The 70000-nt window shown below is 40.5% G+C and overlaps 5 protein-coding genes across 8 annotated transcripts; all 5 read left to right on the plus strand.

Moving 5' to 3' along the window:
• The first annotated feature begins 2031 nt into the window (after positions 1 to 2031).
• Positions 2032 to 17814, plus strand: LOC139663687 (zinc finger protein GLIS2-like). The gene is made up of 6 exons (XM_071542405.1): positions 2032 to 2231; positions 7091 to 7290; positions 10839 to 11024; positions 11563 to 11696; positions 13513 to 13631; positions 15082 to 17814. Exons 1-6 carry the CDS (start codon positions 2066 to 2068, stop codon positions 15777 to 15779), a joined length of 1503 nt encoding a protein of 500 aa, XP_071398506.1. The 5' UTR covers positions 2032 to 2065; the 3' UTR covers positions 15780 to 17814.
• A 1148-nt stretch (positions 17815 to 18962) lies between these two features.
• Positions 18963 to 25348, plus strand: LOC139663686 (beta-1,3-galactosyltransferase 2-like). The gene is made up of 2 exons (XM_071542404.1): positions 18963 to 19110; positions 22322 to 25348. The coding sequence occupies exons 1-2, from the start codon at positions 19067 to 19069 to the stop codon at positions 23418 to 23420; spliced, it is 1143 nt and encodes a 380-aa protein (XP_071398505.1). The 5' UTR covers positions 18963 to 19066; the 3' UTR covers positions 23421 to 25348.
• A 6285-nt stretch (positions 25349 to 31633) lies between these two features.
• LOC139663689 (beta-1,3-galactosyltransferase 2-like) lies at positions 31634 to 32508 on the plus strand. Its single transcript, XM_071542407.1, has one exon. It carries the CDS (start codon positions 31649 to 31651, stop codon positions 32444 to 32446), a length of 798 nt encoding a protein of 265 aa, XP_071398508.1. The 5' UTR covers positions 31634 to 31648; the 3' UTR covers positions 32447 to 32508.
• Positions 32509 to 40461: 7953 nt separating this feature from the next.
• LOC139663688 (beta-1,3-galactosyltransferase 2-like) lies at positions 40462 to 42065 on the plus strand. Its single transcript, XM_071542406.1, has one exon. It carries the CDS (start codon positions 40613 to 40615, stop codon positions 41675 to 41677), a length of 1065 nt encoding a protein of 354 aa, XP_071398507.1. The 5' UTR covers positions 40462 to 40612; the 3' UTR covers positions 41678 to 42065.
• Positions 42066 to 48832: 6767 nt separating this feature from the next.
• Positions 48833 to 53972, plus strand: LOC139663685 (beta-1,3-galactosyltransferase 5-like). Of its 4 annotated transcripts, none has more exons than XM_071542402.1 (2): positions 48833 to 48881; positions 49812 to 53972. In XM_071542402.1, the coding sequence occupies exon 2, from the start codon at positions 49817 to 49819 to the stop codon at positions 50852 to 50854; it is 1038 nt and encodes a 345-aa protein (XP_071398503.1). In that variant the 5' UTR covers positions 48833 to 48881; positions 49812 to 49816; the 3' UTR covers positions 50855 to 53972. The 4 variants fall into 4 exon arrangements, with proteins under 4 accessions (XP_071398503.1, XP_071398501.1, XP_071398502.1 ...); XM_071542400.1 differs by having other exon boundaries at positions 48862 to 49195; XM_071542401.1 differs by having other exon boundaries at positions 48862 to 49079.
• Positions 53973 to 70000: the final 16028 nt, after the last annotated feature.

The following is a 70000-nucleotide window of genomic DNA, read 5'->3' on the forward strand; positions in this document are numbered from 1 at the left end:
TCACTAGTTGCTGATGGAACACTGTACTTGAATTTCAATGAACAATTTGCATTTAAAGTAAAGATATTTGACTCCATATGGGCCATACGAGTCTGTTAAAAATGTCTGGTGTTTTCAAATGTCTAAATAGTGGAAGTTTGAATGTTGTGTAGTTACATTTGTGTACTTTCAGCTGATGGTTAACAGTCACTCCTAATGATTTGCATTGCTATAACAGTTTCCAAACCACGGGTGTGATTTAGGTAACCTAGGGCGAATGATCCAAAATAGTTTTAGGCAAATAAGCTATAGAAAGCACACATTTCATATGCAAAGGAATACGCAGAAATTAAATGCTTGCAGCATCATTTCTGTACAAATGATTAATCGACAAAATGAGTCATGTTTGGATGAGTGATTATTAGAAGAATGATTATTTATCATACATCCTGACCCTCAATTTAAACTACCAAGAGGGAAAAGTTGACAGAGCAAGGAAAAAATTTTTTTTTTTGAAAAGAAAAAAAAAAAAAGAGGACCAAGTTACAGATGAGGAGACAGCGATCACACAGCGAATTCTGTGCATTTCTAGGCATTAATACATGGCACAAAATAGAGGATAGTCCCAAAATATGTGGTATTAGTTAAACAATATTTAACCTAAATTGACTTATACTGATTTAACATTCAAAAGAAAAATGTCCTGCTCTAATTATTATTATTATTATTATTTTTTAGATATTATAATTATGTTTTTACAGAATGCTGTGTTTTAGGATGGTGCGCCCTCAAAAGTCACCAAAAACTATTCAAGAGCTATTTTGAAAAAAACAAAAAACAAAACAAAAATCTCAGGATTCCAAACTTCACTAGTTTATTAAAAGCCACATATCACTCATTTAAAAGCCAAAGTGATTTTTAGAACAGCAAACAACTTGATAGCTGGTTGTCTGTCAAAGTGGGAGGCGGACACGTTTACCAGCAACAGAGAAAATTTACGTGAATTTGGCTGTTGGCAGGAGTTAACTTCCCACCCAGGTGCTTTGTGCTTTGCCATCACCTCACATCTAACTCTTCCTCTGCTATGCACTGATGTCAATGGCAGATTGGTGCAACATTATTTTACTTCTTCCTGGTGCAGGATTGGCCGCCGTGCCACTGTGGTTTGGTTGTCCAAGAGGCTTTTGACTGACTAGGTGGCAGACAACATCTGTTCTGACTGACAGATCAGACTTCTCTCACTCCACTGTGAGGGAGGGGAGGGACTTCCTCTAGCGGTTAGCACCCATAAGAGACTTGTGGATCCCTGTCAGGAGTCAGAGAGAGAGAGAGAGAGAGAGAGAGAGAGAGAGAGAGAGAGAGAGAGGATGAGAGGTGTACTTACCTATGAGCCTGCAGGAGTTTGCTTTACTTGGAAAGGCCAGCAAGACTATGGCAGCATCACATAGATTCATATGAAGTTTGAATAACTGTCCAGTCAAAAATATTCAGCTGTTGAAGACACCAATTTCTCTAGTACAACAATTCCAGTCTTTAAAGACCCCATGAAACGGCATCTTTACTTCCTTGATTTGATGCATTTGCTGTTGAAACAGGATGTTGGGGTGAGACATAATGCAGTGAGGGATCAAAGTCTAAACCAATGGAATATCAGTCAGGGAGAGAAAGGCAGTTTTATTTGATGGGAGGGGCGGGATGGTTCAAATATCTGACGGTTTTATTGGTTAGAAATTTATATTTACCTCTACTGGAGCAGCATGAGGTCACTGTGAAAGATAAGGAAGTAAAAGTAATGGGGGTTCATTTCATGGGGACTTTAATTAAAATGACTAATTCAAATTTTTCCACAGTCAAATATTGGATGTTCACCGATACCTTGAAAAACACAATGAAAGCTACAGTACAAAGAAGAAGCTAATCAAAATACCTCAAGGGTCTTTGAGCAAAACTGTTGCAAAGATCAGAAAACAGCATGGGAGCTTGCGACATTTTAGAGGAGGCAGCTTTGTTTCTGGTTTGTTAATAACCATCTATAATCACTTTTACCTGTTCTCTCCCCAGGAGGGCGGGAGTAACCGAAGCAGCCATGCTGTCGCTGGATGAGCCGCTGGACTTGAAGCTTCCCTCGGGGAGGACCAACGGGCCGCTGAGATTAGGGAAGAGGGTTTGTTCCGCCTCTATCTGCGCCCCGCTCAGCGCCACGCGGCCTCGCCTGCTCTGCACGACTTTCCCCTCACCGCCGTCTTCCCCAGGTGAGATCTCGCCTTTTTTTGAATCCTTGTTTAACCAGGAGAGTTGACAAAGGACACATTCTTATTTAAAGCCACAAGGGAGCTATACTAGATACACATACACACAGTGGTGGAGGAAGTATTCAGATCTTTGACTTAAGTAAAAGTAGCAATACCACAGTGTAAAAATACTTTGTTACAAGTAAAAGTCCTGCATTCAAAATCTTACTTAAGTTAAAGTACAAAAGGATTAGCATCAAAATGTACTTAAAGTAGCAAAAGTAAAAGTAGTCATTATGCAGAATGGCCCATTTCAGAATCATATATATCTGTATATATGTTATTGGACTATAATTATTGATGCATTAATGTGTTCATCACTTTAATGTTGCAGCTGGTAAAGGTGGAGCTAATTTTAATTACTTTATATACTGCTGGGTAGCTTAACCTATAAAAATATATCATAATTTATTAGTTGATTTATAATTTGTATTAATAATCTAAATCTGCAAAGTAACTAGTAACTAAAGCTGTCAAATAAATGTAGTGGAGTAAAAAGTACAATATTTCCCTCTGAAATGTAGTGGAGGAGAAGTATAAAGTAGCATGAAATGGAAATACTCAAGTGAAGTACCTCTAAATTGTACTTAAGTATAGTACTTGAGTAAATGTACTTAGTTACATTCCACCGCTGCATACACACACACACACACACACACTCCACTCTCTCTCTGTTACTTTCCATAGGGCATGCCCTCACTGACACCATGTTGTGGTCATTCAGCCATAATGCAATAGCGTAATAAGTGGACACTCTGTTCTCACTCTCACCCAATAACATAATAATGTAAAAACCGCTGAATGGTAGCTCTCTTCTGCCCTAAAAGAGACACACTTTGTCCCCAAGGTTTCGTCAGCGCGGCTCATAACAAGAGGAGCGTGACTCTGACACAAAGTGCATCCTCACTGACCTCAAAGACGGCCATAATGTGGCCACTGTGACGATCCATATGAACGGACTGTAAGGGTGTTTGCAGCTGATTCAGTTCATGTGATCAATTTTGCGCAGAATGTTCAGCGTCTGCGTATGGCTCTCATTGTTTACTAGGGCGGAAAGATTTTGACAAAAAAGTCGAATTGCGATTATTTGACAGAATATTGCGGTTGCGATTTAAACTGCGATGCATATAATCAAACATTTTTCTTGTCATACATTTTTACTTTAAAATTGTTTAAAGAAAAGTGAAAAATAGATGTCAGTGTGCAGGATTTACTGGGTTTTTTTTGAGTATGATGAAAGGTTTTCACCAATATTGTACTTGATTTATGGACCAAAGATTACAGGGAGCTCTAAAACCCTCTCTCTTAAGCCTCTGTGATTTGGAAAGTTCATATTGCGATTTCGATAATTTTTTTAGATTAATTGTTCAGCTCTATTGTCTATTTTTTGTTATTTGTTGCTGCTTTGATCATTTACTGTTGCTGCTGTGCTCGCAATTGTAGCCTTTGTTGTGTCTGAACTGCGGCAGCAAGTGTGAGAATATCATCATCAATGTCTGGGAAATCGATTTTCCCTAGTGGTGTTACTACAGGACAATTAGGATACATTCCAGCGGGCTTAAGTGGCTCTGGAGTGCGAGTTAGATTTATCATAACTCTAGCTGTATTGTACATGCCGACAGACATCAACAGAATCGTGATAAATGTTCAGCATCTGTCTGCTCTGATGCTACATTCATTGCCATTTGTAATTTATCTGGCCACCTTTTTATGTCTTTTTGAGTTAGTTTTGGATCGGTTGTGTTGGTTATTATGGCGGTGTGTGGATCCTGCTTGGAGGATGAAGTAGTTGGTTGATGTAATGAAGATTCTTTCCACCAACAGTCCCACACCTCGTCATAATAACTTTGTGTCTTTTTGTCAAAAGAATTACTATTACGCATGTTACTGTCTGTCCTCTAGTGGCTCCAAAAGGTCTATATTGGCTATGTAATCACACTGTATATTCTGCTCTTGCCACTCCATGGGCAGGAGGATGCGCTCTAGTCTCTGTTGTAATGCCAATCCAATCCAATCCAATTAGCACCAATCCAATTAGCACTTCTCGTGTTAAACGTAGTGTTCCCACCTCACCTTCCGCATTCCAAATGGTTCCTGTTGGTAACACTGATGTGTGAGGCACACACACTCAGACTAGCTGGAATAGGGTGTTAGTGTCATCTTACCACAATATGGCGTTTTGGCCGCATTGGATCAGATAGTAGACTTGTCCTATGCGGTTGTTGACTTTGCTAATATCACCTTCGATGGGCTCCGTAAACTTAACACCAAAGTCCAGGGCAATCGCATGATGACCCTTCAAAATAGAGCTGCACTGGACTACCTCATGGCTGCTCAAGGTGGTACTTGTACTATTGTAGGCCCAGAATGTTGCACTGACATCCCCAATGAGAACGAGGCTGTTGAGCAACGACCTAGAAAGACTTAAGACCATTATTAATCTGCAGGATCATAAGCCCCCACCATGGGATCCTCTGGCTTCCCTAGTTGGTTCTTTTGTGTCGACAATCATCACCTATGTAGTCTATGGTCTGGTTTTCCTACTGTGTATTATTGCATTTTTCTCATGTGTAAAGAGGATGTGCTCCACATGGGGTAGCTCTATTGGTAGCTCTGTTGGTACTGCTGTAACCACACCACACACCCACACTACCATGATGGTGTCTATTTTGACTCCTAATTCCGCATCTGACCATCCTGATGTGTAATGCCCAAGACTACTATGACTATGACTATGACAATGTTGACTGTGAAGATGATGATGATTACACTCCAATGACGGTTTATGACAATGCTAGGGTCTGTGCTATGTTTCCAACTACTATGCATTCACTCTACTGAATATTGACACCTAAACTACTGCCTTTAAAGACAACGATTGATTGTGTTGAACTGAGCCTCATTTGGGATTTTTCCCTCTTACTGTCATCATGAGGGTTTTTATCCTGAATGTGGATTTATTAAGCTCAGATGCCCACTTGGTCTTTTACTCTTCCCTTGTCAAATGGGTGAGGAGATGTTTGGCCAGTGTGTATACCTTTACGTCTGTTGACCTCCATTTTGTTCATGTATTTGTTTTAAATGTAATTTCAGTCGCTTGGCTGACATATGGAACTCATAAGACATATTGGGTGGATTTAGTTGTAACCATATATCTTTTCATACCTTATTTACGTTTATAATCATAATCATTATATACTCATTCATTACTTAACTGACTATTGTATTGCTACTGCCTTGTTGTGTGATTAGTTACCTTCAGAAAATATTTTAAAGGTTTCAAGTTCTCTGCATATGTGAGCCTTTATAGGCTCAAAGGGGGGGTCTGTAGAGAAAATATGTCCTTTTTATGTGTATGTCCTTTGTATGTTCCAATGTATTGATTATTATGTGTTCATCATGTGCTTCCATGTGAGGGTTTGTGACTGTCATACATAGAAAAGATGCTATTGTTCCTTAGACCCACTTATACAACATCCGTACAAATACGACAGTGTTAGGATCATGAGACGATGCTTTGTCTAGGGGGGGTCGGCTTGCAGGTGGCTGTCCTTGTCCTTGGAGATACAAGCCTGGTCAGTCTGACCCTCGTTAGAGAACTGCATCATTTCCTTTGCTATGATGTACTTCTCTCCATGCATGTATCATTAAAGAGAACACTGAATCTTTATTACAAAATCATTCATCACCCTTTTTTCATTTGCACTTTTTCCCTCTCCTGTTTGTTTATCAATACACAGGATATGATATGAATAATATAATAAGAATAATATGCTACCAATACTACCATAAGACCGGCAGCAACATTCACCAGCTACCTGCTCTAGCTTTCAGGGTGAGTGAGTGCAGGCAAGTGGGCAGCTTCCTTCACCGATGTTTCGTTCAATTTGTCCCACAACACCTTGAGAATCAATCAATCAATCAATCTATCAATCTATCTATCTATCTATCTATCTATCTGTCTATCTAGCTATGTAGCTATTTAGCTATCTATCTAGCTATCTATCTAGTGTGTTCTAAGACAGTGGTTCCCAAACTGAGGCCCAGGGACCCCAGGGATCCCCAAAGGATCTCCATGCAATCTGAGGATCAATTGCACTAGGCAACTGTGCACTATGGCGGCCCCAAGTGGCAGCAAGGAATGACAGAATTTTTGAAAATTTGAAGGACTTGATTATGCAGAAATCATGTAATGTAAACTGCGCACTCATCAAACATAATTTTCGTTGATGAGTCCAGCGTTGTCTCAATGGAGCACTGCCTTGCTGCTGTCTAGGGGACAGTTTTTTTCAGTTTCAATTTTCAATTTATGTCACTCGTTAGATGTCAGTGCTAGGCAAACAACCACAGTGGTTTTCAGGGAACAACCACTAAGACGTGTTACAACACAGGGTCAGGCTTCACAGGAGCATTGTTAGTGCCAATGGGATACCTTCATATTTTAAATGTTATTTGCTTATTATTCTTCACCAGACACTTCTCACATTGCGGGTAGCAGTGTGAGTGTTGCTTGTGAGCTTGCTACTATTGTTAGCATTCCTGATCAAAACCATAGGGCACAGGTAACTCACTGTTAGCTACGAGACTTGATTTCAGTGAAGAATGCTAACAATGCTAACAAGCCATTTTACAAAAACTAAAATACACGTTTTCCCTCAGTGTGACAAGTGTCAGGTGAAGAAAAATAACCAGCTCAAAATGCCAACGTGTCCCAGTGAGATTCCCTTAGTCCCGTTATAACTTAATGGACAGAAACAACCTGAGCTGCTTTTGTGAGACCAGGTACAGATTTCTGAGTGTGATTCCTGCTCCTCTTCCAGATTCCCAGTCTTCCTCCCACGATCGACCCGGGTCCTGCTTCACCCCTCCGGCCATGGACCTCAGCCTGTCCCCTTCGTCCCGCCATGCCTCCTCCCTCTCCCCTTCGCCTTCCTCTCCCTCCTCCCCCTCCCCGTCCCCCTCCTCCCCCCTGGAGTCCCCTCACAGCAGCGGTAGCCCCCTGCCCCATCTCTTCTCGCGGGTGAGTCCAGCCGTCTGGCTCGGCAGCCTGCACACTGAGGCTCCAGTAACACTTGTTGTTTCAATGTGACTTTTATTATCCAGTCACGCCAAGTCATATTAAATGATAACTCTGGACACACAATAATCTGATTTGTCTCACATTGCTATCTGATCCGATTGCAATGGCTTCAGTTACACTTGTCACTTCAATGTGTATTTTGAGATCTGATTCTAAAAATTTGATTTTCTGAGATCACGTTGCTGTATGTCCACACCTGGGCCTGGAAATCGCTGGTATGCCTCTGCTCTGCCTCAGCTGTATTTATTTAAGTCTGTGCCTGCATTACTTTTCCTGCTCTCTCTCTCTCTCTCTCTCCACCTCTTGCATTTCTTATATGCGCAATGTGACTGGGTCGCATCCAGGGTATGCAGAGTTCTGATCACAATGTGAGCTTGACCACTTAAAGAGAGACAAATTTAATTTTGTATGTCCAGATCTGTTGCTTAATGTGTCCTGGCATGATTGGATGATACAAGTTGCAGTGACACAACAAATGTAACCTTAGCTAATGATTCTTCATATCAGATATGGAAATGGTCAGGCTCACATTGTGATCAAAATCTACATAATCTGGATGCAATGCAGCTACAATGTGCATACAAGCAATGTAAAGAGATGGAGAGAGAGAGAGAGAGGGGGAGAAAAAGTAATGCAATTACACAGATTTAAATATATACAGCCACAGGAGATGCATAACAACCACTTTGAGGCCAAGAGAGAAATCTAAAACCAAACCAAATTATTAATGAATCTAAATTTTCTTTTTTGACAGCTCACTTTTTGACCTCCCCCCTTTTCTTTTTTGTCTTAAGAAACTGCTCATAAAGCTACAGTACAAGAATAATAAATAAACAAATGTGATACTCAAAGAAATCCTAATCCAAATGAATGACATGCAATGCAACCACATGTAGTTGGGCTTTTCTTGCATCTACTACTCGCAATCTAAATGGAGGCAGAGCTCAATGGAGGTTTCTGATAATAGCTAATATGTCATGCTAGCTTACAGAGAATTAGGATAATAATATACAAACCCTGTGAACTGTTCCATAAAGGTTCACTCAAGGAAAAATGTGTGTGTATGTGTGTGACTTCATGTTATCAGTCAATCTTGTGCATAGGCATGGCCACAGTCTTTCCAGAATAAGCCAGGGACCGATGGTCGCTGAATATGCTCCACTCATCTTCAACAGGACTGAATTGAATTGGGAGACTGGGAGTGAATCTAATTTGTTGGAGCGGTGTCTGCTCACAGCACACAGCCATCCAGTGATTCTGACTAAATCAAATTCTACCCATGCTTGAAGGCTAAAACATCAAACACAAGGCTTCTTTGTTGAGGTTGGAGCATAGTCTCCCCTCATGCCCGGGACTTATCTGTTACCTCAGAAAATACCGCTGTTGTAAATTGTCTTAAATTTATTTGCTTATCGTTTTTGAAGTAGACTGTTAGTCATATGTGTTCTTCCTGTCCCCTAGATGTTGTGGCCACCAGGTTCCCCAAACACGTCTTTGATACAGATGGTTATAGCATTTTTTCAATCATAAACCGCTCAGCTGGCCACTGGGACTTTCCCTTCAGGTTTCAACCCCTCTTTGAGGAAACCTAGTCTTGATTTTGTCAACCCTCAATAACTCTCTCTCTAAATCTCTAAATCGTTTTTATCAAAAGTTGTTGATAAAGTAGTATTTAGCCAACTTATATAGTTTTTAAACAGCAACAACATTTTTGAGAAATTTAAATCTGGTTTTAAAGCTATATAGCACAGAGACAATCCACCTTAAAGTAACAAACTTCTCTCAGTAGCAGAGGCAGGAGATTGCTCAATTTTAATCATGTTGCTGCATTCAACATCATTGATCAACATTTTATTTGAACACCTTAAGTGCTGTGTGGGTATCACCATGCTCTAGACAGGTTCATTTTCTACCTTTCCAATAGATCCTTCTCCATCACCATTGGCAACTCATTCTCTTTTCCAGCTAACATCACATGTGGGGTGCCACAGGGCTCAATTCTTGGTCCTATTCTTTTTTCACTTTGCATGCTTGCCCCTCAGCCATATAAACCTTAAACACCATTGTTTCTTTTCACTGCCATGCCAATGACACCCAGCAATATCCCCTATTAAAACCTGACGATCCAAGCAGCCTTGACACTCTCAACGACTGCTTCTGTCATATGAAGTGCTGGATGTGTCGGAACATTTTACAACTTAATGACATCAAGAAATAATTTGATTTGGTCCTGCCAAACGAGTTAGCCTGTCTGCCAGCATTAAATCAGTGGCCAGAAACTTGGGGGTGGTTCAAGAAAGCAATATGACTTTGGAGAATCAAATTAAGAAAGTACTATAGTCTTTTATCTTTCTTTTTATCTTTAATCTATCAAAAATGAAGGTGCTTTTATCCACAGCTTTGAGAAGATATAATCTTGTTTGGACTATTTCAACTGTCTTTACATCTGTCTCAGTCAAATCTCAAGCATGTACAAAATGCAGCTGTTAAGAGTTTAACTGGTGCCAAACAAAGAAACCATATCACCACAATTTCAGCGTATTTCCACTGGTTAAGAGTCAATTTTAGAATTGATTTTAAGATTTTCTGATTACTTTTAAAACTCAGCCAGATTTGGCCCATAGCTATATTGCAGACCTTTTTAACTCTTATGAAAGTGAGCCTGAAATCTTCTGGCAGGCTGTTTTGTTGTTTCCTCAAGACTCTAGACTCAAGACCAGAGCAGACCATGGATTCAGCATTACAGCCCCTAGATTATGTAACAACCTGCCTAAGGAACTCTGGCTAACTAAATCAGCATCATCTTTTCAATCACTGCTTCTTAAGACTCATGTTTATAGTCTGGCTTTTATGTAATGATTTATCTTATCTTTTAATCAAGTTTATCTTTACTTCTTTTGGTTCCATGTTTTTATTGTTATTCCATGTTGTGCAGTTGCTTCTGTTTTTATGTCAAGCACATTGTAAACCCCTTTTTTAAAATATGTGCTACATAAATAAAGTGTATTGTTATTAGTGTTGTAGAGACACTCATAGACAGCCAGAAATATAATTCCCTTTCGGTTTAGGGAAATTGTTTGTTTCAAGTGGGTAACCCAGAGACATTGCATGTGTTTCTGTATCACTGAATGGGCAAAGCGTGACAATTACTTTGCCAGGGATAGCGGATCCATTCCCTGTGTATCTCCATGGGTACAGCATGGCACTAACAGCAGCAGGATTAGGGCTTCAATTTCCTCTGAGACCAGCCATGCTAGAAACGCGTCATGGTACTGGAAGGCGCTTTGGATAAAGGCGTCCACCAAATGGCATCTGTTATATGAGATGGGGAAAAGGAGGGATTATTTCTTTGATGAATTGCTAGTATCACCTTGCTTTTCATCACCTTGATGCAGATCTATTTCTCCCTCCGTCTTTCTGTGTTTAGATCCTCCTCCTTGATCGCTGTGACCTCATGACCTCTCTCTCCGTCTCTCCCTCTCATTCAGGAACCAGCTCATCCCAGATGTGTAGAAGGCGGAGCTTCACCACAGGGCTACCAGTTTTATCTGCCAATCGGAAGCCCAGCGGGGGGGTACAGCTTTCCCTCCTCTGTGTTCATTGGTCAGAACAGAGAGAAGCGAGTTTCCCCGGAGCCCTCATTGGACGATCAGCTGGCCTGCCGTTGGATGAAGGTAAGATGACTGACAGTCAGACACAAGAGGAGAGGTAGAGGCCAAACATCACTAAGCTCTACAGTAATATAAGATAGTTTACTCCAAATAGTTTTGCTTGCATTATGAACAATTACAAGGATAAATAACTGAAACAAGTCAGTATATTAGTGATATGTGGCAAACCCTCAGTTTTTATAAAACAAAACCCACTGACATCTATTTGGTATGATCGGATCAAAGCAGAAAACAACAAGTCGAATCTTCAAGTCCACATTATGTATTGAGCAGAGCAGAATAATTCAAGCCACTTTGAAATGCCTTTTCAAAATCACTGTGTTGAATCACAATGGGCAGATTACTTAAAAAATGGCTGAAATAATGCAATACCAGCAGTGCCAAACTGCTCAAATTGCACTTAAATTGTGCAATATTGTCGAGAATTAGTTTTTTCTACTCAATAAAGTCTGTATTTAATCTCTCTGTATATCTCTCTTTCCTTCTCTGTCTCTTGCTTTCTCTCTCTCTCTCTCTCTCTCTCTCTCTCTCTGCCCTCCAGTGCCACCTGCTGTTTGACTCGCTGCAGGACTTGGTGGATCACATCAATGACTATCATGTCAAGCCTGAAAAGGATTCTGGGTACTGCTGCCAGTGGGAGGGCTGTGCTCGAAATGGGAGGGGCTTCAATGCCAGGTAAGGGATGCTCATCTTTACCTGAAATTTCATTATATTTCACATAAGATGCCAGATATGTTTTTATATTCTTATACAAGTTTCCTGCTGGTGTGAAGTAAGTTACTATGTTCATCTCTTTTGATATTTCTCTGCTTGAGTTCTACTTGCCTTTGAAAGAACCTACACTACCAGTCGAAAGTTTGGACACACCACATTTTTCTTTATTTTTACTATTTTCCACATTTTAGAATAATAGTAAATACATCAAAACTATGAAATAACACAAATGGAATTTTGTAGTGACCACAAAAGTGTTAAACAAATCAAAACTATCTCATATTTTAGATTCTGTAAAGTAGCCGCCCTTTGCCTTGATGGAAAGGCAAAGGCTTAGGAAAGAAATTCATACATAGGCATCAACTTCATTATTTATATTTGTCTAAGAAACAAATGTCAAGCATTTAAGCATAAGCCTTTAGATCAAAATGGTTTTAAGATAATGAAAAACATCAGGTGTGTCCAAACTTTTGACTGGTAGTGTATTGAAAATTCTATTGATACAAATGGTTGCGTAACAGTGTTAGATTAGAAAAAAGTGCACATTAAAGACAATATGCAGTAACTGAATTTAAATAGCTGTTAAATGTGTTATTTCAGTGCCCTCAGACAGTTTTTTTAGGCTGTGTTAGTGAATCATGTGTTTTTCCCTGCTGCCTGAGCAAATAGGCAAATTCAAAACTGAATTGATGAAAAGACAGCTTAATCCTAACAGTGTGGGAGCTGAAAAACATACGTTTCCTGTGTGTAAAGGAGAATGCCATTTTAAATCACCTTTAAATACGCCATTCCACTGCCCTCAGACAGTTTGGGCTGTTTTAGTGAAGCATCATTAGTCTCTGACATCCAGAAACAAGAATGAGAAGTTCGGCCCACCTCTTGACCATTGAGGTCAAACTGATGCTCCATAACGAATGAATAAGGAAAGATGGAAAAGTGTGATGGCAGCCATAATGATTTTATGAGGATTGTGGTTCAGGACTATCAGCACTTCTACAATAACAATCATTTTGATGTAAAAATGTACACAAACTGTCATTGCCAATGTAAGTTTCCCCTTCATTATTTGTGTAATGTCCCCAGGATGCATAAGTTTCATTTTAATTTCCCAGGTTGGTAGGTTTGGGGGATAATTGTTCATATTAAGAAATAAAGATTAGGCTGCCTTAGGTTGTATGAATAACACTTAGGTTGTGCAACAGCAGCAGCAGAATAATATTAATTTCCTGGTACACATTTTTGAAATCAGAGCCATAGTGCCCTGATATATAGAACAGAAGTAACATAATATTACTATACAATATACTGTATATAGTAATATATATAGTATAATATTATGCTAGAAAGAGGAGTGCTAGGAGAGATTTGAGGCCTGGAGGTAGGGGGGTGTAGGACTGGACCAAGGCCTGGAGGTAGGGGGGTGTAGGACTGGACCAAGGCCTGGAGGTAGGGGGGTGTAGGACTGGACCAAGGCCTGGAGGTAGGAGGGTGTAGGACTGGACCAAGGCCTGGAGGTAGGAGGGTGTAGGACTGGACCAAGGCCTGGAGGTAGGGGGTGTAGGACTGGGCTATTGCCTACAGATATGGGGGTGCAGCTCCTCTAGAAGCCTTATATGCTAGCACCAGGGTTTCTAATTGAATATCAACAGCTGTATCCCCAGAAAGGATACATTTCAAAATCTCAGAAGCACAATGTGTATATGTGTGTGTGTGTGTGTGTTCTGTACATTTGTCTGTGCTTCTCAACAAATACCCTGTGTTGTTTCATGTGTTACAGGTATAAAATGCTGATTCACATCCGCACACACACCAACGAGAAGCCGCACCATTGTCCCACCTGTAACAAGAGCTTCTCACGCCTTGAGAACCTCAAGATACACACCCGCTCACACACAGGTTAGTGCACAATGCGGAAAGTGCAACACGATGAAGCACTTTTCATGAAACAGGCCAACCATGTGAGACGCTTGGAATCCCTTGTTGCGTCCCCCAGTTAAAGGATAACACCGGTGTTTTTTTTTTTTAAGTTTGCGCCAGTCACCTGACACCCACAGGAAGAAATGGCAATCTCCTCCAGGAAATAATCCCTTAAAAAAATGTTGCCTTACAAACTTTTTTTTTTTTTAAGATTTATTTTAGGCTTTATTGACAGAGATAGTGTGAGAATTCGAACCCGGGTCGCTGCGGGAAGGACTGAGTCTTGTGGTACACGCTCTACTCGGTGATCCACCGGGGCGCCCCTGCCTTACAAACTTTATTGTCACATTCATGCCTTATTTTGGGGTGTCTTTGTTAGCCGGGACAGCAGTTAATTTCAAGCTAGGTTTGACAATTTGGAATGATGAAAAATTATTAAATGTTAAAAAATCTATTTACATATGGCAAAATGATTAGAAAAAATTTAAACTAGAGGTAAACGGAAGTTAATGGGCTATAACTGTAAATGAAAGCAGTATTGTCCTTTAAATCCACTTCAATCATCAAGTTGATAAGATGAAAGGGAGGAGACAGGTTAAAGGAGGATTTCCTCGCTTGAGTCAGTTCAAGCTGTAGAGTGGATTATGCAAAAGAAGTTTGGCCTTTTGTGTGTTTTTGAGTGTTTGCACAAAGCACCGGATGTAGATAACCGTCTACGCAACCATTACCTGTACAAATATGTGTCTTCCAGGGTGGGGTCTTGTGAAATGTGTATGAATTGGTCAATGACGTGTTTCAGCCATGGTGACGTTCTCATATTTCCCATAAAGCACAGCCAGCTGTGCTTTATTGGTTGCTATGTCAACTCTTCTGGTGACCAAGGAGTTGGTTAGCTTCCTGGTTTTCTGGTGTTTTTTTTATTCTTATCTATGTATACTCGAAAACTTTCAAGTGGTATACACGCATTAGTAAATATATATAAGCCATAACAGAATGGTGTTTCGGGTATTTTTGCAATACTTGAGTATAAAGGGAGAGCTAAAAAAGTACAATAACAAAGGACAGTCAGTTTGCTTTTTAGGAATTTTCCTGTGACCATGTGATCAGAAATACTAGAGAAAGAGTAGAGCTGAATTAGAGCAAATTTTCTCCCATGTTTCCTCCTCTCTTGCTCTCTCTCTGTCTCTCCCTCTCTCTCTCTCTCCCTCTCTCTCGCTCTGTCACTCTCTCTCTGTCTGTCATATCATGGCTAAATTTGCTCCTGCAGTATTCATCTATTCAGAGCAGCTTGCTTTCGCTTTGTATACAGTACTTGATATGTACATCAAGCAGTTTTATTCATTCTCCTCATCTCTGTCTGTTTCTGTCTCTCCCTCTCTCTCCTCTGTCCCTCCATCTTCCATCTCTCTCTCTCTCTTTCTCTCTCCAGGAGAGAAACCCTACATCTGCCCCTACGAAGGCTGCAGCAAGCGTTACTCCAACTCCAGTGACCGCTTCAAGCACACACGCACTCACTACGTGGACAAGCCTTACTACTGCAAGATGGCCGGCTGCCTGAAGCGCTACACAGACCCCAGCTCTCTACGCAAGCACATCAAGGCCCACGGACACTTTGTGGCCCAGGAGCAAGGCACCCTGGGCAGGCCGGGGGCGGGCCTGGGCCTCCAGGGGCCCCAGGGGGCCACCGAACTGCCCTCCGTAAGCGGGGCCCACATCATCATCCCCGGGGCTGCCGCGGCCCTGCTGGGGGGGCTGGGGGCCTCCCTGCCTCTCTCTGCCTTCTGCCACGCCAGAGCCCTGGGCCACCCCGGGGCCCCGCTGTTCTCACTGGGTGGAGGAGGAGGGGGAGGCGGTGCGGGGGCGCTGGGCCTGCCCGACTCCCCCCTGCTGCCGTTCGGACTCTCGGCCGCGTCCATGTTGGGGCTGGGAGCGCTGGGCCTGGGCCGGCTGGGAGGGAGGGAGGTGGAAGGCGAAGAGGAAGAGGAGGAAGGAGAGGGGGAGCGGGAGCGGGAGGGGGAGGTGCTGAACCTGTCTGCAGGGGTGGGGGCCAGACGAAGTGACCCGTACTCCTGGGTGGTGGTTCCCCACCCCGGGGCGCTACTGCTCAAACCAGCTGTTGTCAGCTAGGATGTGCGCTCAGACGCCTCGAAAAGCATAGATCCAGGGAGTGTGTGTGTGTGTGTGTGTGTGTGTGTGCGTGTGTGTGCATGTGCACATATGCATGTATGTGTGCACGTGTGTGCATGCAAGTATGTGTCTGTGTGTGTGTGTGTGTGTGTGTGTATGGTGTGTCCAGGTACAGGGGTTGGGGACAGAGAGGGATAGACCTAAGTGTGGGGTCAAAGGTCACTATTGCCTGCAGAGCCATGAAGAGCACTTCAATCATTCCAACCCAGAAAGGGATTGAATGTACAGTATACGCTGAGTGTACAAAACATTACGAACACCTTTGAGTGTTGCGTTGCACCAAGTCTTTGCACCATGCATGTTTAAACTGTCTCAAGGCTTACAAATCCTTTTTTAATCTCCTTTGTGAACGAAAAGCATTTTACCGTGAGGAATCATAGTTTTCACCTGTATTGGATTCACCAAGCCCCTGTATTTCATGGAAAGATCAGTGTTCCTACCATTTTGTACTGTCTGTCTATGTTAGACAACCCCCACTGACTGCTTACACAGGCCCTTATTGTTTAGTTTTAAATCCATATGGTGGAAAAGCAGGATATTGGTAGCAATGGGAAATACAGTCCGTACACAATAATGTTAACTTTATATAGCTTGATGAAAGGCTTATTGCTTTAAAAAGCACTCAACATGGACTTCATTAAGATAGCTTACATCCTTTATCCTGCGGGAAAAGTCAAGAGTTAGTGCAATTAAAAGGTTTCATTCCAAAATGAGATATCCGCCATTTGACAAATCAACACCTATTCCCACAAAATGTTTGCTAACATGAAAGAAAGGCAAATTATAGGTTACTATTCAAGCTATGAGTCATCTTGAGAGATCTGCTTACAAATTATTTCTTTTTGAGAAGATAATCATCTCTGTATTTGAAATTTGATGAACATGTTTTCTGAAATAGATCTATGGCATTTTGGAATCAGAGCCTTTCAATTTCTGGCACATAGTCTTTTCATTTGAAGGACACTTTTCTTTGCCGTTAATCTGGTGTCAGCTAACACTCTCAGTAATTGCCATGTGCAAAAGCAACTGAAATGGACTCCCTCCTGCTCGATTTCCAGGCCAACAGCAAACAAAATAATAAGCCTCAGAGGAAAACCCAATCTCCTGTGGCCTAATGCCATCCATGATAATCTCCAGCGTAGTTCATATAGTCACTGATTTACTGGTTGTAGATGACTCCCAGTGGCCATCAGCTGTTGTTCTGTTTGCTTTTGCACAGGAAAATGTTGGCTCATAATTTGTTATGCAAGGTTATATACTGCGCACAGACCGATCTGCTTGACCATGTGATTTTCAAGTCGCAAGAAAAACAAACTGGCTGGTGAGGTAACTGAATGTAGGTTTGCAACAACATTTGAATTTAACTCCCTTGCTTGCAATTTATCCTAGCTAATTACTTGCTTTATTAATCACTCCAAGACAAAGATCTGAACAGGATCTGCCCAGCCTTATAAACCCAGAAACAGGACCAACTGAGAGCCAATTTCAAGTAGGAAGAATATAGACAAAGATGTGTAGTAGGCGGTAACGAGTATACATTTGCTGCAGATGAATGTTAAACATACTCCACCACACCTCATAAAGATGCACAAGAGAAAGCCAAGCAATGGTTTCAAAATCTTCTCAAATAAAGTGTCTTTAGGGTCAAAGGGGAAATGTTAGACAATGGCCAGATGTGGCCAGTATCCAAGTTGATTCATCATATATTCTTGTTTGCACATTGAGGTATCCTATCCTAATCAGTATTTCAAAGGTGTCCAAGTGCCTTGTGTTACAACTGAAATATATAGACAATACGCATATGAAACAAAGTTACGCAAATGTAAGTGTATAAATGTACTTTTCGTTATGTTTTAGAGAATTGAATTTTAATAATTGACAACAGATGTGATTTGTACATCAAGGCCACTGCATCACTTTTCAAGGACGTCACTGAAGTTGATGACGATGACAATGACTCAATGTCAATAAACGAATGAATGAAAAAAAAGTCTTATTCTTATCTCTTGTTGTGTTTCAACAGCAGTGTGTTATCAGTATACCTATGTTGTGTGGGTGTGTGTGTGCGTGTGTGTGTGTGTGTGTGCCTAGCTTACTGTAGTTTTGCAATTTGCATTAGTTTTTAAATGAAGTTCAACTTTAGTTTCAGCTAGGGCTGGGTGATATGGTTGAAATCAATATCACGATACTGATAAGGATTTTTTTTATATCGTTATATATCACAATATGGCTCATGTATCCAAAATCACATGTTAAATAAACTAATGTTCGTCCCATTGAACCGAATGGTAATATTAGGTGGGATGTCAAACAAAACGTCCCTAAAATGTTTCATACCTCATTTTGAGTTTTTACGTAAAATATGCTTGTTATCATCAGTTTAGACAGCAGAATTGTGTGTCATGATATCCAAAAATGATTCCACTGAAAGACAACAAACAATAATACTGATTTATCGCCCTGCACTAGTTTCAACGAGGTTTCACATGCAGGTTACTGGTTTTAGATTAGTTTCTATTTTTCAAAAATGTTGTCTTTTTTGAGTGTCCCTTTGTGTCCTGAGTCACTATTCACACAGGTCCTTGTTTAAAAAGGGAAGTGCAGTTTGAATGACCTAAATTTCATAGTACTTGTTTCATAGTAGGTGTTAGTGTGTGTTTGTGTGTGTGCGTGTGCGTGTGCGTGTGTGTGTGGTTGTAGGATGTGGACAGGTGAGCTCTAAAGGTCCAAAGTAGCTGTCACTTAATGACAGTCATACGGTTAAACGTCACCCTGTGCCCATCCTCTCTCGCCCCGCAGGGAAAAACATCATTTGTTTGTTTTGATGACAGTGGCCCCAAGCCCAGAAGACTATACTTTTATGTCAAGGTTGTAGCCGATTCTTAATACTCTAATACTCTAACTCACTCTAATAATTAAATCTCAAACTCTTAGGGGACAATTTCCAACCAGTTTCCCGATAGGCCTTTTTATTACAAAGCTATAAATGTTCTTTTATAGTGTCGTTTACACTTTATGACACAGCATCCGCAAAGCTCCCTCCCCCTCCCTCCACCCCCCTCTATCTCTTCCTCTCTCTCTCTCTCTCTCTCTCTGTGTGTCACCTGTGGAGTCACTCTCTTGTCAAGACACCTATAGAATGTGGATCGACTGGCCTGAGTAGGTGAAAACACCCTCAGGCTTGTCTTGCTGTCAGTTGCGTCTCTATGAAACCGTAGCGTCAAGTCATGGAGGAGGAAGGGACTGATTCAGGTGTGAAGGAGCTAAAAAGGTGAGGACTTTTCAGGTATTCGCACCAGGAGAATTTGTGATTCTTGTGGTTCTCTCGTGAGTCAGAGATGATACAGTCACCGTTTGGCTTACTGGAATAAAACGAACCAGTCGAGCTAATGAACTGTAATGGAGCTGGCTGTCCCGGTCTACACCTGGGGCGCATCCTTATTTTAATATATGACCAGATCAAGCCCACAATTCAAACTCAGACGCGTAATTAACACTTTTTTTTTTGGACACAGTTTCTGTCTCTCCAACTCAGAAATAGCGCACCGCCCTCCTTTTTGCCTTTATACATATTACACAAATATGTAACATAAAATGTGAAGACACACACACACACGCGGTTTAGCCTATTCTGCAGTTTATGCGAGGTGACCTTAGCCTAAAAACATTATTTATTGTTCGACACTTCGCGCAAAACTTCCCTCCCCAAGCACAGGTCTACCTGAACCGAGCAAGTGTGCCGCACTCTGTAGCCGATCTCCAATAATGACTACATTGTATTTTTTATATTAATTCTATATCTATATTCTTTTTAAACTCACACAGTAATCATGATCTTAAAACATCCGAATAAACCTGGAAACCGCTTTCCCACCGCAATCCGTTGTAACTGGCGAGCGCAAATCGCCTCTACTTGAAAGTTTCTTTATTTATCCTACACTGAGCTCATGCCATTGAAAAAGTATGATAAGCGATTTTTCTCAACTGCATATTAGGAAGCGCTTCTCCTTGGATATATACACTGAATATATACTGAATATAATACAAAATATTAGGGACACTCGCTCTTCGTGAAGTACACTGATGAGCTGAATCAAGGTAAAAGTCATTATCCTTTATTGATTTTCCATATTAAATCATCACCAATAACAAAGGGGATGTAGACAACGAGAAGCAGATGAGAAGGAGTTTAAAGCTTTGAGACAATTGAGATGTGGATTGCAACTCAATATCAGGAAGATGTTCCTAATATTTTGTACAATGAGTGTATGTTGCTTTTGGATGTAAGTTCAGCAGAATGCCACTTGTCATGTTTAATTAAGAATAGTGCTTTTGTGTTTGATGTTTTTCATATTTAGGCGTATAATTTAGTTTGGGAGAGTCAATCCTCGCCTACTGTATTATAAGTAGCCAACTGTAATATCGGATAAATAACCCACTGAGCAAAAGACGTGATTTCAACGTCGCGTCTATGCTTTAGCTCTCATATAGCGCAGGATCATTACGGCTATGTATAGACCTATTTTAGACCAAGCAGTAAATACATTATTACAATGAATAAACATCTGTAAATACCAAAAATATGCACCAGAGAAGTCCTGTAGACTAGCCTACAAGATAATTATCTGAGCACAAGAAGTAATTTGAACATTGCGTCTATGCGTAGCTCTCATATAGCCTAGGATCATTTTGTCTATGTATAGACATCTAATAAACTTTCACTTTTCAACCCCATTTAAACTTAATTTAGCCTAGACGGCTATGGGCCATTTAGACGTGTTTTAAACGTCTAATCAACGTAAAATTGCTCAATGGGAAGGGTTCGACCTCATTAATAGAGGCACACTGACAAGAGCTTCTGCATATACAGTAGATTACAATTGACTGAAAACTAATTTAAAACAAAACAAACAAAAAAAACACTACTTGTGCATGTGTGTAATGCCTCGGTGTGAAGGGTGTGAACCAAAAAGTGGCAATTGCGTGACGCCCTGAAGCTATATGCATATGACACGCCCCAAACGATAGAGAAACTTTGTCTGTTCTCAGTTCAGCAGGAACAAGTCAAACTGGAATGTTGCACAATAGGATTTCACCTTGCCATGCTGAGTTTAAAGGCATACTAAAGCAGGATTTTCCCACAAAAATTATTCTACTCAATCATATGGCACACTGGTGTTTGTGACAGTGTGTGTGGGTCTGCGGACAGCCTGGCTTCTGCCTGGATTTTGGGTGAAAGCCAACCCCAGATTCACTCTGGTGTGTCACCTCACTGTACTTTTCATAATTTTTCCTGTTTTTTACCATTATGGCATTATGTGTTCAGGGAGCGTGCGCTTCACCTCTTGTTGAGCTAGGGAGGAGGGGTCAACTTTGAAAGTTGTGTTTACAAGCCACAACCGGCAAAATCCTACTCAGTATGCCAAACATATTGATTTGCACAAGTTAACTCTTGGAAAATTAAGATTTGATCACTTACCCTTTAAATACAGTAACACATGTATGGTCAATCACTGGATACTTTTTTATCTGATTGTTACTTGTTTTTATGATAACCTCCACACTATGGAGTGATATCAGGTCATGGTTAAGGTTTACTTTGTTATCTCAGCTTGCAAATTAATTTGGTCATGTGCAAATGAAATGCAAAGATTAAAGCAACAAAGATACAGCAACACCACAGTAAAGTGATCTGCACCTCCCCTCCCCCTCATGCCAAACACACCCTTGCACATGCTCCAGCAAAAATAAAGACACAAGTAAGAATACTAGAATTCCTAAAACAGTTCATGTGGAACAGATTGATGCTGACTGTAAAGCACTGTCTTAACCTCGTCTTTTTAATTTAGTGCTGCAGCTTTCAGCTTTTGCCCCTGTGGTTCAGTTTGAGTTTGGCTGCACCAGTAGGTTCTTTGACATCAGGAGGGTGGATCTACGGTCAAGGTTGCATGCAAATTTTTACAACTTTTACAGGTGCAGTGCTTTCCTGGAGCACACAAACCCATCAGAAGAATAGTTTGGGGCTTTATCATAATTGGGAACCTAAGTGAAATTTCAGTTGGTGTAAGTTTTGATTCATTCTGTTGACTGAAATCCAGCTTAAAGGCATTTCACCATCTAAATGTATTGAAAGACACACAGCATCTTATGTGGTTGCACCAAACAAAGGTTAATGGTAGAAGCAGACTGAAATTGCCTGTGCCTATACCTGTATAGGACGAATCAAAGACCATGTGGAATAACCAGGGATATTAGCATTTATACTTCCCAGGCTATTGCTGCAAACAAGAAAATGTTCTTAGTCAAACTGACAAGTTAAATTTAGATTAAATGAAACTAAAAAAAAATAATGATTTAGTTGAATTAATTAGGCATGCCCTACCTTCAGTTTCAATAAATTGTACTAGAAAGGTCTGTCTGATTATCAATGCTACACAATCCTTTCCCATAAGATTTAACTTTTGTCTTTCTTTCCAATTTAGTCACGTTGTGCAGATCCCATACCGCCAGAAGAAGCCTTGGTTTCACTCCAGATTCCAGCTCCTGCTCGTGCTTAGTGTAATCATCCTCATCCTCCTCCTCTACTATGCTCCGTCCAGCAACTCTCTGTCATGGTGGGAGAGCTTAAATGCGCACTACCACAGGTTTGTCAATGGGACCCGTCGGATCAATCTACCTCCTTATCGCGTCCATCCGAGCCACAAACTTAACAAACCAAATGAAATCCATTCAACTACTGTCACTGAGTACAACTTAGCCTACCCACGCAACTACCACTTTATCATGGACGACACAGAGGCATGTAAGACCAAGGTCCCTTTCCTGGTTCTGATGGTTCCGGTGGCGCCCGGTGAGGTGGCCGCTCGGGACGCCATCCGGAAGACATGGGGCAATGAGAGCCTGGTTCAGGGTGAGCTGGTCCAGACTCTTTTCCTGCTGGGCCTCCCTGGAGGAGCCGATGCTGAGCAGCAGCAGGAGAAGCTTAAACAGGAAAACCTGCAGCACCACGACCTGATCCAGAGCAACTTCATGGACACTTACCTCAATCTGACCATCAAAACCATGGTGATCATGGACTGGCTGGCCACCCGCTGCCCTACGGCGGCCTATGCTATGAAGATCGACTCAGACATGTTCCTGAACATTGACAATCTGGTGATCATGCTGCAGAAGCCCGGCATCCCCAAGCTGAACTACCTGACAGGGATGCTAATGTGGAACAGGCCGGTCATCCGCTCAAAGGACTCCAAATGGTACGTTCCAGAGGAAATGTATCCGGATCCCCTCTATCCCACCTACACCCTGGGCATGGGATACCTTTTCTCCAATGATCTTCCAGAGAAATTTGTGGAGGAGTCAAAGTTTATCAAGCCTTTTAATATAGAGGACGCCTATATTGGCATGTGCATGAAAAGGATGGGACTTGAGCCCACCTCTCCTCCAAATCCCTCCCAGTTCAAGGCCTACAACACAGTATACAATCGCTGTGAATTCTCCCAAGTCATCACCTACATTCTTGGGTCTGCAGAAGAGTTGGTGAAATACTGGACAGACTTGAAGAAGCCTGGTTCACCTTGTTAGCACAAGGATTACTACAGACGCACTAGGAGAGTATATGGATAAAGGTGACATGATGGCAGTGAATGGGAAACTTGTAAGTTAAAGTTAGATTTACAATTGCACTGATCACTGGTGGAACAGGAGGAGTGTTGTATGTCAAAAGTAAAGACAAGGATTGTAATGCTGGACTTACAGTCAGGAAACTCTGGATGATTCCCACTAAGCCTAGTCCACTCAGTGAGTGGACTAGGCTGTCAAAGGCTTTATCAAAGTCCTGTGTCCCACTTTTTTTTCGCCTACAATAATTGATAAATGTATTATTTTCTTTGTTCAATCGGCATAAGTTTCCTCCGACTGGATTTCGGTGTCACACTTGTTGTTTAATAACATAAAGAAAGCGATTCACTTGAAAACAATTCAGAAGAAGTAAAATTAAAAAAAAAATATATTGTCATAATCTGCTTTGTTTGCGTTTGTTTATGTGCTATAAATGTGATTTTCAGACCTGATTCACCAAGAGACTGAGAGCAAAAAAACCACAATTCTCCATTCGTCTCTACCAGAGAAACGGATAACAGATAATCGCCGATTTTGGGGTTATATCGCGGCCAGGAAGCTACACAACTATGGCCTTTACTAAATTGCTCCACAACCTGCCCAAAATTGGCTTGGCAGTCATCACCTAATTTGCATAACATTACTACATTATGTATCTAGTGCTAATAGCCATTACAATTTTGTTGTTTTTGTTGGATTGCTGTGTCAAGAAGTTGCAAAAAGAAAGTTGCCACAGGAATTTGTGAAGGACTGGTTCCTCAACATGGAAGCTGTTACCCTGACAATGTGAAAAAACCCAAAGTTAAACATCACTTTAAGTTCATTTTCAAGTCCGTCTTTGTCAGGACTGTCTGGCTGAAACTCAAATGAAATAAGCTGGTAACTGTGGCCACTGCAGCACAGTGCTGTCTACATATCCTCCCTTTTGGTTTGGCCTTTGCCATGAAATGCAACTGGTCAAAATAAGTCACTGTTCAAGAAAAGTTCAATAGTTGCATATGACAAGAGACTGGCTGCATTTCCCCTTTAAATGCACATTAAAATCAATGTGATGCTATCAAAATGGACTGAAAAAAAAAAAGAAAGGGTGGTGCAGAGAACGTGACGATGACAAAATGAAAGGCTCCTGAGAAAGAAAGTGCCAAATGTTGAAAACTAGCAGCCTTTCTCTGGATTCTGTGTAAGGCTGCTACAGTGCTGTCTGGTGGGGAAACTCCTGGGCTGAATTTTTGTCCCAGTCCAGCACTGCCATAATGGTATTTGTCTAATTGCCATTTCAGGGAAGAGAATTAGGATAACCACATGGAAGGGTTACACGTGTGCACCAGCATCGCTGTCTGTGTAAACGGTGATATCAATTCTGTCTTGGGATGAATGTTTGTGTAAGCTTCAGGTAATCAGGTAACACTTTAGATCTTGCAATTAGCACTCAGTGGGTACAGGGCAAAAATATATCAAAATGTATCTTGTTACACATTACAAATATTCCTTTATCACATATAGTATATCACATTTCACAGATCACAGATAGGCTAATTGTGAGTGAGTGAGTGAATGAATGAATGAATGAATGAATGAATGAATGAATAAATTAATGAATGAATACATGAATGAATACATGACTGTGTATGTGACTGCGTTACTTTCTGGATCTAAAAATATTGAAAATACAACAACACCTTCGAGCATACAGAGCTCTATTGTCCTTGTCTATTGTCAAAGCAGTGAGGTATTCAAGTAGCCCTGTAAGGGCAAAAATGCTTTCTGAATACTGTTTTTTCTTTGTCTTTCTTTTCTTTTTGTGACTGTTGATTAATTAGATCTAGGATGGTTTGTTGTCTGTACAGTTCTTTGAGATATGTTTGGTGATGAAGGGCTAAATAAACCTGACTTGGCTTGAATTCAGTGTCTGCCTCCAGCACATCTTCACAATGTTCGCAATCTTCACATTGGCTTTTATGTTACCATTAGTTACCATTTTTGTGACCAAAAATATTACTTAATATGGTGGTAATAAGGAAGTAATGATTTGTTATTGGTTACGTGCCATTTAGTGGCTTATTCAGCAATGATTCATTAAGTAAGTGGTTATAATGCGGGCATGGTATCTAACAGTTTGTTCTTAAGAAACTTATCATTATCTATTCAGGAACTACTAGAAGTTTGTTCCTGATCTGTTCCTTACTTGTTCCTTGGTAACTAGTCAGGATTTGTGTACCGTATTGTAAAGTGCAACATGTCTTACACACTTAGGAGGTCACATAATTGGTTACCTGCATTTTAAAAGGCAGTTAGACTATATATACATCCTTTAACAAATCCTAAACACTACACTTTGATTGTGCTTTGTATGCCCCCCATCAAGTCCTCCTCCTAAGGTTTTCATCTTAATAATTATCGAGATGATATCAAAAATATTGAGATACTTTTGGCCAAGATAATCGTCCTCTGAAACTTTCATATGGCACAGGCCTCGTTCCACAGTCATCATTATTATCCTCTGGGTCTTGTGCCGCCAGCTGCAAGCTTGTTTGAACTCGAAACATATGGGTAAGTTTGCCACACTTGGCCTTTTTTATTTATTTTTTTTATTTTTTAAATCCACACTTTTATTCCCCCTTTCCTCTTTTTATTCTCCACTTTGTCCACCTCAAATTGATTATATAACGAGGAAGGAGTTGAAAGAACCTGTCACTGAATGCATCATCATGTTAAGTGATGAGACAGCATTCAAGAAATGAATTCGGCTGCACTAACCAGTCAACTTTGTACAAATAAAAGGAGGAGTGCAGTTTGAGCTTCAGATAATCGACTGTTTTTTTCAGGTCTGGGATTTGGACACTTAGTAGGCCTACATTTCACTCAAAGTCTGAAGTATCTCTGGTCTCCTCTGCTTAATTACTGTGGTAAAGCCCCACTCCCCACCCAAAATACCAAAGACCGCATAATAAATTTTCAGATCTGTTTACTAGTTGTGACTGGTGTCAGGATGAACTGGTTTTAATTTGCAGAAAATTTCCAGTTTTTTTTGTTTGGTCTATGGATTTTGCATCCAACCCCAGTACTTTGTATGTGTATGTGAGTGTGTGTGTGTCTGTCTGTCTGTCTCTCTCTCTCTCTCTCTCTTTCTCTCTGTCTTCCCCCCCTCTGTATTGAGCTCAGTGAGTCAGTGTGAGCCATGGATGTATTAAACTGGTGTGAGCGCACTTAAGTGGTGCGTCGAGGTTGGGGTCAGTTCTTGTCACGCTAATAATCTACTGGGTTTCATTGCAAAAGGAAGGAAGGAAAGAAGGAAGGATAGGTCGCAGCGGTCATGGGGGAAGGAGGAACTGATTCATGTGGGAAGGAGACGAAAAGGTGGGAACTTTTTAATCATTTCATAGACATAACATGACATTTTGTCCAGAAAAACAGACCGTGCCTCGGACTATACCATAACTCTAAGATATGTGGTCATTTCACTAATTTAATTATAAAACGAATAAAAAAGAATTCACTAAGAGACTCAGTAAACTACTTCATAAGTTAACGGACTGTTGGACTCCAACAATCCGTTAACTTATGAAGTAATTTACTGAGTGATCTGCTTTTCTGATCAAAATGTGAAGCAGCCTTGTTTGATAAGGACTAATATATCTGCTGTAAAATGTTGGCGAAACATCTCTCATTGCTGTCAGTACCCGGTTGGTAAAGGTATAGGCTCAGACAAATGAACTTGAAATGATCAATTTCATGTGATTTGGATACTTTTGCCACTGATTGCAGGCTATGTCAGTTGAGTCGTCCGATTCGGGAAGTAAAAAAATAATATTGTAATTTCCATGGAGAATTTAAATGATGGAGATGAAGTGAAATAGACAAGTTTTCTCCAATAGTAAAGTAGAGCATGTTTTTAAAAACAGTTGCAATGACATGAAAACTCAGATGCATATTTTACGCAAAGAAACTATGCACACCACATGTTCTGTTTTTAATTAAAAGACATTTAGATGCTGGATAACGGCAGGATGTGTATATAAAGCCAAGCCTCCGCCTCTATCCACCCAGATCACAGAAAACAAGGATTAATGAAATGAAATGATCAGTCGGCTGTCTGGTCTACCGGCTGGTAATGAAGTCTGTGCGCATTTGGAGAGCTGACTGTCCTATAGCTTAGACACGTGAGGACGGGTCGTCTGTAGATAACCTTTAACGGATAGCCTACCTGCACCACACCCAGTCCCACCACTAATTCATCTGCAGCCACAACGTCATTGACTTCTCTTGTTCTCTGCGGCTGCCAGGTGTCCGACTCACTTTTCACATCACCTCCTCCCACTGCGCCTACCCACAGGGAGTAACTCTGTGAAGACCATGAAACGTAGGCTGTTTTCTATGTTAAGCAATGTGAACTTAGGCTAAAATTTTATTTAGGCCTATTGTTCATCGTTAATAATTAATCAACAATTAGGCTAATCATTAACACTGGCGAGTCGTAATCCAATTGGTATGTCCATTTCTCTCTCTCTCTTTTTTTTAATAATTGAGAAGACAATAATACAATAACCAGGATAATAAAGTAGGACATTAATAAACAAAACAAAACAAAACAACACAAAGCAAAGCTCAGTTAAGATTAATAAACCACGGTTATGTACAGTAAGGTACCTCACGAAAAGCCCTGCAGCAGTAGGCCTATAGCAGCAACACCAGGCTCTATGTGATTCAGAGAGGTTTCCCATACTTTAAAGAAACCATCCATTTTAGTACGCAAAATACATGTAAGATATTCTAATGATACTAAATCAAACAGTAGGCCTACTCTCTGCCAGCCTTTAACTGTTGGTAATACACTGTAACAGAATGTGTGAAGGTAAGGATGCAATAAAATCTTTTTTTTTTTTAAATTAATTGTATACCCTTGCTTGGAAGGCCCAGTATCAAAGACACTGGGTCCAGATCCAATTCTAAACCCAATATTTTTTCTATTTCATTTAACACAATAGACCAATATAGTTCCAATTTATGACAAGACCAGAAACAGTGGGTTAAAGCACCGATATCTGTTTTACATTTAAGGCATATGGGAGAAAAAGAGGAATTGTCTTATTGTCTACGGTTAGGCGACACATGCATTCTCTGTACAGTTTTGAACTGTACTGCTTTGTTACGATTACAAACAGAAATTGGGTTTGTATGTCTCCAAATATCTTCCCAATCTTCATTTTTTCCTGGTTAGATGATCCTGATCCAACCCGCCGAGCTGCCTCCATCACGCGCTGCTTATCAATGAAGTTATGGAACTTCACTATCACCGGTCTAGATCGTTGATTCGGGCCAGGTTTAGATGCCATGGAGCGATGAGTCAGATCGAGCTTCAGCCGCCCTGCCTTCGTGTCCATTTGGAGGTAGTCGGGAATCCACTTCTCAAAGAATCTCACAGGGTCCGACCCTTCTGAACCTCCGGGTAGGCTGATTACATGTTGCATGTATGGCCACGGTTATCAAGGTCATCGATGTGATCTAACATGTCTCGTACTTGTTTCTCAGAGTGCTATCTTAGTTTCCGAAGATGTAGCCGTTAGCTTCCACAGTAGCAATCCAGTCCGCCGCTTCTCCCACTCGGAGGGCAATCGCTTGCAACTGTGTAGTCTGTTCCTTAATAGCTTCAAAAATCAAAGTTATTTTAACATCAATGACTTTCGTGAGATTGTCCTGTCCAAAGCTTGGACAATATTTGGCTCAATCACGCCGGAGCTAGCCTCTGCCTTTGTACTAATTTCCCCAGGCGACGCACCTGGCTCTCGTAGGCTCTCCGCGTCGGCTGGGACTCTCTTCGCCAAATTTTTCATGTTTCTGAGCATATTGGTAGATGCTTTCAAGAAATACCTGTCCAAAATTAAAGCGGTCCCATTACCAAACTCTGCACTTTCACCGTTAGGTATGCAAAAAGGTAGGATTAATTATGAGAAAACGCAACTGGAACTCACAGCGGCACACACTCCACGGTGCCATCTTCCTTCCCCATCCCATCTACACCTCAGATATTAATAAAAGCTTGTCTATCTCTTGTTAACAGCACGTTTGAGTTGTTTAATTTTGTAGCAACAATGGTAAGAATGACACAAGCCTTTTATGCAGCCTGCTTCACTTGCAAATTCCAGTTCAATTGAGCCAATTATTCAAAGTAGTCTATCCTGTTCTTTCTTATCACCACACAACACACAGTGCTGGTCAGTCTAGTTACTTTGATGACAGACTATGTACTACTCAAAGCCAACCTCTGTTACCATTCTCCCTTCCCACACTGAACCCAACAGCCTGATGGGACTATGTCCTTGTGAGGGGTTTAAATCAGATTTGTTTCAGATTAAAGGTTGATCAACTGAAGTCCATGTGGCTTACAGTGACCAGACCCTTTAAATGCCATGAAAAACTCACAGTATTTTACACTAGGACCAAACTCAAATGACAGTAAATGTTAGAAGCAGACTGAAGCATCTCCAATTTGAATAAATGGGTCATTCCTAGATTGTGGTGGCATTTCAGTCCCCAGGACAAATCCTGTTAGGTTTGGTCTTAAATGTAAAGAAATGCAAATTCCAAATAGATTTTCATACATGGTTAGACCAGATTTATCATACAAATGATTAACATTTTTTTATGCACTTTGAGGACTTTGGTGGGAGGGTGACTGAGTCATGTGTTGTGTGCTTGCTGTAGTGGAGCATTGTTCTCAGTCTTCTGCTCAAATTGAATCCTCTCACTATTTCTGCATACTTTAACCTAAAGACTCCAGAGACTCTAGAGACTCTTTTTTACATTTTACTACAACTACTACTACTACTACTACTACTACTACTACTACTACTACTATTGCTACAACTACTGCTAGGCTTACTACTACTACTACTGCTGCTGCTGCAATTAACATTACTACTAGGCTACTGCAACTACTACTACTACTACTACTACTACTACTACCACTACTACTACTAATGCTAGTACTTCTAGTTCTGCTAGTGCTGCTACTACTACAACTGTAACTACAAGTACTACTGCTACCAATTCTACTACAACTATACTACTACTACTACTAGTACTACTACTATACTGCTCACACACCAGAGACACATACAGCTCTCCACCTCTCCCTCTGTTAATAACAACTTGAAGAGTTGTTATTAACAATTCATTGTCTTTGTTTGTGTTACGTCAGTATTCATGCTGATTGTAAAATGTATTCTTTTACACTACTGATATTATCTGGCAAATGAAATGTTCTCATGATTTGTAGATAAGAGCAGGGTAAGAAAATACCTTACATCAAAGAAATGGGCAGTTTTTGGTGTTTTGTCCATCTTGATGCCGTCCACCCTGTTATACTTACATCCACCCTGTTATGTTGGTATTTTAATTTGATTTATTTTAATTTGATATTGTCAAATATCAGGCATAGCTGTGTGTTTTACTCAATATCCACTATTTTAGAATAAATTAAATAATAAATGACCTGGTTAAAGGGATAAGGGTTTAAGGGATACAAGATCTCCAAGAAAAGGCAATTCTAAAAATAGATATACACTGAAAACACTGTCAGACAGATATGTCAGTATCCTTAACAAGGTGGGCTTATCTCATGAAACATACATTTTGTATGCTTGGCTTGACCAATACTTTTTCAACAAGTCAAAATGTCATTTAAGTGATAAAACCTAAAAAGAATGGGAAATCTTTATTTTATAGAAGTTGTGATGGCCAAATGGCACCCCAACCTAGGAATGACCCAAATCATACTCTACACAAAAAGGTCTGTCTGATTATCAATGCTACACAGTCCTTTCCCATCAGATTTAACTTTGTTTTCTTTCTAATTTAGTCACACTGTGCAGATCCCATGCCGCCAGAAGAAGCCTTGGTTTCAATCCAGATTCCAGCTCCTGCTCATGCTTAGTGTAATCATCCTCATCCTCCTCCTCTACTATGCTCCGTCCAGCAACTCTCTGTCATGGTGGGAGAGCTTTCCTCTAAATGTGCACTATAACAGGATTGCCAATGGGACCCACCGGATAAATCAAGCTACTCTTTATCAAGCTCATCTAAGACAAACAATTTACGAACCAACTCCAACCGAGGGAGTGAAAACGACTACCTTGAATATACCTACTGTCACTGAGTACCACTTAGCCTACCCACGCAACTACCACTTTATCATGGACGACACAGAGGCGTGTAAGACCAAGGTCCCTTTCCTGGTTCTGATGGTTCCGGTGGCGCCGCGTGAGGTGGCCGCTCGGGACGCCATCCGGAAGACATGGGGCAATGAGAGCCTGGTTCAGGGTGAGCTGGTCCAGACTCTCTTCCTGCTGGGCCTCCCTGGAGGAGCTGACGCTGAGCAGCAGCAGGAGAAGCTTAAACAGGAGAACCTGCAGTACCACGACTTGATCCAGAGCAACTTCATGGACACTTACCTCAATCTGACCATCAAAACCATGGTGATCATGGACTGGCTGGCCACCCGCTGCCCTACGGCAGCCTACGCTATGAAGATCGACTCAGACATGTTCCTGAACATTGACAATCTGGTGATCATGCTGCAGAAGCCTGGCATCCCCAAGCTGAACTACCTGACAGGGATGCTAAAGCGGAACATGGAAGTCATCCGCTCAAAGAACTCCAAATGGTACGTTCCAGAAGAACTGTACCCGGATCCCCTTTACCCGCCCTACATCCTGGGCATGGGATACCTTTTCTCCAATGATCTTCCAGAGAAATTTTTGGAGGAGTCAAAGTTTATCAAGCCTTTTAATATAGAGGACGCCTATATTGGCATGTGCATGAAAAGGCTGGGACTTGAGCCCACCTCTCCTCCAGATCCCTCCCAGTTCAAGGCCTACAACAAAGTATACAATCGCTGTGAATTCTCCCAAGTCATCACCTACATTCTTGGGTCTGCAGAAGAGTTGGTGAAATACTGGACAGACTTGAAGAAGCCTGGTTCACCTTGTTAGCACAAGGATTACTACAGATGCACTAGGAGAGTATATGGATAAAGGTCACATGATGGCAGTGAATGGGAAACTTGTAAGTTTACAGTTTTTTACGATTGCCAGCAACCTTTTATCAGTTCTGTAGTAACATTTTCATAACTCTTAAAAGCAAATTAGCAAATAGACCAATCACAGCTGAACACGGCCAGGGGTGGATAAGGCACGCCAAAAGATACTTCCCAAGGTGCATAGCCAGAGAAAATATAAGGAGTGATGTGGACGAGAACATGTGGCCAAATGCAGAAGACAGGGTAGATTAGAAAAGGACTGTGTATTTTTCTTTTTTTTTCTTCTGTGCCTTTTTCTGTTTGTATATTTTATTTTTACACAACTGTAACCAGCAGCTATATTGCCGATTTTTGTTGATCTCTTGCAGTAATTTCCTACTGCAAATAAAACCTTTACTGCAGCAATTCTGTCATTTATTCCTTATTCATATACTGTACATATAAAGTAAACATGAATCATTCACTTTAGATATAGAATGTTGGCAAAAAAGAAGAAAAAAAATGCGTACATTTACGACACTCAACAAAAGAAAAATGTAGAGTGACTTCAAAAGAAACTGCAGTGCGAAAAACAATTGACTATCAATATACTGTCTATTGTATAAGGGTAGAACTGACACATGCAAAGTCATGCATTTTCTGTAATCTGCTGTTAGTATTTTGTATGTCATTGTGCTATGATTGACTAAATGTTCCTGTTGGAAGAAAACATGTGCTAGTGTTTTGAAATAATTATTTGATTTTGAGATGTTTGCAGTGTTTTGGTAGAGTTATGTGTATTTTGACAAAGTATTCTTGCATTTTGAAAATTAGTGTTGGTGTTTAGTTTACAATATGTGATTTTGAGCATAAAATTACCTGTTTTGCCAACTGTGTGTTGTAGGTGAGTTGGTGTGTGAAGAGTTTAGAAAAAGTATTATAAGTATTGAAAAACGCTTGCTAGCGATCGTAAAAAAACTTTAAGTTAGATTTACAATTGCACTGATCACCGGTGGAACAGGAGGAGTGTTGTATGTCAAAAGTAAAGACGAGGAATGTAATGCTGGACTTACAATCAGGAAACTCTGGATGATTCCCACTAAGTTGGCATGCTAGTGGGCTGGTGTTATAGAATTTTTTTCTTTTTCTCCATTTCATTATGTTGGCCGACCTGCCACCATGCTCAGCCTAGTCCACTCAGCGAGTGTAACATTGAAATCTAAAATGCGTGTGTTAGGGCTTAAAGTGATGTTGATGTTGATAATTGTAAATAGGCAAAAAAAATTGAGAGACTTCAAAAGTATTACTAGTTTATTTGCATTTGTTTATGTGCTACAAGTGTTATTTTCAGACCTGTTTCCCCTTACAGTGGCATACAATGGAGAGTGAAAAAAATGTAATTTTCCATTCGTCTCTACCGGAGCAACAGATAACAGATAATCGTCGATTTTGGGGTTATATCGTGGCCAGAAAAGCTACACAAACCATGGTATAGACCCCCAACTGCTGTCATCGCTTGGCAGTCATCACCTCATTTGCATAACGTTATTACACTATATATCTAGTGCTAATAGCCATTACAATTTTGTTGTTTTTGTTGGAATGCTTTGTCAAGAAGTTGCAAAAAGAAAGTTGCCACAGGAAGTTGTGATGCACCGGTTTCTCAACATGGAAGCTGTTACCATGACGATGTGAAAAAACCTATTACCAAAGTTAAACATCACTTTAAGTTCATTTTCAAGTCCGTCTTTGTCAGGACTGTCTGGCTGAAACTCAAATGAAATAAGCTGGTAACTGTGGCCACTGCAGCACAGTGCTGTCTACATATCCTCCCTTTTGGTTTGGCCTTTGCCATGAAATGCAACTGGTCAAAACAAGTCACTGTTCAAGAAAGGTTCAATAGTTGCATATGACAAGAGACTGGCTGCATTTCCCCTTTAAATGCACATTAAAATCAATGTGATGCTATCAAAATGGACTGTAAAAAAAAAAGAAAGGGTGGTGCAGAGAACGTGACGATGACAAAATGAAAGGCTCCTGAGAAAGAAAGTGCCAAATGTTGAAAACTAGCAGCCTTTCTCTGGATTCTGTGTAAGGCTGCTACAGTGCTGTCTGGTGGGGAAACTCCTGGGCTGAATTTTTGTCCCAGTCCAGCACTGCCATAATGGTATTTGTCTAATTGCCATTTCAGGGAAGAGAATTAGGATAACCACATGGAAGGGTTACACGTGTGCACCAGCATCGCTGTCTGTGTAAACGGTGATATCAATTCTGTCTTGGGATGAATGTTTGTGTAAGCTTCAGGTAATCAGGTAACACTTTAGATCTTGCAATTAGCACTCAGTGGGTACAGGGCAAAAATATATCAAAATGTATCTTGTTACACATTACAAATATTCCTTTATCACATACAGTATATCACATTTATAACAACTGCTAGGGGCAGATAGGCTAATTGTGAGTGAGTGAGTGAGTGAGTGAGTGAGTGAGTGAATGAATGAATACATGACTGAGTATGTGACTGAGTTATCTTCTGGATCTAAAAATATTGAAAATACAGCTTTGAAACAACACCTTCGAGCATACAGAGCTCTATTGTCCTTGTCTATTGTCAAAGCAGTGAGGTATTCAAGTAGCCCTGTAGGGTCAAAAATGCTTTCTGAATACTGTTTTTTCTTTGTCTTTCTTTTCTTTTTGTGACTGTTGATTAATTAGATCTAGGCCGGTTTGTTGTCTGTACAGTTCTTTGAGATATGTTTGGTGATGAAGGGCTAAATAAACCTGACTTGGCTTGAATTCAGTGTCTGCCTCCAGCACATCTTCACAATGTTCACAATCTTCACATTGACTTTTATGTTACCATTAGTTACCATTTTTGTGACCAAAAATATTACTTAATATGGAGGTAATAAGGAAGTAATGATTTGTTATTGGTTACGTGCCATCAAGATAATATCAAAAATATTGAGATACTTTTGGCCAAGATAATCGTACTCTGAAACTTTCATATGGCACAGGCCTCGTTCCACAGTCATCATTATTATCCTCTGGGTCTTGTGCCACCAGCTGTAAGCTTGTTTGAACTCAAGACATATGGGTAAGTTTGCCACATTTGGCCTTTTTTATTTAATTTTGTCTTTTTTTTTTTAATCCACGCCTTTACTTCTCCCCATTTCCTCTTTTTATTCTCCACTTGTTACGTGGGGGCAGAGGTGAGGACCCAGATGCAGACAGGCAGGCAGAGGCTTTACTGAGTTTAGAGACTTTAATAAAGAACTAAGGCAAAAAATACAAAAATCAGGAGTTCCAAAAAACACAAAAGGCACAGGCTGGCAACAGGCAAAAGGCAAACAACAAAAGACAAAAACCAACCTGGCCGGAACAAGACAAGAAGATGAAAATAGGTGACGAGGCAGGATAACAGGAGGACGGGTACACTGGGAAACAGGAACGATACAGGAACAAAGCAGGTAGCAAACCAGGTAGCTAACAGGAAGCAGAACAGGTAGGCAAAACAGGTAGGCAAAACAGGTAGGCTAAACAGGTAGGCTAAACAGGTAGGCTAAACAGACAAACTGACAAGGAGTGGATGATAAACCGGGGTAGATATACTGTGGGGATGGGTGATTAGTGATGAGGTACACGTGTGTGGGAGCAGGAGCTGGGGGAAAAGAGGGAGCCACACCCACACTACACACTGACAGACAGACCAGGAGGCGGCGACACAAGGGAGGCAGGGAACACAGAGAAACACAAAGAACACAAAGGCAGGCCATGGCAGAACCATGACACCACTTTGTTTATATCTGACATCAAATTGATTATATAACGAGGAAGGAGTTGAAAGAACCTGTCACTGAATGCATCATCATGTTCAGTGATGAGACAGCATTCAAGAAATGAATTCGACTGCACAGTCAGCTTGGTACAAATATTAAAAGGAGAGCAGCTTGAGCTTCAAATTATCGGCTGTTGTCTTTCGGGCCCTTAGGCCTACATTTCACACTCCTAATGTCAAACAAGAATGTCTCTGGTCTCCTCTGCTCAATTACTGTGGTGAAGCCCCACCCACCGCCCCCCACCCAAAATACCAGAAAGACTGCATAATACATTTTCCGAATTTTTGTTTACTAGTTGTGACTGGTGTTAGGATGAACTGGGTTTAATTTTGCAGAAAAAATCCAGTTACGTTTTTGTTTTTGGTTTATGGATTTTGCGTCCCAATCCCAGTGCTTTGTCTATGTTTGAATGTGTGTTTGTATGTGTGTGTGTATGTCTGTTTGTATAAAAGGGCTGAACAGGTGAACGCTTAAAACCTTCGCCCCTCGTGACAAAGAAAGTCCACAGTCGACAAAAGTGTTAAACTTTATGTATGACATGTCTCTCTCGCACTTTCTCCGCCCCCCCAACCCCCCCAAACCCCCCCCCCCCCCCCCCGCCTTATGCCCTCCCTCTGTCATTTAGGGTAAAAGCAGGACCACACTTAAGTGATGTGTCAAGACTGGGGTGTGGTCAGCTCTTAACACGCTAATAATCTTTAGAAGGAAGATAGGACGGAAGCAAAGAAGGGAAGAAAGGTTGCAGCAGTCATGGAGGATGGAGGAACTGATTCATGTGGGAAGGAGACGAAAAGGTGCAAACTTTTTAATCATTTCATAGACATAACATTTTGTCCAGAAAAACAGACTGTTACAGACTAGATCATAACTCTCAGATATGTGGTCATTTCACTTAGAGTTTACTAAAAGTCTGCTTTTCTGATCAAAAGATGGATGTGAAGTAGCCTTGATTGATTAGGACTATTTGAGTTTCAGGTTGGCAAAGGTATAGGCTCAGACAAATGAACTTAAAGTAAACACAATTAATTTAATGTGATTAACTGTGACTTTTGCCACTGATTGCAGGGTATGTCAGTTGATCAGTTGAGTTGTCTGATTTGTGTAATAACAGCTGGTATTGTAATTTCCATAGAGAATTTAAATGTTGAGATGAACATCATGAAACAGATAGACAAATCTTATCCAATCATAAAGTAATAATAAAGTAGAGCATGTTTTTAAAAACAGTTGCACCAATGACAATGCAACAAAACTCAGATGCGTATTTTACACAAAGAAACTATGCACACCACATGTTCTGTTTTTAATTAAAAGACATTTAGATGCTGGATAACGGCAGGATGTGTATTTAAAGCTAAGCCTCCGCCTCTATCCACCCAGATCACAGAAAACAAGGATTAATGAAATGAAATGATCAGTCGGCTGTCTGGTGTACCGGCTGGTAATGAAGTCTGTGCGCATTTGGAGAGCTGACTGTCCTATAGCTTAGACACGTGAGGACGGGTCGTCTGTGGATAACCTGTAACGGATAGCCTACCTGCACCACACCCAGTCCCACCACTAATTCATCTGCAGCCACAACGTCATTGACTTTTCTTGTTCTCTGCGGCTGCCAGGTGTCCGACTCACAACTTTTCACTTCACCTCCTCCCACTGCGCCTACCCACAGGGAGTAACCCCGGCCTGTAAATCTGTGAAGACCATGAAACGTAGACTGTTTTCTATTTTAAGCAATGTGAACTTAGCCTAAATTTCATTTATTGTTCATAATGATGAATCACCAATTAATTAATTAATCATTAACTCTGCTGGCGAGTTGCAATCCAATAAACCTATGGTTCACTACACCGCCAGTATGTCCATCTCTTGTTAACAGCATGTTTGAGTTGTTTAATTTTGTAGCAACAATGGTAAGAATGACAGAAGCTTTCTGTGCAGCCTGGACAGCTCAGTGCTACTGTAATCTACCTCAAAAAGGCCTTGCTTTTCTAGAAATTCCAGTTCAATTGAGCCAATTATTCAAAGTAGTCTATCCTGTTCTTTCAGGATTACCACAACACACAGTGCTGGTCAGTCTAGTTACTTTGATGAAATATAACCCCCATCAACCCCATGGGGGTTATATTTCTTGTGGATCTAATTGAAGCCACACTACACCATGGTGCAAAGTTTCATGGCTCTAGGATTTACCATCTTGAGGGAAATTGAGCCCAAACAGAAAAACAATAATAATAGAAAAAGGTAACAGTACAAAAATGAATTGATTAATTTATTAATAATGATCACAGAAAGTGCAAACTTCATACAAATCTCCATAATTGTCTGAACAATTCTCTTGACAAATTTCAATACAATATAATACACCATTGGTGAGCTATGGGTCCAAATAGCATCGTGATTAATTTAATCAGTTAATTAATAATAGTTATTATAATCATAAACATATCAAAATCAACAGAGTTCTTCCTCTAGGGGTCATCAATGTCCATACCAAATTTGAAAAGATTCTTATAAAAACTGTTCAAGTTATCGCGTTCACACGACGCGGTGGCGGGTCACTCCATAATATCCCAGAAACTCATTTCGAGGATATAATGACAGTAAATGTTAGAAGCAGACTGAAACAGCTTTTTATAGCTCATTGTAAACACATAGGTTTGGACTAATAATGAACTAAGGACCATCTGGGATAAGCAATAAGCTTGGCATTTATACTCACCAGGCAGTTGCTCTAAACAAGAAGTGTTCTCAGTCAAGTTCAAGTCAAGATTACATTGAAATTGTATACTTGAAAAATGTATACTTACAGTTATATAGTTATAGTTATGGTTATATAGTTATAGTTATAATTATGTTTGCACTATCTCCAATTTGAATAAATTGGTCATTCCTAGATTGTGGTGGCATTTCAGTCCCCAGGACAAATCCTGTTAGGTTTGGTCTTAAATGTAAAGAAATGCAAATTCCAAATAGATTTCCATACATAGTTAGACCAGATTTATCATACAAATGATTAACAATGTTTTATGCACTTTGAGCACTTTGCTTGAAGTGGTGGGAGAGTGACTGAGTCATGTGTTGTGTGCTTGCTGTAGTGGAGCATTGTTCTCAGTCTTCTGCTCAAATTGTATCCTCTCACTACTTCTGCATACTTTAACCTAAAGACTCCAGAGACTCTAGAGACTCTTTTTTTTTTTTTTTTTTTTACATTTTACTACTACTACTTCTACTACTACTGCTGCTATTGCTACTACTAGTACAACTACTACTGCTACTACAATTATTACTACTACTGCTACTGCTGCAACTAACATTACTACTAGGCTACTGCAACTACTACAAATACTGCTAATGCCAGTACTTCTACCTCTGCTAGTGCTGTTACTACTACAGCTGTAACTGCAAGTACTACTGCTACCAATTCTACTACAACTATACTACTAATACTACTACTACTACTGCTATACTGCTCACACATCAGAGACACATGCAGCTCTCCACCTCTCCTTCTTTTACTAACAACTTGAAGAGTTGTTAAAAAACAATTCATTGTCTTTGTTTGTTTTACTTCAGTATTCATGCTGATTGTAGAATGTATTCTTTTACACTACTGATATTATCTGGCAAATGAAATGTTCTCATGATTTGTAGATAGAGAACAGTGTAAGAAAATACCTTACATCAAAGAAATGGGCAGTTTTTGGTGTTTTGTCCATCTTGATGCCGTCCACCCTGTTATACTTACATCCACCCTGTTATGTTGGTATTTTAATTTGATTTATTTTAATTTGATATTATCAAATATCAGGCATAGCTGTGTGTTTTACTCAATATCCACTATTTTAGAATAAATTAAATAATAAATGACCTGGTTAAAGGGATAAGGGTTTAAGGGATACAAGATCTCCAAGAAAAGGCAATTCTAAAAATAGATATACACTGAAAACACTGTCAGACAGATATGTCAGTATCCTTAACAAGGTGGGCTTATCTCATGAAACATACATTTTGTATGCTTGGCTTGACCAATACTTTTTCAACAAGTCAAAATGTCATTTAAGTGATAAAACCTAAAAAGAATGGGAAATCTTTATTTTATAGAGTTGTGATGGCCAAATGACACCCCAACCTAGGAATGACCCAAATCATACTCTACACAAAAAGGTCTGTCTGATTATCAATGCTACACAGTCCTTTCCCATCAGATTTAACTTTGTCTTTCTTTCCAATTTAGTCACGTTGTGCAGATCCCATGCCGCCAGAAGAAGCCTTGGTTTCAATCCAGATTCCAGCTCCTGCTCATGCTTAGTGTAATCATCCTCATCCTCCTCCTCTACTATGCTCAGTCCAGCAACTCTCTGTCATGGTGGGAGAGCTTTCCTCTAAATGTGCACTATAACAGGATTGCCAATAGGACCCACCGGATAAATCAAGCTACTCTTTATCAAGCTCATCTAAGACAAACAATTTACGAACCAACTCCAACCGAGGGAGTGAAAACGACTACCTTGAATATAACTACTGTCACTGAGTACCACTTAGCCTACCCACGCAACTACCACTTTATCATGGACGACACAGAGGCGTGTAAGACCAAGGTCCCTTTCCTGGTTCTGATGGTTCCGGTGGCGCCCGGTGAGGTGGCCGCTCGGGACGCCATCCGGAAGACATGGGGCAATGAGAGCCTGGTTCAGGGTGAGCTGGTCCAGACTCTCTTCCTGCTGGGCCTCCCTGGAGGAGCCGATGCTGAGCAGCAGCAAGAGAAGCTCAAACAGGAGAACCTGCAGTACCACGACTTGATCCAGAGCAACTTCATGGACACTTACCTCAATCTGACCATCAAAACCATGGTGATCATGGACTGGCTGGCCACCCGCTGCCCTACGGCAGCCTACGCTATGAAGATCGACTCAGACTTGTTCCTGAACATTGACAATCTGGTGATCATGCTGCAGAAGCCTGGCATCCCCAAGCTGAACTACCTGACAGGGATGATAAAGCGGGGCATGGAAGTCATCCGCTCAAAGGACTCCAAATGGTACGTTCCAGAAGAACTGTACCCGGATCCCCTTTACCCACCCTACATCCTGGGCATGGGATACCTTTTCTCCAATGATCTTCCAGAGAAATTTGTGGAGGAGTCAAAGTTTATCAAGCCTTTTAATATAGAGGACGCCTATATTGGCATGTGCATGAAAAGGCTGGGACTTGAGCCCACCTCTCCTCCAGATCCCTCCCAGTTCAAGGCCTACAACACAGTATACAATCGCTGTGAATTCTCCCAAATCATCACCTACATTCTTGGGTCCGCAGAAGAGTTGGTGAAATACTGGACAGACTTGAAGAAGCCTGGTTCACCTTGTTAGCACAAGGATTACTACAGGCGCACTGAGAAAGAGTGAAAGGGGTCAGACGGTAGGGAATGGGGATGTGAAGTTATTATTAGATTTTCAACTGTATTGGTCGCTGGTGAATAACTGGAATATAATGGGGTGTTACTGGCTGGTTCCAAAAATATTGAGATGTCACAGCAGAAGACCATTATATATTTAATTCCATCCTCGTTTGAAGAATAAGAAGTAGGATAACCACATGGAAATTTACATGAGTTTCTGACTGACTGTACCATGAAAGACTATGGATTTACTGGAGGAACAGTTTACAATGATTTTGAATGTTATTTTGAATACCTTTTGTTGATTCTTTGTATTCACAAATTCCTCAGGGATACCCAGACAAAATATTTTATCAAGGGAGAGTTTATTATTCCTTAAATGGTAAGGTAAGGGGCAAATGTGAGAAATGTAATCACATACTATGATTTAAGTAACAAAAGAAACAGAGCACTAAAAATAACACCTATTTTTTACAAACAGATTTCCAAGCATCCATGAAAAAACATACAGGACCTAAAAGTTATTTAAACTATCAAATTCCTTATTGCCTTATTTTTTGAAGCAGAGCCAAATATTTTAATATAGTAAAATGTGAATCCTGTGGTTGGTACTGTAGAGAGCACATGGTTTATAACTAGGTGTACAAGTTGAAGGAGTAGTTATACGCACATCATGTAGGTGCAAGGCTATCAGAAGAACTGTGTTGATGAATAAAGGGAGTAACGCTACTCCCTTTATAACTAGGTGTAATCAAATCCAAGAACAGGTTTTATGATGAAGCACAATGTTGTTTCTGGACAAGCCTGTCGGGTCAGCCATTCCTCTAGCCTGCAGCAGGCTTGTTGGTAAAATGCAGTGTCCGAACAACTGAGGTTGGTAATTTTGGGTAAGATGTTGTAGGCTAAGTGTAAGCTTTTAAATAACTAACTAACATCATCACTATCAATCAACATGAAATGTTAACTTTTTAATTGTAGAAAGACTGTTTACAATGATCTGGTCCTCCATGAGAGCGATCAATGGGGAAACAACAATAAAAAATAGGGTTCTTGACTGGGGAAATTTTCTTGGCTACAAACGGAGCTAACTGATAAATCAAGCTGACTGCTGAATCCAGTCGGAAGAAAGGCTAAAACATAATCTCCTTGAAGAAAAGCTTTCAGAGCTGACTTCTGTTAGTTTTCGAAGGATTTTATGTTGTCCATTTCAGACAAAGCTGATTCCAAAGCTGCTTTGATTAAACTATCCGCATTGTGTTTTTCAAAATTCAGCAGCGCTGCCCCGTTGCACAGATCTTGTGCAGAGTGTAGTCACAATGGAGTCACACGAGCCTAGCTGGTTTGACGAGGTTAGGAAATAGCTGGACAAACCACATTTTCATGGGGTTAGTTCCTCCTGACAACTGAAAAACATGTTTGACACATGGAGAATGTAGAAAGCCGACTACTGCAGGTTGCCCTAGGGGCCTGCGGCTTTTGGGACCATATTCTTATGAAGAGCCTAAGTAAGATTTTATTTCATTTAAATTTTGATTATGTTCCCTGATGTTCTGCAACTTTCAATGAGCTGACATTTGAAACGTCTTGAAAAACACAGAGAAGTAAAATTAGGTGTAAAAAAGTAAAAAGTAGCTAATTTAAAATGTACTCAGAGTAAGAGTTACTTTTTGTTAGCTGTTTGTTAGCTGCTCTCCATGCAAATCTAAAAGGACGAGAGAAAAAAAAAGTGCACAACCAAAGTAAAGTCAGATTACACCGTTCACTCTGAATGGTTCCATAATTTGTCAATTTACGATGGTCCAGTTTCCGATGCTTATGGAGAGCCACAGAATTTGTACTCTGTAATGGACGTGTTTTAAAATGTAGTGAAGTACAATACTTGAGCAAAAAGTAAAAGTAAAATTACTGACTAAAAAATACCCTCCCTTGAGTCACACCAAAGGAAAGTAGCAGAATGTCTTTTGTCTAACTCACCGCAACATACAGTATATAAGTATGTGTGGGACTAACCATAGATTGCTGTAAATAGGAATGAGTTCTTAGCCAGCTTGTCTGTTTAGACAAATGTTAAATGCAACTAAGAATTATCAAATGAATGTATTACATTGTTTAAGCACGCCCCTTCTCCAAGCCAAGTGAAATATCACACGTTTGATTTTACTGCCTGATAACCAACACTTTCCCTTGAGTAGTAACGAGGGTTTTACAGATGTGGGTTTTTGAAGACTGATATCTATACTGATATTTTTTTATTGAAGCTGCTGATAGTCAGTATTTTGTGCCGATATCCAGTATTAAATGTGACTGCAAAATATGTATTCAGTGCAAATATTCAGTGTTTTTTCTAGAATTTTACTCCATGGAGTCCAAGGATGATAACAACAACAACAACAACAACAACAACAATAATAATTATAATAATTTTCATGCATGTTTGGACGGACTCTGATCAAAATGTCACATTAGAATCAATCCAGGTTAATGGCTTCCCAAACCAAACCAAAGAGTTTATAAACCAAATCAAACCCATGAAAAAGTGAAAAAGACTACCTTGAACAGCAGAGACAGTGAGGAAATGTACCTGGACCCCCTCATGGGATACCTATTCTCCAATGATCTTCCCCAGAAATTTGTGGAGATCTCAAAGTTTATCAAGCCTTTTAATTTGCGCCTCCAAATCCCTCCCAGTTCACTTGATATAAAATCGCTGTGAATCCTCCCCTGTCATCACCTACACAGTTGTTGAAATACTGGACAGACCTGAAGAAGCCTGGCTCACCTTGTTAGCACAAGGATTACTACAGGTACACTTGGAGTTTATTTGAGTTTACAACGGTCATGCTGGCTGTGGTGTAATCTGATGTACGTCATGCAGTATTAATGTTTTCTCCACCCTCCTGAATGCATCGGTCAATAGAGGGATTTTGAAGTTGAGGTGCGGTAACAATGCTGTCTTTCAACGCTGACACAGAGCAGTAAAGTCGTGGTGATTAAATGTTTTATGAGTAATGCCAGTGGCATTGGCATGGGGACGTTTTAAGGTAGTATTTGATTTTTCAAAGACTGTTTTAACTGAGCAGTTTACAATTGTTTGAAAGCCATTTTCAGTACTTTGTGATGATTCTGTGATCACAAATTGCTCAGGGATACGCACCAAAAATGACTCTACATAGGTAATATTCTATCATTCCTGAAAGTGGCACATGTGAGAAAAGGGCAAATGTTTTCCAAATACTGTTTTTTCTTATAAAAGCATGTATGTCTCTTAGATAAGATAAGATAAGATAAGATAAGATAATACTTTATTGTCCGTTCTCACAGAAATTTGTCTTGCCTGACATGCTCCAACAATCATTAAAAGTACATGATACAACATTGAAAAAAACATCAACAAAAAACACTTCACCAAGAAGGCGTCATCATGACATGACACAGTATTGAACAAACACCTCATCAGAATGACATAGTACAGTAGACACGACACCTGCTGAAAAAAAAAAAAAAAAAGAGGAAGTATACAGCCATTAGTGCTTTGAGAGGAAGTATTTACAATGCAATGTTTGAACTACTGAATTGACTGCTTCAAACCAGCAGGGGCAGCCATCCCTTTTGCCTATAGGCCCTTTTCACATTCTGTTTGGTGCATTACAACTTCCTGTTGCCAGCTATGGCCTCCACAACGTGCCCAAAATGTTTTATTTGTTACATTATGTATCTAGTGCTAGTAACCATTACAATTTAGCTCTTTTTGTTGGATTGCTTTGTCAATAAGTTGCAAAAAGGAACTTGCCACAGGAAGTTGTAATGCACCGGTTTAGCTGTTACCATGACGATGTGAAAAGGGCCTATTGTTGGGATTGACAGTGACACTGTATAATTTTGGGTGAAAGGTTGTAGGCTAAGTACTGTATAAGCCCAAGTGAAGGTGTGTTGTTGTTGTAGTGCAAGTGTGTATAAGTCTGATTAATGTTGAGAAAGTGCATGTTGGGGGTTGGCTCGTCCTGTTAAGCCTTCTGGAGGCAGAGTGAGTTCAATTCAGCAAAACACCTGTGATGGCAGGATCTTGCCTGATAACACCAATGACATGTTCACTCTCATCCAACCCCATTTCCTCTAACGTCCAAGCCAGCTTTACATACACTCTCACCCTAAACAGCACAAGGGATAGTTACATTAGATCCTGTGCCAATCAAACTGGATAGGGGTTTTATTTCTATTCCATTATTGTTCTGTTCTTCACTTGGGCATTTTGTGACGGGTTCCTGGGAAGTATGGTTGATATGGCAATAAAGTATTGAATCCTGAATCCAAATGAGTCATATTTTTAGAGGTTGTACTGAATACTCAGTTTCACTTTTATATTTCAGTGTCATGCATTTAAGCTTCACCAGACACAAATACCTGCTGATTCAGAGGTGAATTGCTCTCACTTGAGCACAAATTTCCTAAGACACTTCATGCCTAAAGGCAATTAAATTGCGAGAGGCTGTGTGTGTGGCATGATAACATGGTAAAAAAAATAAATAAATTAGGAACTCTAGAGGCAGAGTCACATGTAAGCTAACCACTACTGTCTCTACTATCTCTGGGTACTGCAACTTCTACTGTGACTTTAAAGGTGTTATGTAATTTTGAGACAAAAAAGACAGTTACAGAGAAGCTTGGCAAGTTGTGACGGCCTCAACACTGTAGTTTACATTGTGTGCCGCCTCAGATTTTGTGGGTGATCTGCCTGAGTTATTGGAGAGTTTCTCTCAATGGCAGATGGATGAATGAGTGAAAGGCCGATGGAAAAATCACTTCCAACATGTTTATCCTCTTCAGTAAGGTGAAAAAGAAAACTTTTGACCAAAGATACAAAGAGTCTGGAGCAGGAAGCATCAGGTTTATGGGAAATGTGGTCTTCATTTTGAGAAACAGCAGCACTAACAATACCACTGACATGAGATAGAGGCAACCAATCATCACAACTATTGTCGAATTTGTTTATGGTAATTACATCAAGGTTTCACAATTGATTATTATCCCTTATTGATGTCCCTTCTATACCAACCATAAAGGAGGATATGTAGACAAAGAGAAGCAGACGAGATAGACAAGGATTTTTAAGCTTCGAGACAATTGAGATGTGGATTGTGAAAAAGGGGCTGCAACTCAGTATCAAGAAGATGTCCCTAAATTTTGTACATCCTACTATAAAATGAGGAAAACTCTGTCTGTCTGTCTATCTGTCTGCCTGCATCCATTTTGCTTCTCAATGGGTTGGCCAGTCAATCTGAAACTGCACATAGGCATTGAGCATTGGCATAGGCAGGGACTGACGAAGCAGATTTTTCAATTTTCCCAAATTTAGGCTGTTTATGCAAATTTTTGGCAAGTCTGCACGTAGTTGTAGCGCGTGCATCCCTGGGTATGGACTAGTTCAGTGTATAAAAATAAATTCTAAATTTAGTGATTTCCACTTTAAGACCAACCATAACACTACAGTACTGTTTACCTGGCTATTATGGACTGCATAATGACTTAGTGGACTGTGCACCCAAACAACACCAGACAGACGGCTTTGTCCCCGTCTTTCTGTTTGTCATCCCACCAATTAGCTTTCATTTAATTTTTGTAATGCAGCAACTACTATATGCACACTGTTAAATGTGGACAGGAAATGGACAGGAAATGCAGGAGTGTTCCTAACCAATTACCACACTCACTCACACACACACACACACACACACACACACACACACACATGCACACACACACACACACACACACACACACACACACACATACACACAGACACACACACAGTAAGAGAGAGATAGAGAGAACACCGGCAACATTCAGACATACTGAATTTATGAATCACAAACATACTTTCACTATTGGAAAAAAATAAACAAGCTTAATTGCTATCAAGCATTAAATAGAGATTACATGTGCTGTAATTAAAGACACCAAACAAAAAAAACAACTGTGTATACAGACTGAGCGGCCACCAGCTAGATAGAACGCCACAAACAAACATGGCTTCCCAGAGAAACAAGAATCTGCCCAAACTTTGATTCAAAGAATGGTACAAAATTCTGTACAAAATATGAACTTTTAAGTGAAGATTACAAGATTTTGATGAACTTAAAAACTAAAAAAAAATGTCTATTTGGAGAAAAGAGTGAGCTACTAGAACTGAGGGCCCAATATGTCACAGCATGCCATCAACTACGAAACACTGGAATTATACGCTGCCAACAGTTTTATAATCTCATTTCAACTTCAGATACTACTGTAACAACTATTCTGTAAATAGTAGTACTGTAACTACTACTAATACAACTGATAGAAATACTAATTAATACTAATTCAATCAAATTAATACCTATACTACAAGTGTTACTACATCTACTACTACAACGACTAATGCTATTACTACTATTAGGCTACTGCTGCTACAACTACTACCATTGCTACTTCTACTGTTACTACTTCCATTTACTACTACTGCTACTAATTCTATTACCACTACTACTACTAATGTTACTTTCACTACTGCTGATAGTACCACTATATTTTAAAACATTATGACCTATTCCTCAATATACCGATTATTACAGGGCTCACAAATAAATAGCTTCAGCTCCAAACAATCAAATTTTACAGACATTCAAACTCATTGTAATGAATTCAACTTTGTAACTTTTACAACATATTTTATTCAGAAAATGTAACCTTTGCTAGTGATAATTTACGGATGTTATTATTGTCATTGTAGTTGTTATTGTTTAGTGATTATCGTTCCTATTTTTATTACTGCTATTAATTGTTGTTATTGTTCCTGTTTGATGTGTCGTAATTTGAATGCTTTAGCAACACATATATGCCATACTTAAGGTTGAATTTAATTGAATTAAATTGCGACAGAGTGAGTGAGCGAGAGAGAGAGCGAGAGAGAGAGAGAGAGAGCGAGAGAGAGAGCGAGAGAGAGAGCGAGAGCGTGCTTCGGTCTTAACCCGATTTATACCTGCGCTTTTCTCACCTTAATCAATCACACAGAAACAACGCAATACCGGCTCACGACTCCTGACAAGGCAAGAGGGAAGTGACAGAGTGACGGCTGTGTAGTGGAAACTGTGGGCGGTGCTTATTGCTGGTTGGGGTGGGTAGGCTGCTGAATGTCACAGGTAGAGTTACCGTTCAGTTTTCTTTTATTACTTAAGTCTGAATGCATTCTGTATCTTATAAATCCGGATAGAGTTATTGGAGACCCGGGACTTTAAGTTGAGGAAAAGATAACGGAGCATGAAAGCACCTTAAAAGCACGCATACAAGACACGGCAAAGGTTAAGTGAAATCAGTCTGCTTCCTGGTCCTGCTGAAAGGTGTGCTCTATTAGCCATGCTACATCTGTACACCCTTTTGCACGATTACTGAGGTAGCCTAAATATTTCATCCGGCGACAGCTGGTCAATTCCTGGTAACAAGGGAGAAGTGAACCGTAAGTGAAGTGACAACACAAATTCTGTCGGCAACATTAATCGACCTCGGATCAGTGTGTCTTCCGTCATCTTGAAACCGTTACAACAACATGCAAATAAGATTTCAACCTTTTACCTGCACATTACACATATACTCACTGTGTAAAACTGGTTATCTTCTTGTTAGACTTGCTTGACTACTTTGCCAGTATTTATGATGGGATGTGAACTTTCAACTGTAAAGCCTAACGCACCCTTCTCTTCAAATGATAAGCACTTTTCTTGTTGTGCATTTATAGTGCTACTAATGATGTTCATTTCCCATTGTGATGGATTGTTGAATTTTCCTGTGCTTTTCTAGTGCCATTTTAATTGCAGACGGAAGTGCGTCACTGGGAAAGAGTCACTATCATTTGAAAAGTAGAACAACATTTATTTTTTTTATTTGACGAACCATGACCGTTGTCATGCAATAAAGAGTTAAATCATACTTTGGTGTAAGGGTTCTACTTTTTCAACTGATGTCCTACTTAACCAAGCACCCACTGTCGATGTGGGTATAGTTAATTAGCCGAAAGAGCCACTATCATGCCATAATATGACAAATAATAATGTCACTTCCTTTTTTCTGTTTAGATCTCATGGAGACCCGGAGGAGACATGTCAGACACATCTATATTTTTATCCTGGTAGCAGCGACCTTCTGCCTAGTCTACTACACTTTTGACTGGAACTGGGTCAGGCAGACCACTCCAGGCCTCAGCAGGGCGGAGCCTGTGGCGCACAACTGGTCCACCAGACCCAAACCGTCACCAGGATCAGCATGGGAGGATCCTGGGCCGTACCACGTTGCCTACCCACGCAACTACAAGTTCATCATGGACGACACAGAGGTATGTAAGACCAAGGTCCCTTTCCTGGTTCTGATGGTCCCGGTGGCGCCCGGTGACGTGGCCGCTCGGGACGCCATCCGCAAGACATGGGGCAAAGAGAGCCTGGTTCAGGGTGAGCTGGTCCATACTCTCTTCCTGCTGGGCCTCCCTGGAGGAGCCGATGCTGAGCAGCAGCAGGAGAAGCTCAAACAGGAGAACCTGCAGCACCACGACCTGATCCAGAGTGACTTCCAAGACAGCTACCGCAACCTGACCATCAAGACTATGGTGATGCTGGAGTGGCTGAGCGCACACTGCGTTAAGGCATCTTACGTCATGAAGATTGACTCGGATATGTTCCTCAATGTCCCGAATTTGGTTAAACTGCTGCTGGATCCCGGCACGCCAAAACAGAACTACATGACGGGCTTGGTGTGGTGGCACAGCCCGGTTCTAAGAGACCTCAGCAATAAATTCTACATGCCAAAAGAGGTGATCGCTGAGCCCGAGTACCCGCCATATCCTCTGGGCATGGGCTATGTCATGTCCCTGGACCTCCCCGGGAAGATCCTGGGGGTCTCCCCGCAGATCAAGCCCATCTACATCGAAGACGCCTACCTCGGGATGTGCCTGAAACGCCTGGGCATCTCCCCCACTGACCCCCCCGAAAAGTCAATGTTTGTTGTCAACCCGTGGTTGGCCCTCAGCCGCTGCAGCCTTTCAAAAGTGATCGCCGTGACAACAACAAGCGTCCCACAGATGATGAGTTACTGGGGGAAGACCAGGGAGCCTGGAGAGCCATGCTGAACCTCAACAGAGAAAGACTCTTTACTGAATCTCTTTCCTTATCCAGAGTTACAGTGAGTGAGCAGGTGGGGTTCACTGTCTTTTTGCACAAGGCGACAGGACACACGAATGGTGATGGACACACTCTCTCTGATACTATGGTTATGAAGCAGTGTGAGTAATCACTAGGGCTGAAAGATATTGACAAAAAGTCTTAACTGTGACTATTTGACTGAATATTGCAATTGCTATTTAAACTGCATCATCACATTTTTGTTGTCCTAAGTTTTAATTTTTAACCTTAAAATTGTTTAAAGAAAAGTTATTTTGTTGAAAAAAAAATAGATGTCAGTGTGCAGGATTTAGTGAGTTTGAGTTTTATGAAAGGTTTTCACCAATATTGTACTTGATTCATGGACCAAAAATTACTTGGAGCTCTAAAACCCCTTGTTTAGAAATCCAGTTTGGACGCCCCTCTCTCTTAAGGAAGCATTTGCAGCCTGCAGAAGTTGACACTCATCAGCAAACCATGAGGAACACCTGATCTACACAGTCAATTGCTGCATTGTCTAAAACTGGTATTTCTGCTCTCTAGTTGGCATGTAAATGCAGACATCGATATCTCACGTGCTACAGGGGAATATTTGTCATTGTTGAGCTAATTGGCTTACAAATAATGTGCTGAAATGTTTGTTTAAGGTTGATTATGTTTTACCCTTTGAGCCAGGGTGGCAAACACTTGGAGAAATGAATCACAACATGAGTCAGTACACTCTCTCACAAATATTAGGAGTCCCATCATCAATTTTTAAAAAGTTAGAAGCCTTGCTTGGATCTGGATTAGCTTGTAGCAAATGAGCAAAATGCTACTGTCACAGGAAAACCAAATATTTGAAAACATTTTTCTGGAAGAATTGAATGCTTATTTTCTCATTGACACTAGGGTTTGACCAGTATGGGTTTTTAATGGCTGATCTACTTTAGACTGTAGCTCAATATATATATTTTTTTTAAGATTTATTTTTGGCATTTTATGCTTTATTGGACTGATATAGTGAGAGAGAGACAGGAAGGTATGGGAGAGAACGAGGGGAGGACATGCAGCAAAGGACCGGGTCGCTGCAGGAGGGACTGAGCCTTATGGTAGGCGCTGTACTGTAGCTCAATATTTTGTGAGAAATGGTCCGCAACTCCCAACAAATGGTCCACCACTTGTAGAATTCACTTCACCGTTTCGACTGTGTCTTCCAACCTAACAATCTAAGAAAGGCTGCTAGTAGCGTCAGCAGTTTACTTCTAGATTCAATATTTTGTGCTGATATTCAATATCTTTAAAGTTTTAGTTAGTTTCTCCCAGAATTTTATTCTTGGCAATGTGGAATGTGGACAGAGTGGACTTTCTCTTCAAGTACCATAACAAAAAAAAAGCCAATATGGATTTGCTTGATACAAGCAAAGCAAACTTCAAAGCAAAAGATCATATGTTGTAGAAAAAATATTGAAATAACTTGATTTCACATGAAAGAATTTGAAAAACAGTCAAAGGTGTCTGACATGTTTCAGTTTAAAAGAGCACTTATTATATTTATGGAATTTGCTTTGTGCAGGCTAGTATAGTATTGGGAACAAATTAAGGGACAAACTTCCCACTGCCATTATCATCTTTTAAACAGTACTTTAAAGTGTCACTATGCCTTTGTTGCCATAGTGTCATTTGTAGTTCACCATTTGAACACACACCACATTTAGGAGCAAGCAGACAGTATGTACATTGCCTGTTTGAAGTCACAAGGAATTTTGATATTTGATATTCATTTGAAATGCAGGGAGAGACTGTTCAAAAGTTTAAAGTTGTTGTGCATAATCTTGAGCTGTCGCAAATTCCAGATTCTTCAAAATGAATAAATTCCTGCCACTGGGACGCAACCATGATGTCTTGGGAAAAGGAAATGGTGTTTTTCGGGGGTGAACACCTAGGGTTTTATATGATTGGAGGAGCGGAGGGGGATTGTTAAAAAAAAGTCTGTGATGGTATTATTGGTTGTAAGTTTTATGAAGTCATCTATAAAAATATGTTGTCTTCCAGGATGTAAAAGGAAGGGAAGGGATGTTTATGTAAAAATATGAGAAAATAAGAATGTTGTAGATTTTTAGCATTTATTTTGGATAGGTGTACAATATGATATGGGCAAAAAGCTTACAAGGTTATGGGGACAGGAATGTCATTATGTTACCCACTGGTGGTTGTGTTCAAAACTGAAAGAGGGCTTGCTTCTCTAGTGATCCTGATATGAAAGTATGATATATATATAGTATGATATGAAAGTAGGGATTTTATTTCCATTCTGTTATTGTTCTGTTTTTCACTGAGCGAGTCTGTGCACTGTAAGTTGCTTCCATGGTGTATACATATTTTTAATAGCAACACGTGATTTTTAAGATCTGTACTCTTCATTAAGATCTGGAGCTGCCCCACAGAAAATAAATTGGGAGAAATGACATTACAATTCAAGTTTTAGTTCAGTTATCTGTTGTCTTGCTTTGGGAGAGAGTTGTTCACATTCACAAATAATATTCAGACTGGCCTACATAATGTCATTGAATCACTGAAATGACTTGATTTCACTTGGAAAGAAGTGGGATGTTGTCGCGGGACATAATGCGGAGGGGCTGTTCAAAAGTGTTCAAAAGTTCAGAAATGGGTTGTGAGTGAATGTTGAGCTGTCACAAATTCCAGATTCTTCAATATAAATAAATTGCAGCCACTGGAATGCACTGAGACGGGGATGAAGACCCAAAAATTGACCGCCATACCATACCAAATCTGTGAAGTTGCAGATTTTATATGATGGGAGGGGTGGATTGTTCAAAAATCTGTGGTATTATTGGTTGGAAAATGTAGGTGCACCTACTGTTACACTATGAAGTAATCAATACAAATGCGCTGTTTTCCAGGAAATTAAAGGAAGGGAAGGGATGTTGATGTAAAAATATGAGAATACATGTAGCTGTTGTAAATTTTGGTGTAAAATCTGTGTATGTTTTGATATGGAAAATTAGCCAACAAGATGAAAAAGTCATTTTTATTTCATTGTGACTTTAAACAGTTCTGAATTTTCCGATTTTTTTTATTTGTGTTACAGGCTTTTATTTAGAGGAATATCTACTCCGAAAGACCTGCTTTGTTGTGGGGTATGGTGGCCCCTTAGTTGACTATGTGAGGGAACAGAAACTTACCGCACACACATAGTTACAAACTCTGCTTTATTCTGTCAATGTGTTGGTTCCCTGATCTTTGCCAAGACATTCAAACTATGTGTGTGTGGGAGTAAGTTTGTTTTGTTTGTTATAGGCCATTATGCCATAATGACAAATTTATGTATGTTCCTCCTGTCGTGTCTAACTCTCAGCTGCATGTTTGCAAAGCAGCTGTCAAGTGGAAGGTTACATCTTATCTGTATAGCTGATGGTTTAATGGTTGGCGCAGAGAGTCAGAACCTGTAATGTCAGTGTATGTATTATGCAATCAGGCCAAGTTTGCTATGCAAATCATCCTGCTGCCCCTTGGTTGCAAGATGATTTGCATCGTGGCACCAGTTCATTTATTTAAGCATTCAGACAAAAAGATCAAGGCAAATGACAAATTGTATTTTATTTGTGCTTATATGTTACACAGTAGTTACAATCTCAAATCAATATGAAGTGTTTCATTCCAAAATGCTATATATACATTTAGACAAAAAATAATGTTACTTGAAACTCATCACTCAATAGTTAAAAAGATAATTCCAAGGTCTAGCTCAGTTATTTCAAACTGTGTTTCACTTCCTTGTCAGAAATAGTTTGTGTGTCACTTTTCTAATGAAACTCTTCATATGGTTTGTCTAACTGCCGTGAAACTCTCTACAGCCTCTCTACAGTTTTAGTTTGGTCTTCAGTCCAGAAGAGGGCGGTGTAACATCAGAGAAAACCTACAGCTTTCAATCAGCTTTATTGGCCAAGTATGTACACATACAAGGAATTTGACGACTTTTTTTTTTTTAGTTATTACACATTACATACATTATACACATATTATATACACAATTTCTAACGCACACCTGGCTACAAGAGTTGAAGTCTGCTATGTGTGGACCTGGACTATTAGCATGAAATACACCACAATCAATGAATTAAAATGGTAGTTTTGCTGCTTTATATGTACATTTGAACATTTGAGTGTCATTCCAAACTGACAATCCCACCATTTTTGTTGTTGTTTTGTTGTTTTTTTAATCCAAAATGCATATATAGTCTTTTGGAAAGGAGGGCAGGTAACTGAATTGCTGATCACTGTCTGTGTTTTATGAATCAGAATGATGGGTAGATTTTTGAATGATGAACATCAGGTGTTTTTTCCCCCCAAAATTGCTAAACAGTAATCTAGAAATCAGCCCTTTTCCTACTTACTTTCCTATCACTTTTCCTGGATGAGAGCAACAAGTATGATTATTTTCTTCTCTGATCTATATTTAGAAATCTATTTTGCAATGTCAAACAATCCTAGTCCATCATAGTCTGATTGAACATAATACAGATCCCTAACTTTGTCCTCATCCCTGTCTTTAGCTACTTGGCAGCGTCCTCCATGCAACCAAATTGCTATGCATGAAACACATAAAATGGGATGGGAACAGAGGTCCAGTGGGTAGATTTTTACTGAGAACAGAAACAGCAACAAGAGATTTAGCCGATATAAATCAAAGTACCGCTTCAAATGGCTGATTCTCCTCACCACGCCTATACAATGCAGGACCGCAACGCATGGAGATCTCCTCCCATGGTCAGCCCCTCTGTCAGGGAGTGGAAATTAAGAAATACTCAACAACTAAACCACGGTCACACTCTTGTCATCTCTTTGCACGCTGTCTCATATTTCTCTGTCTCTCACTTCAAGAAACTTTTTGTAGCATAATAAGATCAGTCTTTCAATCTCAACTAAAAACAAACAAACAAGCAAAAACATATAAGAGTATAATAACCTTATCTTGGCTCATTGTTCCTCTCTCTCTCTCTCTCTCTCTCTCTCTGTCTTTCTCTGGCATGAACACAGACTTATCCTCTCCCATGTGCCGTCGTTCATCCCCAGCTGTTCTCCCTGTCTCAGATAAGGGAGGATCCCCGAAGTCAAAGGCCCTGCTCTCCGCTTCCCTGCTGTCTGCAGCCTGCATAAATCACACAGAAGCTCATCCAAAACCAAAGCTGCCTTTCCCATTCACACACGAGGGCCTGGATGCACACATTACTCATCGTTTTGCTGCCACCTAATGTCAAAGATCCAACTCAGCGGTTGGCATGATTCACTGTAGGGCCTATCCACTGTGCAAGAAGAAGAAGGACAAGAGGAAGAAGAGGGGGAAGACTACTTTTATTGAACATGTTGCACTATAGGCAACTGGAATTTGTCTTTTTTGGGGGTTTTTTTCCTCCTAGATACACACACACATATGGATGGAGCAACCTTAAAGCTGCAGTAGGCAAATTTAATGGATTAACATTTATTTATAAGTAATAAAGATAAATTGCCACATTGCTTGGTGGCCAAAGGCGAGCAGGATAATGTCAGAATATCAGAAACAATGGCTGCCCCGTCCCTCTGCTATTCTCATTTCTAAATGGAATGTGTGGATACCCATCCGACCAATGAGGAGAAGTCTGAGGCAAAAGGCGGGACTCCGTTAAATTTCTGGGAGGATGTCTTTCCTCCCAAACTTACCTACCCCAGCTTTAACATATGTCCTTAAATGCACCTGGAACAATTTGGAGTTCAGTGCCTTACTTAAGTACATTTCAGTAGTGTTGTTGGGCATTTACAATGTTTACAATTTACAATTATGTGTTCATGTGCTATATGATAAAAAAAAAAAAAAAAAAAATTAACTATTTGCAAATTTCACATGAATGCCCTCCAAAGTCAGATAATTAAGTCGGATAGCCTACATGGAGAAAAGTTTGCTACATGAGTTTCCAAGTTATGACGCAATCAACAAGGTGAAAAATCAAGTTTAGTGTCAGTCAACAGTAAGAAAACACACACATATTCACCTTGTTGTTAACCAGACTAACCTAACATTTGTTTGAATAAAGTTCATCAAAATAACTTGTTTAACTGCAGGACTTAGCAGCCGACTTGGTAGTCCCGGATGCTGGACCTTCCCAGCAGGGTCCCCAAGATTGTGTTTTTGGAGGGTCTGATGCCTTGTTAATTGGAATCTTGTAGATTATAAAGTTCTGCTGCTGGTTTGGCTCACATACTGTCTCTGTCTACATCCATTCACTTCATGCATTTATTAAGCAGGCAGTGGTGCTCTGGTTCAGGTATTATGCCTGTCTATATGCATGTACATAAATACACACACACACGCACACACACACACACACACACACTCTCTCACACCCCCTCATTCATTCATAAAGCTGCCAGGTGCTTTGCCCTGAGTGCCAACTCATTTTAAAGGCCTTACCTCTGAGGCCCAGGCGGTCCTGCTGAAGGAGGGCATTGTTGGTAATGAGTGCCAGCTGTATCCTGAACGCACCCCGACTGGCTCTGCCATGCCTGACTGAGAAGGTGCCAAGCAGACACAAGAGGGAAACAAATACATATCTCATTTTCCCCTCTCTCTAAATCAACATGTCAACATGCTGTTTTCTTTTTCTATTGCAAATGTTATGCAACCTTTATTAGGATTAGGGGAATATTCAGTGTAGGCAATATCTTAAAATTTCATCCAATATTCATTCAAATGTCCTTGTTGAGGAAGATCAGGGTCTTTATTTATCAATAAAGTATTTCTGATTCTGATTCTGATTCTGATATTTCTGATTCTGATTCTGATGTGTGTTAAAGATACAATCCAATTTCTGAATTTGGGGTATATTCTGATATTTTGTTGAATGAAGAGTTGGACTATGCTTTAGGAACTTTCTGATAGCTCAAAATACAGGTCTTTTTTACTCACATATGTAAAACTTTGCAAATGTAAACAAACCTTTCACAGCCTCAATAAAAAAAAGAAAATAAATAAATAAAATGTATGCTTATCTGTTACAAATTTAGAAAAATGTCTTCTAGTAAATCGCTACATAAACAAAGCCAGTAGTGGGGCTTTAGCATATCCACATGGGACACCATAGTTGGAGCCGCCATGTTGGAGCAGTGACAACAAGAGGAGAGACTGCAACATTACCACCTCTTCCTCCCTGATCTTTAAAGGGGTATTAACTAATCTATGACCTCTTTTGGCAACCAGCAGGAACTGCAAACAACACTGGCAGAAACATCTCTCCTCCTCCACAAGCCTAGGATATCACAATGCAAAATACAATAATATTAATACTTCCTTGTCATTTGCTTTTTTGGCTTGAGAACGAGGCTTTTAGCTTTTGTAGCTAGTTTTAGCTGAAAAGTCTTGTGATGCCGGTTGCTCGCTCATAAAAGTGTCCTCCATCCATTGTTGAGCAGACTCAGGAAGTGAGTTTTGAAAGACAGAAATCTCAGCACATGGCCAAGTAATCACTGAGTCATTTTGTATTGATCACCAACCCTGTCAACCCTCACAGATAGGCTATATTATTATGGTCATTTTGTGCTATGGGCTGGTCAACATCTTACTTGTTTCCCCTTTAATATAGGTCAGTAATACAAATTGCTGTTGGTTTTTAAGTTGGTTTTTAAGTGGTGGAAATTAGCTCTGTGCTTCTCTTTCTCTCTTCCTTCTTCAGACACATTCTCTCTCTCCTTCCTGCCTGTGTCCACCAGACAGTATGTTTGGGTTTGTATCTGCTCCCTCCTTGTTAAAAAGCCCACTTAATATCTAAACACACACACACACACACACAGACACACTCACACTCACACTCACACACACACATATCCTCCAATTTGTGCACAAGAAACATAGACATACACATGGATCACATACACACACACGCACATATGCATGCATTTACACAGATAGACAGACAGACACACACACACACACACACACACACCTACACACAACCAAGGGGAAATTGCTCATCTTCTTCTCTTCCTTTGATACTCTCAGTCGTCTAGAAGGGATAGGGGTGGAGGGATTCCTGAATATTATAAATGAAATATATAGCGTGTGTGTGTGTGTGTGTGTGTGTGTGTGTGTGTGTGTGGAGGTCCCATGTCTTACCTTAGCTTAAAACAAAGGCATTCTTCTCTATATGGAAGAGTATGGAAAGCCTGGTTTTCTATGTTGGGATGTCATCTCCTGTTGATGATTGGTGTGAAACAGGAATTCAACAGACAGTTCAACAGACAGACAGAATTAGTTCAACATAGGCATAGAAAGGTCTTCATGAAACTTGCATTGACCTAAGAGTGCAGAAGTCCCTTCTTCTACACCTATGTGATTGCATTTTGCCTCCTGCACCTCAGCAAATTAAGCAGGCTGTCATGTGTGAGCTGGATCTCATACACGATTAAATTACTTAGACAGATGGAGAGGTGGGCAGGCAGACAGAAAGGCAGACAAACTCTGTATCACTGTGCTGGAACTGCAAACTCTGCCTAGTGATAAAACCTGACACCAGACAAAAAACAAACAGAACAAGTGTTTGTATTGTTTACAAGATAAGTATTATCAAATCTGAGATGTCTTGCACGGATTGCTTTTAAGAGAAGATGGCCGTGTGCACACAAACATTCTTGTAGCGTATTTCTATATCAGCCCTGACTACATTAATTCCTTAACCCTTTCCTGCCTGCATGCCTAACCGTAACCTTAACCTTGAGCTAAACCTTATCCTAATTCTAATTTTAACCCTAAACCCAAATCCAAACTGTAGACTAGCTCCTTGAAGAAGTGAGGACTTGCAAACATTTCCTCACACTGAAGGTCTAAAACTGGTTCTCACAGTTTGAAAGTACAAGCACACACACACACACACACACACACACACACACGCACACACACTCAGTAATTCATCCGCCTCTCCCCCTATACCCTCCGTCCCCCTGTACCCACACAGGACCAGGTGTTGCCGTATCGTCTCCCCCCTGCTCGCCCCCCTGCAGACCGGCTGTCCTCTCTGTCACCCTGTGAAAACAGAGAGCACCGCAGGGTCGTAAACCTCAGCTGGTCCTGTCCTGGCCTAGAGACAGACAGACACACAGAGCCTCTCCCTCCCAGGTCTAGATCACGATGCAGACTAGAGCAGTGGTCTTCAACCATGCCAAGGCCTGAGGCATGAGTCCGCAGGTTTTCAATTCAACCAAACACTAGAGCAGCTCATTTCACTGATGAGCACACCTTCAACCAGAGAGGAGGGACTAATCAGTGAAATCAGTGCAGATGACATTTTAGTTGTACTACAAACATTTTCTCGGTGGCACAGTGACTCTGGAGACAGAAATAAATGGTTGAGCTAAACTGGCTAAGTAACGCGAGACTGAAGCCCAGTGAAAAAGGCAAGAGGAGGGATCTACCAACTGAAAAAAGCCAAACTAAGTTATCTAGGTTAGCTAGTTAGCCTAGCTGACCTTCCAAGTTCAAACTAGCCATGCCAGCCTGTAGCTGTCTTGGTAAGCTAGTTAGCTAGCTGCTGACCTTCCAAGATCATGAATGCCATGATCATGAATGAATGAAAAAAAACATATAAGTCCTTACCTTTTAGCCTACATTTATTTATATTCTGACCAGAGTTCCTCCATTCAGGTTTGTCAGTTACCTAACTTCTGCAAGAAAAAACGGTTATTTGGCTCCGCCCACTTAAGTTTAACTCAGCCAATGAGATTATTTCTGCCTCCAGCAGCTCTGCCTCAGAGAAATGTTTGTATAACTACAGTATAACACCAATTTACAAAGTGAGCTGCTGTAGTGTTTGGCTGAAATTAAAACCTGCAGATTCTTGGACCTTGATGTTCACAAGTTCATTGGACTAGACTCTGTTGGCACCAGCCTTGAGGATCCTCCAAGTGCTAATAAAGGATAAAGACCATGAATGGTTTGTGGGTGAGATGGAAAATGAAAGGAAACAATAGGCAAGGCAGAAGAAGAAGAGGTGACAAAGTGAAAAAAGGGAGCCAATTTTATTTATTTATTTATTTATTTATTTTTGCATGATTTCTGCTGTTTCTGGTGATGATGGAAGAAGCTGGAAGCAAGGTGGCGACAGAGCAACACTTCGTACTGAACTGTAGTAACTATGAAGAAATTAGGGAAACCTCTATTCCTAAATTCAAAAGAATAATAAAGTATACATAGAATAATAAAGAATAAAGTACAAAATACAAAACTTTCCCCACATTAAATTACAACAAGGAAAACAAAAGTGTGCCACACTTGCAGCAAAATATCTCAGATGCATATCATATGTCCTTTTAGAAATTTGTCTGTTGATTTAGTGATCGATTAGTATTATATTATTGAACCATTTGTTGTTATTATTGTCTCATTGCTATCTGAATCTAGTTCTAATCTGTTATTTATTGTTTTTGCTTTGACAATAAGTACGTTTGTATTTCATGCCAATAAAGCTCTTTTGAATATAATTTAATTGAATGACCAGAGTAGACATTTCCATAATTCTACCAATTTCTGTTTCTGTTTTCTCTCTCTCTCTCTCTCTCTCTCTCTCTCTCTCTCTCTCTCTCTCTCTCTCTCTCTCTCTCTCTCCCTCTATTTATAGCCATGGGATTTTTTTTTTCTGTGTCTGGGTTTATTTTTTGACATCATTACAAAGGAAACTCTGTCTTAGGTCTAGGTCGGGGAAAGATGGCCATTCATTTAAGGAGGAAACACATAGTGGAGTCAGGCCAATGCCAGGATTTAATTGAGGTGTTAAAGAGTCTTGTTAGAGACATAATACAAAGACATGAGAGATCCGGTTTCATGTTGCATTTTGCAGGAGACAGGAGGTCTTTTGCTCTTTTGTTTTGTTTTCTTCTTTGCTTTTGTTTTGTTTGGTCTTATCTCCCCTTTCTCTTTCTCTCTCTCTCTCTCTCTCTCTCTCTCTCTCTCTCACACACACACACACACACACACACACACACACATGCACAAACCATTTATGTGAAAGCAAGCCAGACTCGGTGGTGATTTAAGGGTAGCAGACAGTGGGAGAGGTAGAGGCCAAGCTCTGGGTTTCATCCTATCTCTCTCCATTCACCAGCCTATAAATATTCACACAGCCACACATCAACATGAGGGAAGCTGCAGTGCGAGATGAAGGACGGAGGGAGAAAGACGGAGAGCAGGGAAGGTGTCTTCTGATGAACGGAGAAACTACAGAGATGAGAGATGGAAGACAGGAGTGGGAAGGGAGAGAAATACAAACGTTGTACTGGTGTCAGTTCTGGGTCAAAAACTGTTTGGAAAATAGTGATTGTTTTACCCTTCTTGGAGCCACAGATGGGTGGAGTTTACAGCATTAAGACGATTTAGATAGTGTTACGTAGATAAATACACAGAAGAATACATTTAAAACGACTTTCAAATAATCTAAATGTTCTGGCTGCCATTGTATTGGCCTATATGGCAAACACACATATGGCACTCGAAGTGGAATAACACTGAGACAGACTTTGAAGAGACATATTCTGAGGATCGTGTGTAAAAGTGTAAACAGGTAAAATACCAGTGCTTTGAATCCAAACATTTTTACCACACTGCAAAAATGCCAAATCTCAACAAATCATTTACTCTTCATTCAATCAGTCAAGTATAAATCTGACTTTTATTCAAATGAATTAAAAAAAAAAACTACCAGTGAGGTTAGATAATTACTGTTGTTTCCAATGCAGTCTCATTCTAGACTGGAGTGTCATTTTCTTGGAATAAGTGATGTGATCTGCCTTATTGACCCATTTCTACTTGTTTTAATAAGTTTGGGAGACTGAATACAAGCTGACATGGTAAGAGGACATTTTTTGCAGTGTGGCGCGTTTCAAAGAGAGAGAGCAGGCGGAGGCTTATGATTGGCTGACTGATAAGAGTGATACTAGAGTGAGAGAAGGATTAGACATTAAAATGAACAAGTGTTATGACATTGACCTAAGACACAGGGCTTTTGCATTTTGCCTTGTGATTGAGTTTAGTGTCATTACAGTAGATTTAAGCTTGGCCAGGTCCAGTGTTTTAGGCCAGACTCATCTGTGTTATGTCACCACTGGATGATCAGCACATTACAGCAGAACTGTCAGGCTCGCACCACAAAAATCAATCATATAAGTGGAAAAATTTGAAGTAGCAAGTTCTTTGCAATCCAGGCTTGTGGTATTTTATTGGACAGATTAAATTTTGTGTGGGACCTCTCATTATTCTAACTATGTGCATAATTTATGCAATATTTAGGAAAGATGAATGTAGTTTTTCATGTGTGAAAGAACGAATATCCAAACATATTTTTTATGTAGCCGAGTATCAAAAGGATTCGTTGTGTTCCCACTATTTTCCAGAAAAAGTGTTTCTAGTTCATATTCCACAACAGAATCTTGATGGTGTGGACCGCTTACCAAACTCGCTTACATCCCAATCATTTTTGCAACCTAATATTTATTTTGTTCCATGATCCACCACTGAACAACCACCAGCTTTGAGTTATGATCTTTGTACAACATGTTGGTCTGTATTAGTGAACTTATACTGCTGTATATCAGACCGAAGAAATAAGAGTTTCTCCCTCCCTCTGATCTGTCATGCCACACCAATGTACGGCTCTGCAAAAGACTATAAAGTTGACTGTAAGTGCAGCCTGAATGGATTCCTTTGATGGTGAAAAATTCAGCGAAACACCATATGAGTTCATGAAGCCAGTTTCCCATTTCTAAATGCCTTGGGTTAAAAGTTTTCTCCATTGTTGAGGGAGGCGAGAGCGTCACTAATTCACTTTCCCCATCCCTAATCTCGGGGATTTGAACTGGCAACCTTCTGGTCACAAGCCAGCTACTCCCACCTCCTTTAAGAGGAATTTTATGTCATAGCTATACAGTATATATCTATATATACAGTATATCTATACAGTATGTACTGTATGTGTGTTTGTGTTCTTGTATTTATATACTAAGGAGTACCAAATGTCATCACAAGTATAGAAAGATGAGGACAATCCTCCAAATTGAGGACGCTTTGCTGGTCCTCAGTTCTATAAGGGGCTATTTTAGAGTCAGGACTTGACTTTAAGATTAAAGATTTAGGATTAGATAGGGCAAAGGTGAGGGTTAGTTTAGGGTTAGGATTTGAGTTTAAGGTTAAGTTTAGACTTAGTTTTAGGGTAAGATAAGGGTTAGGGTTAGTGTAGAGTTATGACTTAGTTCAGGGTTAAAGTTATAATTAGAAATTTGTTTTAAGTAGGGTACAGGTTAAGTTTTGGCATGTGGAGAGGGTTATGGTTAGAGTTAGGGTGTGTGTGTGTGTGTGTGTGTGCACGCGCCCACTGATATAGTCGAATGCCTTCCACTCACTATATTATGCTATTGACATCTTCGAACACTTTCTTTACATTTTGTCAAATTCCTCTTAACCACGAGGACCCTGCCGTTCTGGTTCTCACGATCCCTGTCGGAGAGTCACTCTGTGGGCTGTGAGAACCAGCAGAGGCCCGGGCTGCCGGAGGCCTCCTGCTGCGCTCCGCTCCCCTGACGCACACGCACAGACACAAACAAGAACACATACAAACAAGTCACAAGTCTACGTATGTTGTATATACACAGAATCAAACGAGCGTACATAACAGTCCACATGGCCTTTCCCGTCTGCTCCCTCTCTGTAGTGTCATCTCTCTCTCTCTGTGAAAACAAACACAGCTGTTCAGGCTGCTCCGCTGCTGATGCCAAGGAAACGCTCCTTTCATATCAGGCCTGGATGTGCTTTGTGTTAGAGAAGTCATCGTTGTTACTGAGCCATCAAAGCTAGGGGCTCACTGATGTCATCAGAGTTAGTGTTGAGTAGACCTATAATGTTGTTGTTGTTATTTTTAGCATATTATTAATATTATTATTAGTGGCAGTCACATTAGTATTAGAGTAGTATTAGTGTTGTAGTAGTAGCAGTAGTAGTAGTATTGTTAGTTGTAGTAGTAGTAGTAGCAGTAGTGGTATTGGTAGTTGTAAAAGTAGTAATAGCGTAGTAGTAGTAGGAATAGCAGCAGCGGTAGTAGTAGTAGTTGTAGTAGTGGTATTACTAGTATTGGTTTGCAGTAGTAGCAGCAATAGTGGTAGTAGTTTGATTTGATTTGATTTTTCTTTTATTTTCGTATCATGCACACAAAGTGCCCAACCCTCATGGGTTTACAAGACACCAATAGTAGTAGTAATAGTTGTAGTAGTAGTAGTAGCAATAGTAGTAGTTGTAGCAGTAGCAGTGTAGTAGTAGATAGTTAATAGTTGTATTTGTACTGGTAGTAGTATTGGTAGTTGTAGTCATAGTAGCAGTAGTAACAGTAGCAGTAGTAATTGTAGTTGTAGTAGTAGTAGTATTGGTAGTAGTATAGCATTTATAGATTGATTGATTGATTGATTGATTGATTGATTGATTGATTTTTTCATTCATTCATTTATTTAGTCATTCATTCAGTCAGGCCTTCATACATTGACTCACAGCTCAGATGTTATTCATATACATTGTTCTCCCTGACTCCCTCACCTTGTTACTGCAGCATTGGTATTTCTGCTGCAGCGTGTTTAGCTGTGTTACGGCACTGTGAGTTGTGCTGTGGCGTCCATCCTCACAAAACGTCTCACCACAGTTCATTAGCAGCGCTGATGACTCTGAGTAGAAACTGCTGTGAGAAACGTCATTAACATCTGTTTGTGGTCCGCGCTGCGAGGTTGAAGGCCATGTGAAAACAAAACAACAACACTGACGACACTCACAACTGCAGCGTCTGTAGCGCAGGCCAGAGATGGGTTCCCATGGCTGTCACCTCCCTCCCTTCCTCTCTCTCTCTCTCTCTCACACTCCCTTGCTACCTCTCTCCACCCCACCCCCCTTGTCTCTACCTCCCTTTCTCCCACTCATTCTAACTCGTTATCTCTTGCCGTCTCTTCCTCCCTACCTCCTTCCCTTTCACTTTCCACCTCTCTCTTTCTCTACCTTCCTTTCTCTCTCTCGCCTTCTCACCTCTTTCTCTCTCTCTCTCTCTTTACCTGACACAATCTTCTTTGCTTCTCTGCCCCCTTTCCTCCCTTTCCCTCCCTCCTCTTCCCTGTCCTGCCTCTTTTCTTCACTATTCCTTCTCGCAAAGCATCACTCCTTTTCTATCTATCAGGAATAAAAGGATACTGAGTGGCATAGGAGGAGCCTCAGCTGGGTTCAAGCCTCCATCTTGGCAAGCATCCGCCCTGTTGAAGTGTCCTTGAGCAAGACGCTGAATCCCTACCATGGGTGCTGTTCTGTAGCTGAGCCTGACCTCTGACCTCCCTGTGGAGGGAGGCAAGTGAAAAGGCAATTTCCCAATAGGAATCAATAAAATACAACATTGTTAATTATGAATTCCCACCAAATCTCCCCTCCTTTCTCGTCGTTGTCTGCATTTTACACATCTTTCCCTCCCCCCTGTTCAGATGGGAATCACTTCCATCCCATTGCTTTCTCCCCCTCCCTCCCTCTTTCTCTCTGTTGCTTCTGCCAGGAGACTTGAAAAGTTTGTCTCGGCATGTTACAAGACCGTATCTAAATTTTTCTATTGTCTTTATAGTTAGTAGCAGCATAATGTAACTTTGTGTCTACTATCTAAGTTCTATAGTTGATTGCAGTTGATATCTTAAATTTGCACCACATCAAGTCTTGTGTTCTCTAATATCTCTATGATGTTCTTCCAAGATAAATATAATGTACTAACTGCTTTGCAATGTACTGAAATACTGAAATACTGGCAATATTACTTGAGACCTGTCTCTTCCATGCTGTCACACACACATTACTGTCCTGCCTGTGCCCTGTCTAATGTGTGTGTGTGGTGTGTGTGTGTGTGTGAGTGTGAGTGTGAGTGTGAGTGTGAGTGTGAGTATGTGAATGTATTTGTTCCGGCTGAGACGGGGTACAGGTGGCAACTTCATCATCAGCGGAGGGCAAGTTCTATTAATATACTATACAGTCTGAGAGGAGCTCCAACATGCACACACACATGCACACACACACACACACACACACACACACACACACACTGGAGTGACATAGTAAGGATAGGATGAACAGAGAGAGCGGGAGACACATATAGAGATATGAAGTAAGAAAAAGACAAGCAGGTTAGAGAAGAGAGAGAAAGATAATCGTACTTAGATGCTTTGGCAATATAGCGAATGTATGTTATTTTGATAATAAAACATACTGAAATCAATTCCCAGAGAGACAAAGAGAGAGAGAGACAAAGATAAATGAACAGACAGAGAAAGAGAGACAGAGAGCCAGACAGAGGGAAGGAGAATAAAGAAAGACATGGACGCTGTTCTCGTCTCCTTTTAGTGTTCCTGGCTCAGGACCAAACGCTGTTTCTTGCCGCCTCCCCGGGGAGAGTGACTCCAGGCCTGAATTCCAATGTGCTATTTCATGTTTTCCTCTCCACCGGAGCAATTTAGCCTGAAACACCGAGTCCACGGCCTCCGTACAGCTCTCATTAAAGTAGCTTTGGTAACGTCTGCCATGTTGGAAAACACACGCGGCCGTTTACTATACGAAGACACATGTAGACAGAATTGCATGCACACACACACACACACACACACACACACACACACATACAGTATAAGCATGTTGCTTACTGGACAGTATGCAAATAAGCGAGTATATACATACACAGGTTAACACTCACTCTATCACCTTCTACTTATTTCCCCTCTGTTTTCCTGTGGTGTTTACATTCTTGTAAATTGAATGAGTATGTGTGTGTGTATGTGTGTGTGTGTTTGGGGGGTGTAGAAAAGTCATTTCCGCTATGTTGGGGAGGTCTGTGAAGGGTCAAGCCTTCCCCAGCCCCGGCTGTGTGAATCACATAAACACTCTGCCAGAGACACTCCCACCTCGGCCCTCCGCTGGTGTTCAGGCTGCAGGGGCCATGCTTAGCCCTTTACATGCTATTTTCAACACTATTTTCATCTTTGCGCTGTTCCTCTTGTGGTGTTTGGTAGAAGGGAAATGTGGGTTCTTGGATGTTCAGAACAGTCACTGACAGCAAAGCTTCTGCTGCTTGACAATGTGGATGTGGAATTGGTGTAGTGCCTACTCCTGAATATATTCTTGAAAGTTCCTTAGCTTATGAATACATACAAGTTCTGAAAAGCTCTGAAAGTTTGTTAAAATTAATATGGGTCTTGGGTATGATTGTAGGCCTATATCTCAATCTTGTTTTTTCTTCTTTTTATAGGCATTTTTATGCTTTATTAGATAGAGACAGTGTGAGAGATAGACAGGAATTTATGGGGGAGAGAGAGAGGAGGACCTGCAGCAAATGACCGCGGGCCGGATTCAAACCTGGGTCGCTGCGGGAGGGACTGAGCCTTACTCAGTGAGCCACCGGGGCGCCCTCTCAACCTTGTTTTTAATTGTTGAGAATCGTCTTTGAGCCTCCATGCAGCTGCCCTTTTTAGTTATTAGTCTCTGTGTTCTTGAGGAGACACATAATACAAGAATGGATGGCTAGAAACAGCTGTAATTAGTTTTTCCTCCATGTTGTTTCTGATAGGACAGGTGGAACTTGGACATCAATCAAACGGACACCTGACTTTGAACTCTACTTTTGCCGCCGCCTTCCCACAGCTACACTTGGAATTTTTAGACGCTCACCTTCCCACAATCCTCCACAAAATTTCTACGCCTGCTCTCCTTGAAATGAATAGGGAGCGTCACCACACTCGCGAACTCTGATGTACACTGGACAATCACTGTTAGCTGGCATGCTGTTGATGTAATCTGTAAATGCAGACCTTATCATGGGGTTGATGCTGTAAATTGTTAGCCCCTATTTTTTCCTTCTTAATTTTCGATTGTGGAGCTACTCTCATTCCATAGTCACACTTAATCCAAATACTTTTATGGGCTCATACACCCATATTCAAAAAGCCATATTGGTTGAATCCTACCTGGCATTAAAATGAAACTCACTTTTAAATATGACAGTGGCACCTGCTACTTACAAAACAATAGCGCTTTAGACGATGCAGTCATCTGTGTTTTTAAAACAACGGGCAGCATCATTGTTTTTCTAATGCATATCTTTTTGAATGAAACCCTTCAGTTCAGTGTATCGATGTTTCCCCATGAGAAAATCCCACTTTAACGCCTGATTGTAAACCAGCAGATCAAACATTGCCACGGAGGTCAGGGTCTGTGTTTGTTTTCTCGCACTCCTGTTAAAATCTGTTCCTCTTTCTCGACCTCACAGCATACAGAAGACACACACACACACACACACACACACACATACACGCACACGCACACACACACACACACACACGCACACGCACACATAAAACAAAGCAACCTTTAATGCGACTGATCCCACAGCCAAGCTGCCCTTGTTGTGAGGCCAGTGGTCGTGGTGTCAATCTGTAGATGAAGGATGGGGTTAAGGCCCAAGGTTACATGATCAAATATTTACCCTTCCTGATACCCTTAAAATCTATTCTATTCTATTCTATTCTATTATATTCTATTCTGTTAGTCTTATTTTTCTACTACTTTTTCTTAAATCAAGTGGAAAAATTTGCCAGTGGGAGATTTTTTTTCAATTTTCTTGGTGAACTTTCTTGAATCATGTAATTTTCATGATACTACTGAAGTGATCTGCCTAATTACTTAGCCTTTTTTTTTTTTCTCCAAGATATTGATACTTGAGTAGTTGTTATGCTCTCTCATTTGCAGTAACAGTATCCACACGACATACATACATGCTGCCTGCAACTTGAGAAACTCGGCAACAGAACCATCAAACGTCAACTGCCAATCATGTATTAGCGTTGCCATAAATCCTTCCTATCACTGAAGCCTATAACCATTGGCAGTCTGACGAGAATCAACGGCAAGCCAAACAAAAGCTTGGCGATGTGGCTGATAGAACAATATAGAACAACAGGCTACATACCCGCAATTATACAGCCAATCCAAATCATCAGGAGTACAAATATTACACATCACCTGAAAGTACACAACCTCTACTATCTTT

The sequence above is a fragment of the Centroberyx affinis genome, unplaced genomic scaffold, assembly GCF_046629955.1.
Source record: "Centroberyx affinis isolate AG114_WGS23_722 - 3 ecotype Tasmania unplaced genomic scaffold, CSIRO-AGI_Caff_v1 ptg004091l_1, whole genome shotgun sequence".
Classification (NCBI taxonomy): domain Eukaryota; kingdom Metazoa; phylum Chordata; class Actinopteri; order Beryciformes; family Berycidae; genus Centroberyx; species Centroberyx affinis.

Bases quoted from the DNA above. Each gene is read 5' to 3' on its own strand.
- LOC139663687 (XM_071542405.1), top strand. From the start codon at position 2,066: ATGCTGTCGCTGGATGAGCCGCTGGACTTGAAGCTTCCCTCGGGGAGG. The intron at 7,291-10,838 runs GTGAGTCCAGCC...CCTCTCATTCAG, and splicing joins TGCCCCATCTCTTCTCGCGG to GAACCAGCTCATCCCAGATG. The intron at 13,632-15,081 runs GTTAGTGCACAA...TTCTCTCTCCAG, and splicing joins ACACACCCGCTCACACACAG to GAGAGAAACCCTACATCTGC.
- LOC139663686 (XM_071542404.1), top strand. From the start codon at position 19,067: ATGGAGGAGGAAGGGACTGATTCAGGTGTGAAGGAGCTAAAAAG. The intron at 19,111-22,321 runs GTGAGGACTTTT...TTTCCAATTTAG, and splicing joins GGTGTGAAGGAGCTAAAAAG to TCACGTTGTGCAGATCCCAT.
- LOC139663689 (XM_071542407.1), top strand. From the start codon at position 31,649: ATGGACGACACAGAGGCGTGTAAGACCAAGGTCCCTTTCCTGGTTCTG.
- LOC139663688 (XM_071542406.1), top strand. From the start codon at position 40,613: ATGCTTAGTGTAATCATCCTCATCCTCCTCCTCTACTATGCTCAGTCC.
- LOC139663685 (XM_071542402.1), top strand. From the start codon at position 49,817: ATGGAGACCCGGAGGAGACATGTCAGACACATCTATATTTTTATCCTG.